The following is a 72,089-nucleotide window of genomic DNA, read 5'->3' on the forward strand; positions in this document are numbered from 1 at the left end:
TAGCGAGGTGGGACTAAACTTCTGCGCCCCTCGCTTGGCAGCGCACACCCCTTAGTACCGGGTGGTGGCACCAACCGGTACTAAAGGGTGGGCCTTTAGTACCGGTTGGTGCCACCACCCAGTACTAAAGGTGGGCGCTTCCCGCCGCTTCGCCTGGCCAAAATCGACCTTTAGTACCGGTTGGTGGCTCCAACCGGTACTAAAGGACCATCCTATATAAGAAACACTTATGAAAATTTCGTCAGTTTCCTCCCACTTCTCTCTGCTTCATCGCCGCCGCCCCGTCCCGCGCCGTCGCCGCCACCGTCGTGCCGTCCCAGTCGACTCCGCGCCGCCCCCGTCCTCGTCGCGCCGTCCGCGTCGCCGGCCCGTCCCCATCCCCGCACCGGCCCGCGTCCCCGTCCCCGCACCGGCCCGCGTCGCCGTCGCCGTCGCCTCGACCTCGCCCGCGCTGTGAGCCTCTGTCCCCCCTCTCCTCTCCCTCCAATCGAAGCCGCCGCGCGCGCCGCCGGCGCCGTCGCCTGCACACACAACACATACACACACACACACCATACACACACATACACAATTTTTGTTCTATTTTTAGTTTTTAGTTTTTCTGGTTTTAGTTTTTAGTTTTTCTGTTATTAGTTATTAGTTTTTAGTTTTTTCAGTTTTTTCTGTATTAATGTTATAGAAATGTTAGTTATATAGAAATGTTAGTTATATATAGAAATGTTAGTTTTTTCTGTATTAATGTTATAGAAATGTTTGTTATATAGAAATGTTAAAGAAAAATTAGTTATACAATTTTAGTTATAGAAATGTTAGAAATGTTAGTTTTAGATATGGTCGATGTTTTTTTAGTTTATTATATTTTTAGTTATAAAATTTAGAATTTGCATATAAGAAATCACAATCCAATCATTTAAAAATGTTACTTTACTTTTGCGGCATATAGTATTTGTTGTCGATGATGCCCGGCCCGCATCCTCGCCGTCGACCCGTTCGCGATGACGTCCTGCTTCAGAGGACCCATGTCCGGGATTGGGCTCCGCCGGGCTGGCACTGGGAGGTGCTACCTGGAGGGGCGCAACGCTTGGTGAGGAACCCGGCCTCGGGTCCCATCGTCGACCGTGATCTCCTTTGGTGGCGTTCGCGTGGGCCACATTCGGTGCAGAGGGAGCCGGCCCCGCCGGAGGTGGTGCATCGTCGTGTCAAGGAGGAGGACGAGCACGTCCATCGCTACATGGCTGCTATGGACGTCAGGTTCTCCAATACCTGGCAGGTTCTTTGGGCAGATGACCGGAGATATGATCCTGTGATGGTTCCTTGTCTTTGGGTGTCCACCGCCCGCGCCCCAGGAACCGCGAGTGGCCTAGATTCTTCTATAGTATTCGATCTTTATTAGCTACCTAGCCAGTGATGTATTCGAGATTATATATTATTTGAGACGATGTATTCGAGATTATATATTATTCGAGATGATGTATTCGAGATTATATATTATTCGAGACGATGTATTCGAGATTATATATTATTCGAGACGATGCATATTATGTACTATATGATTCAGTTTTTCCTTATTGATTGCATCCATGCATTGTAATTTGAATACTAAATTGTTTTATATTTCTTCTGTATTAGTTAAATAAAAGCTATGGCGGACAATACCAGCAGAGAGGGAGAAGAGGCCCTGTTCGAGATCATACATAGCCCTAGCAGGCTAGATGATCTGAATGAAGCCAATGACGGCTCCCAATATCTGAACAATACCGGGGAGGGTGATGATAAGATATTCGATCTCGACGACCGAGCTGATGAAGTCATGAACTATGATTATGATTATGATGACGCAGACAATGATTATGATGACGAATACAATGTTGATCTTGAAATAACAAAGACTACCGGCGAGGTATATTTATATAAGCAGGCATCTAGTGATCATAACATGTTTTTTTATTTGAAGATATATTAACGAATCGATCTTTATTCTTTCAGCCCTCCGGATCGAGCAAATCTGCTTCTACAGACAGCAGGACAAAGCGCGGCCCGAGCAAAAAGTTGAAGGAGGGTGTAAAGTACAACATCAATTCAATCAAAGCTAGTGGCGAACCCCTCACGCCTAGGAACATTGCGAGCAAGTTCGTTCGTCAGTGCGGAGTTCTTGTGAAGGACCAACTCCCGATCTCCATTCAAGAATGGAAAGAGCCAAAAACTAAACGCCCAGATGTTACTTGCGTCGACGACAGAGCAAAACAAAAGCTTTGGGAATCTCTGATGGAACATTTCACCCTACCAGATTATTTCACTGATGCAGATGTGCAGAAAGTGAAGGACGCTACTATTAAGAAGATGGCAATTGCATTCAACACCCACAAGAAAACTGTTTGGGCCAACTACCTCGCTACAGAAAGGAAGACTCCAGAATTCAAGGGAAGACTGGAGAAGCAAAGAGAACACTGGCCCGCTTTCGTGAAATTCAAGAAATCAGAATTATCTAAGGAATGGTCGAGAAAAAACAAGGCCAATGCCGCAAAAAAGACGCAGATCCATAGGCTGGGTCCAGGTGGCTACGCGGTGGCAATGCCTAAGTGGGATAAGTCTGAGCAAGAGATGGAGGATGCAGGGGTCACTCCGGTTACTAGGAGCTGGCCCCCCGGGTGCAGAACTTGGTTCTATGCGCATGGGGGGCGTTGGACCCGAAGACAGGCCTGGTTTCGAAGAAGGCAAGTCTAAACGGAGCAGAACAAAAGTTACTTGACGCAATAGAAGATGCTCGAAAGGGGGTGTTCACGCCCAACAGAGAGAACGACGAGCTTACGCGCGCCCTGGGAAATCCTGAACACCTGGGAAGAACACGAGGCAAGGGCGTTATTCCCTGGTATGAGGGCTTTTCGGAATGGAACGACGACTACAGGACCCGTGCAAGAAATAAGATGGAGGAGGAGAAGAAGAGGAAGCTGGAGGAAGAGCAGAGCAAGCAGGACGCGGAACGCCTTCAAGGCCTAGAAGCAAGGCACGCGGACTTGGCACTCAAATTCCAGCAGCAGCAGCAGCAGCAGATCGACTCACTTAGCCAGGAAAGGGGGTCTCAGCAGCGGCAGCAGCAAGCGGATGATCATCCAGCATTGGATAGCACTGTCCCATCCATGCCGAGAAGCAGCGTTGGTTCCGCCCCAGGCGACGCACTGCTGGATACATACCCTGTGGATGACATCATAGAGAACACTAACTGTGAATTACACTTCAAAATGAAGAACATATCCATGAAGGTGGTGAACGCCGTTGCTTTTACAATTACCCCCGAAGCAACCTTCCATTGCGCCCCGATTCCAGAGGGCTATGCTCGTGTCTTGGTTGATGAGGTGGTGGGCCCATATTCGGGGCTAGAGCTTGACATTCCTGGAGGTGACGACGAGCAAACACTGGGAGAGGCCATACATCGTTTCATCCTATGGAAAAAGGATTGCATCATCTTTCGAAGTCCACCGACACCGCGTCTGCTGACTCCTCCTCGAAGTCCGCCACCGTGTCAGCAGACTCCCGCTCCTCCAAGTCCGCCACCGTGTCAGGCCACACCTCCTGCTTCAAGTCCGGCACAGCGTCAGGCCACGCCTCCTGCTTCAAGTCCGACACCGTGTCAGGCCACACCTCCTGCTTCAAGTCCGGCACAGCGTTAGGCCACTCCTCCTGCTCCAACTAAGCCACGTCAGCCGTCTCCGCCGCCTAAGCAATCGCAGAAGAGACACGCCGCGGCTATGGTGCGTAGCGGTACGAGTCGAGGTAGTACAGAAAGTACAGGCGGAGACAAGCGATATAAATATGGTCCAAGCAGCCTCGCTCCTCTTCCTCAAAGGCCTTACGACATGACCGAGGAGCAAAACGATACAATAGTGCGGGCCGAAGTGGACACTCATTTTCAACCGAAACCGGCAACGCCGCCGAGGGAGAAAGTGCCGGAGGAAAAGATTGACCACTTCATTCGTATGGCTAGACCACTAGCTCCCAAGCCTGTTAACTCAGACTATGAGCGCCAAATCAAGAAGGCACATCGAGCACGACTACAGAAAGAAGCGAGCTCGAGCTCGAGCCAACAAGCAGCTATCAAAAAAGCGGGAAAACCGTTTCCTAGCTGGGAGAACAGGCGGCGCAATCGACCCCCCCCCCCCCCCGCTTGTTGTGCCAACAACACATGAGAGTACGCGCACCCAATATTATTGTGGGCAAACCGTTTATGTTCCCGAGTTGGGCGATGTGGTAATAACCGAGGAGCATATAATGCAGGCTGAAATGCTCAAGATCACTGTTGGACAACTCCTCGAGATCGAGCCCATGCCTCCGCTTAGAGAGGAGGAAATAAAACAGAAATATGTCCGGGGCCAACCTTTGGTCGAGCCCGAGGAGGTCAAGAACCTCCCAACGAGAATGTATGAATTGCATGATTGGTACATGAAAATTACCAAGATTTCCAATCGAGAGTCCCTCATGGTGCAAGTCGAGGAAGATCATTACTTCCATAAGAAAGCTCTGGCCATTGAGTATTCAGAACTATTTCAGTTATTCAATCAAGATGCACTCGACAAATCTATCGTCAGTTGCTATTGTCTGTAAGTGATTTCTTTCTGTAATTTAAGTCTCAAGCTAGCTCTAGTGCTCATTGATTGATCATTAATTACCTGTAATTATATATCCTCACTATATATTCTTTTCTGTGGTATTATGCAGGATGAAGATGTATGAAATGAAAAAAGCTGGACGCTATGGCATTGGGTTCATTGACCCAAATACCGTTAATGAATACACATGGAAATTGGAATGGTGTAGACAAGATGTAGAGAAATGCATGAAGATATACTACTTCCTTACAACTTCAAGTGAGTCACACTGTCTTGTACTACAAATTCTATTTTTGCTTACTAGCTAGATGTTAATAAGTGTACAGGGTTTAGGGTTATAGTTTATTAGTGTTATGCACATGCCCGCTTAATTTATACATGCAAACGTATGCACATGCAGCTTCCACTGGATCTTGTTAGACATTAAAGTTGACGAAGGAAAAGTTGAAGTACTGGACTCACTACTTAATAAAAATAGTGACTACAGCATCATGAAGGGGATAGTCGACAGGTTATTTCAATCATTATTAACTATATCTCGGCCTATTTAGTTCGTCATTTCCTGATATAAACTATTTTTAATAACCCCTTTATTAATTTTCTTTGCCGGCAGGCAGGGCTTGGGCAAAGTACATCAAGGTGACTCCAGGAAAATGGCGACAAAAGCTATGTTGGTATCGACCCAAGGTAAGTAATTAAGTAGTACTAGCTAGCTAGCTACCATCTCTTTAATTCTTGTTTCAATACCATTAATTAATTAACATGCTTGATTAATTATTATCTGATTAAATTCTATTGTCGTAAAGGCCCTGAAGCAGGCGCCGGGGACTGAAGTGTGTGCATACTACGTTTGCAACAACATTTGCATGATGGCGTCCGAAAGGAGCAGATCTGATAGACAGGACTGGGTACGTTTGCCAGAACACTATTCACAAATCTTACATGATTGTCGATATCTAGTCACACAACTAATACACATGCATATTGATCTCCTTCTTAACAGTTCAAAGAGGTGCGGGACAAGCTCCTATCAGAGGAGCGCATACGAGCACTTCAAGAGGAAATAGCGGGATTTTTGCTCGACCAGGTCATAGATCCCAAAGGAGAATACTATTACCCGCTACCGCCCCCATGAACCACTTGTCATCGTGCTCCGAAGGCACCAAGGCAACATGTAGGAGAAATTGTATATATATATACATGTGTATGTGTGAATAATTAATGGTGGTTGTGAGACATTTGATTATATATATATGATCAGTTCTACGAGAAAATCTATTTATATATATGCATAACGTGTACAATATGTAGTATCGTAAAATACCAGCAAACAAAAAAGAATTAAATGGAAAACACAAAATTAATGGAAAATGAAAATTAAAACCAAAACCCCCCCAAACATTTAGTACCAGTTAGTGCTACCAACCGGTACTAATGGTCTACCAGCACCCGGGCCTGGCTCGTGCCACGTGGTGGCACTTTAGCGCCGGTTCGTGCCGAACCGGTACTAAAGGGGGGGCTTTAGTCTCCACTCCATAGTGCCGGTTGCAAAACCGGCACTAAAGGCCCTAACGAACCGATGATAAAGGCCTGTTCTGCACTAGTGACACTCCTTAGAGAAATTATGCTACTACTGAAAAAGAATTCTTAGCAGTCGTGTTTGCATGTGATAAGTTCAGACCTTACATTGTTGATTCTAAAGTAACTATTCACACTGATCATGCTGCTATTAAATATCTTATGGAAAAGAAAGATGCTAAACCTAGACTTATTAGATGGGTTCTCTTGCTACAAGAATTTGATTTGTATATTATTGATAGAAAGGGAGCTGAGAACCCCGTTGCAGACAACTTGTCTAGGTTAGAGAATGTTCTTGATGACCCAGTACCTATAGATGATAGCTTTCCTGATGAACAATTAGCGGTCATAAATGCCTCTCGCACTGCTCCATGGTATGCTGATTATGCTAATTATATTGTTGCTAAATTTATACCGCCTAGTTTCAAATACCAGCAAAAGAAAAAGTTCTTTTATGATTTAAGGCATTACTTCTGGGATGACCCACACCTTTATAAAGAAGGAGCAGATGGTGTTATTAGACGTTATGTACCTGAGCATGAACAGGAACAGATCCTACGCAAGTGTCACTCCGAACCGTATGGAGGACACCACGCTGGAGATAGAACTGCACATAAGGTATTGCAATCTGGTTTTTATTGGCCTACTCTCTTCAAAGATGCTCGTAAGTTTGTCTTGTCTTGTGGTGAATGTCAAAGCATTGGTAATATTAGTAGACGTCAAGAAATGCCTATGAATTATTCTCTTGTTATTGAACCGTTTGATGTTTGGGGCTTTGATTATATGGGACCTTTTCCTGCCTCTAATGGATATACACATATTTTAGTTGCTGTTGATTACGTTACTAAGTGGGTAGAAGCTATTCCAACTAGTAGTGCTGATCATAACACCTCTATTAAGATGCTTAAAGAAATTATTTTTCCGAGGTTTCGAGTCCCTAGATATCTCATGACTGATGGTGGTTCACATTTTTATTCATGGTGCTTTTCGTAAAATGCTTGCTAAGTATGATGTTAATCATAGAATTGCATCTCCTTATCACCCACAGTCTAGTGGTCAAGTAGAATTGAGTAACAGAGAGCTCAAATTAATTTTGCAAAAGACTGTTAACAGATCTAGAAAGAATTGGTCCAAGAAACTTGATGATGCATTATGGGCCTATAGAACTGCATACAAGAATCCCATGGGTATGTCTCCATATAAAATGGTTTATGGAAAAGCATGCCACTTACCTCTCGAACTTGAACATAAGGCATATTGGGCCATTAAAGAGCTCAATTATGATTTCAAACTTGCCGGTGAGAAGTGGCTATTTGATATTAGCTCACTTGATGAATGGGGAACCCAAGCCTATGAGAATGCCAAGCTGTTTAAAGAAAAAGTTAAAAGATGGCATGACAAAAAGATACAAAAGCGTGAGTTTAATGTAGATGATTATGAGTTGCTATACAACTCTCGTTTAAGATTTTTTGCAGGAAAACTTCTCTCTAAATGGGAAGGCCCTTACGTTATCGAGGAGGTCTATCGTTCCGGTGCCATAAAAATCAACAACTTCGAGGGCACAAATCCGAAGGTGGTGAACGGTCAAAGAATCAAACATTATATCTCAGGTAATCCTATAAATGTTGAAACTAATATTATTGAGACCGTAACCCCGAAGGAATACATAAGGGACGCTTTCCAGAACGTTTCAGACTCCGAAAAGGAATAGGTATGTGGTACGGTAAGTAAAGCGACTCCAAAACAATTCTAATAGCAATTTTTCTCCGTTTTGGAATATTTAAGAAAATAGGAAAATAAGAAGTAGTCCGGGAAGGACACGAGGGTGGAGGGCGCGCCCTACCCTACTGGGCGCGCCCCCTGCCTCGTGGGCACCTCGTGCGCTCTCCGGACTCCGTTTTCTTGCACGATACTTCTTTTGCCATGAGAATCCACCATATCTACCTATGGATTGAGTAAGATCCTTCAAGTAAGTTGTCATCGGTGCAAGCAATAAAAATTGCTCTCTAAATATGTATGACTTATTAATGTAGGAGAAAATAAGCTTTATACGATCGTGTGATATGAAAGTAATAAAAGCGACGGACTGCATAATAAAGGTTCATATCACAAGTGTCAATATAAAGTGACGTTCTTTCGCATTAAGATTTCATGCATCCAACCATGAAAGCGATGACAACCTCTGCTTCCCTCTGCGAAGGGCCTATCTTTTACTTTATGTCTTTTACATTATGCAAGAGTCAAGGTGATCCTCACCTTTCCCTTTTTCATTTTATCCTTTGGCAAGCACCTCGTGTTGGAAAGATCCTGATATATATATCCAATTGGATGTAAGTTAGCATGAGCTATTATTGTTGACATTACCCTTGAGGTAAAACGTTCGGAGGCAACACTATAAGCCCCTATCTTTCTTTGTATCCGATTAAAACTCCATAACCATAAGTATTGCATGAGTGTTAGCAATTGTAGAAGACTACATGATAGTTGAGTATGTGGACTTGCTGAAAAGCTCTTATATTGACTATTTCCCATGTTATGATAAATTGCAATTGCTTCAATGACTGAGATTATAGTTTGTTAGTTCCCAATGAAGTTTCTGATTCATACTTGATATTGTGAATAGATTGTTACTTGAGCATAAGAAATCATATGAGAATATATATATGTTGGTTTTACAAGAATGATCATGATGCCCTCATGTCCGTATTTTATTTTTATCGACACCTCTATCTCTAAACATGTGGACATATTTTTCGATACCGGCTTCCGCTTGAGGACAAGCGATGTGACGCCCCCGGTTTGACCGTACACTAATCATGCACGCAAATGTGTACGATCAAGATCAGGGACTCACGGGAAGATATCACAACACAACTCTAAAACATAAATAAGTCATACAAGCATCATAATACAAGCCAGGGGCCTCGAGGGCTCGAATACAAGTGCTCGATCACAGACGAGTCAGCGGAAGCAACAATATCTGAGTACAGACATAAGTTAAACAAGTTTGCCTTAAGAAGGCTAGCACAAACTGGGATACAGATCGAACGAGGCGCAGGCCTCCTGCCTGGGATCCTCCTAACTACTCCTGGTCGTCGTCAGCGGGCTGCACGTAGTAGTAGGCACCTCCAGTGTCGTAGGTGTCGTCGTCGACGGTGGCGTCTGGCTCCTGGACTCCAGCATCTGGTTGCGACAACCAGGAAGAAAGGAAAGGGGGGGAAAGAGGGAGAAAAGCAACCGTGAGTACTCATCCAAAGTACTCGCAAGCAAGGAGCTACACTACATATGCATGGATATATGTGTAAAGGGGCATAACAGTGGACTGAACTGCAGAATGCCAGAATAAGAGGGGGATAGCTAATCCTGTCGAAGACTACGCTTCTGGCCATCTCCATCTTGCAGCATGTAGAAGAGAGTAGATTGAAGTCCTACAAGTAGCATCGCATAGCATAATCCTACCCGGCGATCCCCTCCTCGTCGCCCTGTTAGAGAGTGATCACCGGGTTGTATCTGGCACTTGGAAGGGTGTATTTTATTCAGTATCCGGTTCTAGTTGTCATAAGGTCAAGGTACAACTCCGGGTCGTCCTTTTACCGAGGGACACGGCTATTCGAATAGATAAACTTCCCTGGAGGGGTGCACCACATAACCCAACACGCTCGATCCCATTTGGCCGGACACACTTTTCTGGGTCATGCCCGGCCTCGTAAGATCAACACGTCGCAGCCCCACCTAAGCACAACAGAGAGGTCAGCACGCCGGTCTAACTCCTATGCGCGCAGGGGTCTGGGCCCATCGCCCATTGCACACCTGCACGTTGCGTACGCGGCCGGAAGCAGACCTAGCCTAGTGGCGTTCCAGTCCAATCCGGCGCGCGCCACTCAGTCGCTGATGTCACGAAGGCTTCGCTGATACCACGGCGCCGGGATACCCATAACTACTCCCGCGTAGATGGTTAGTGCGTATAGACCAAATGGCCAGACTCAGATCAAATACCAAGAACTCGTTAAGCGTGTTATGTCGAAGTAACCGCGGACGCCGTCCAGGGCCAGGCCCACCTCTCACCTAGGCGGTCTCAACCTGCCATGTCGCTCCGCCACAAAGATCCACTTGCGGGTACTCCTACGAGCCGACCCGACTTTAGTCACCACCTGTGTCATGTATAGAGTATATAAGTATATACCCGTGATCACCGCCCAGGTGATCACGGCCCGATAGTATAGCACAGCAGACGGACAAGAATGTAGGGCCACTGATGGAAAACTAGAACCTTATACTAAGCATGTAGGATTGCAGGTAAAGGTAACAACAGTAGAAGCAAGGGCAGGCTATGCATCAGTATAGGATTAACGGAAAGCAGTAACATGCTACACTACTCTAATGCAAGCAGTATAGGGAAGAATAGGCGATATCTGGTGATCAAGGGGGGGGCTTGCCTGGTTGCTCTGGCAAGTAGGAGGGGTCGTCAACTCCGTAGTCGAACTGGGCAGCAGCAGCGTCGGTCTCGTAGTCTACCGGAGAGAAGAGGGGGGAGAAACAGTAAATACAATGCAAACATAAGCATGACGATGCGTGACATGACAATGAGCGGTGCTAGGTGTGTCCTAACGCGACAGTAGGTGGTACCGGCGAAGGGGGGAACATCCGGGAAAGTATTCCCGATGTTTCGCGTTTTCGGACAGACGGACCGGAGGGGGAAAGTTGCGAGTTCGATAGGTTAGGGATGTGTGGTGGACGAACGGGCTGCGTATTCGGATTCGTCTCGTCGTTCTGAGCAACTTTCATGTACAAAGTTTTTCCATCCGAGCTACGGTTTATTTTATATTAAATTTTAAAGATTTTATTAACTTCTGGAATTTATTTAATTATTTAATATATCCATTATCCGAAACAGTGTTGCGATGACATCAGCATGACATCATGCTGACATCAGCAGTCATCTGACACGTGGGTCCCACATGTCATAGACTGATTAGGGTAATTAGAGTTAACTAATTAATTAACTATTAATTAAACTAGATTAATCTAAACAGGGTTAATTAACTAATTAATTTAGTTAATTAATTAATTAAATTTATTTTTATTATTTTTATTCATTTTTTTTTCTTTTCGTTCTGTGGGCTGGGCCCCACATGTCATTGGCCCCGCAGGGCATAACGGGCGTACGGGCGTTGGGGCGTTGCGGGCAGAGCCCCGTGAGTGTGCGGGCGTGCGGGCGCTGGCCTGGGCGTGGCCAACGGAGCGGCTGGGCGACGGCGGCCGAGTGCGGCAGGCAGAGGCGGACGCTGGCGCGGTCGGCGAGTGGGAGGGCGCCGGCGGTAGCCGCCCGTCTGCACGAGCGGTGGTGGCCCGGGCGAAGCAGAGCCGCGCCGGAGCAGTGGCGTTGGGAGGCGGTGACGGGCAGGGGCCCGACGACGGGGTCGGCGCACGGGCGATGCGAGCACAGGGCGGGCGCGGGCGGTGCACGACGGGGTGAGCGGAGGCGGGCGGGATCTGCGGCGGCGGCGGTCGGCGCGGCGGGCGGGCCAGCAACGACATGCACGAGTGGGGGGAGGCGCCTGCGGGCGCGCACGGGGAAAGCCGGAGCAGGGCGAGCGGGCTGCAGGAGAGCAGGGGGCCACGGCGGCGCGCAGGGAGGCAGGCCGTAGCGGTGCAGCAGCGGCAGGAAGGGGAGGCCAGGGGCGCGACGCGGGCGCGGCTACGCTGGGGGGGTGCGGGCGCGCGAGCTCGCGCACAGCCACGGGCGCGAGGCAACGGCGCGGGCCGCGAGCGCGAGCGCGGGGCAGAGGAGAAGTGGGAGAGAGGTGCGGCCACGGCGTGTGTGGAGGCACGCCGGGCGGGGCGACGCGCGGCCATGGCGCGGGCCGAACGCGGGGAGCGCGGCGATGCAGGGGAGGGGATGAGCACGGCCGAGGGCCTCACCGCGGGCGTAGGGTCAGGGCAGCGGGGCTCGGGGTGGTCGTCGGCGACGACCGGACGACAGGGAGGCAGGCCGGTGGGGAGGAGGAAGCAGGCCGGCGGAGGAGCTCCGGCGTGGCGACGTCCAACGGCGAGGCGCGGTGGTCTCCTCCTCGATCCCGATCCAAATCGGGGGAGAGGGGGGATATTTCGGGGGAGTGGGGGGTGTCGGTGGTGAGTGGATAAGGGGGGGGAGTGGGTGGCCGGCTGGGCCTGGGGGTTGGCCCAGTTGGGCCAGGGTCCAGTGGGGGGGGCTCCTTCCTCTTTTTTTATTGTTCTGTTTTCTTCTTTGTAATTTCTTTTCTTTTATTTATTTGCTTTTCTGTTTTATTTCATTTTAATTTATCTAGGCATTTTATAAAAATGTGTTTATTTCACCATAATTAACTATGCCTTATTTGGCATCTCCCGAACATTTTTGTTTTAAATTTTGAAAAACTTTTATTGTCGACATTAATTTAAATTTGAATTTTGAAACGGTTGGACCTAACGGTAGATTAGCAACAGTAACTGTGGTGACATGGCACCATTAGCGTGGGATTACTGTAGCTTGATTATCCGGGCGTTACAAGCGAGGTCTAAGCTTGGGGAGTGGATACGTTCATTTTGCATCATGATTTTATATCGATATTTATTGCATTATGGGCTGTTATTACACGTTATGTCACAATACTTATGGCTATTCTCTCTTATTTTGCAAGGTCTAACATGAAGAGGGAGAATGCCGGCAGCTGGGATTCTGGGCTGAAAAAGGAGCAAATATTGGAAACCTATTCTGCACAGCTCCAAAAGTCCCGAAACTCCACGAAAGTCATTTTTGGAAATAATAAGAATTATTGAGCGAAAGAAGTACCAGAGGGGGCCCACACCCTGGCCACGAGGGTGGGGGCGCGCCCACCCCTACTGGGCGCGCCCCCCTGCCTCGTGGGCCCCCTGGTGGCCCTCCGGTGCCCATCTTCTGCTATATGAAGTCTTTTACCCTCGAAAAAATCGTAAGCAAGCTTTCGAGACGAGACTCCGCCGCCACAAGGCGGAACCTTGGCGGAACCAATCTAGGGCTCCGGCGAAGTTCTGCCGGGGAAAGTTCCCTCCGGGAGGGGGAAATCATCGCCATCGTCATCACCAACGCTCCTCTCATCATGAGAGGGCCAATCTCCATCAACATCTTCACCAGCACCATCTCCTCTCAAACCCTAGTTCATCTCTTGTATCCAATCTTTGTACCAAAACCTCAGATTGGTACCTGTGGGTTGCTACTAGTGTTGATTACTCCTTGTAGTTGCTGCTAGTTGGTTTAATTGGTGCAAGATCATATGTTCATATCCTTAATGCATATTAATACCCCTCTGATTATGAACATGAATATGCTTTGTGAGTAGTTGCGTTTGTTCCTGAGGACATGGGAGAAGTCTTGCTATTAGTAGTCATGTGAATTTGGTATTCGTTCGATATTTTGATGAGATGTATGTTGTCTCTCCTCTAGTGGTGTTATGTGAACGTCGACTACATGACACTTCACCATTATTTGGGCTAGAGGAAGGCACTGGGAAGTAATAAGTAGATGATGGGTTGCTAGAGTGACAGAAGCTTAAACCCTAGTTTATGCGTTGCTTCGTAAGGGGCTGATTTGGATCCACTTGTTTCATGCTATGGTTAGGTTTACCTTAATACTTCTTTTGTAGTTGCGGATGCTTGCAATAGGGGTTAATCATAAGTGGGATGCTTGTCCAAGAAAGGGCCGTACCCAAGCACCGGTCCACCCACATATCATATTACCAAAGTAACGAACGCGAATCATATTAGCGTGATGAAACTAGCTTGACGATAATCCCCATGTGTCCTCGGGAGCGCCTTTCTCATTATAAGAACTTGTCCAGGCTTGTCCTTGGCTACAAAAAGGATTGGGCCACCTTGCTGCACTTTATTTACTTTCATTGCTTGTTACCCGTTACAAATTATCTTATCACAAAACTATCTGTTATCTACAATTTCAGTGCTTGCAGAGAATACCTTACTGAAAACCGCTTGTCATTTCCTTCCGCTCCTCGTTGGGTTCGACACTCTTACTTATCGAAAGGACTAGGATAGATCCCCTATACTTGTGGGTCATTAGTTATTTATAGTACATGAGTAAGAACTTGTAGCTATGTTGTAGTTAATTATAGCTTCTGATGTTTCAGTATTTGGTTGTTGTCTCAGTAGCAAATAATTCATTTGTACATTGATCTTTTTGAGAAGATATGTCATAATTAACCTATTTCTTCAGTTTTTCAAAATAAGTATTGGTGATTTTCTATGTTGCTATAAACCCATTTTCCCTACAATTGTTACTAGTCTAGTTTTGAATATTATAGGATGAACGGAAGTGTTCTTACTTGGAGTGGGTTGATAAAGAGTGGCCACAGTCTTTGAAGATGTGCCTAGCAAAGCTCTAGAGCATGTATCAGAAAGAGAACAGAGGTAGGCTTAGAGACAGTGTTGTCAACGCTGAAGAATATTTGAAGATGCGAGATAACAAGAGGAAGGTGGAGAATGATCGAGCTCAGATTTTTTAAATCGGACTTTGCTAATATGGTGTTGGCAAAGGAGGAGGCACTTTCCCAGCTGGCCAGTGCAAAACAGGTTCTTACTGAACTGAAAGCAGAGGTGGATAAGGCGATCCTGGATGATCCTGATTACGAAAATGAATATATTGTTCTAATATTGTTCTTATGAAGTTGAACTATCTATATGTTGTACCGTGATGTTAAAATATATCTATGTGCCTGATATGAAGTTGACAAACAACTGTTCGATATGAAATGTAAATTTGCGTAATACTGAAATTATTAATTGTAAACTAATAAACCTGCTAAATAGGTCATAAAACTTTGCAAACGGTTCTAGAAGTAAAAACGCTTATGATGGATAGCTGAATGCCACACAGTTTTCGTCATTAAATCGTGTAAGATGTAATTAATAAAAGCAGACGATTAATCAACGCGGAGCGTGTGTGATAGTTACACCTATCATACACAAGCCTATACATAGACCTATGTGAGATGTACATACGAACGGAAACGTTTTCTCTGTATTGACTGTGCGAGATGTACATACGAACGGAAATGTTTTCCTTGGATTGACTGTGTGGGAAGTACATACGAACGGAAACGTTTTTCCTGGATTAACTATGTGGGATGTACATAAGAACGGAAACGTACTCCTTGGATTGACTGTGTGTGATATACATACGAACGGAAATGCTTTTCTGGGATTCACCGTGTGGGATGTACATACCAACAAAAACAATTGGGTTTCGATGCCTCGTCCGATCGCACACGAGCTCATTTTGCCCCAGCCTGTGTGCCAGAAGGGCCTATTTCCGACGGTTTCTGGGTCGTGTGGGAAGGACCCCCCTATCGCCCACACTCACTTGGCGACGGTTCCAATTGCCGTCGCGGAAAGGGGTTAAAAACCGTTTGTATAGCACCGACGCGTACCAGTGCATGAAACAATTAAATATTATAGATACGTGGGAGACATATCAAGGGGTAGGGCACGCCCCCTGCCTTGTGGGCACACCAAGGGTATTATGCGGTACTTCTTTCTTGCAGTATTTTTTTATATTTCAAAATAATTCTCCATGAAATTTCGAGTCATTTGGAGCTCCGAATAATAGCTATCTCTGGCTCTTCTGAGTCCAAAATTTCAGCTGTCGGCAATCTGCCTCTTCTTGTATATCTTGCATACTAAGAGAGAAAAGACATTAACAATGCATCATAAAGTGAAATATTGATCTAAAACATTGTAAATAAAAGTAGAAAAACATGATACAAAATGGACGTATCATGCACGCCCACCCCGAGCGCCGCAACTGCATCATGGTGGACGTTACCGTCTCTCGCAAGACAGATCCATCATTGTCTCATCTCTACCGGCACCGTGAAAGTTACGGACTCCGATGAGAAAGTGTATGGCAATGGAGACGGCGGCGCCTTAAGTCCCGGGAGCCGGTCCGTGTCCCATGTCCTACTTTACCTCGCCGGCGACCGGACCAATACTTCAAAGGGTGCAGCCGGCCGAGCTCCGCTTAAATTAGGCTTTGCAATTCTTTGTAATAGTATGGATTTGATGATTTGGTAATGGTGTTTGTGCTGTGGAATCAATTTTTTGTGTTTTGTCCGATCACTGTTCGCGGATGTTCGAGGCCCGGATTTTGGGTGTTGCGGTTCTAGACGCTCTAAAGAGAAATAGGCAAGGTTGCATGGAGGGAAAAAGTCTAAAATAAACCTTGAACTTGTAGGTGATAGCTAAATCAAACTCTGAACTCTCAATCCCTGAAATCAGCACACCAAACTCTCTGATCCCGATCTAATTTGAACCTTGAGAGGATTTAACTAGTATTCACTGAATTGGGTCGGCCCGTTAGCGTAGTTGCTCGTGTTGCTCCGGTTTTTCTTTGTTTTTTATTTATTTTTGTTTTTGTTTATTTTTTCTTAGGTTTTTCTTCGGTTTTCTTTTGCTTTTTTTCTTCATTATACTTTGTTTTTTCTTTGGTTTTTCTTTCTTTGTTATAATTTTATTTTTTTCGTTTTTGATTTTCTTCATATTGTTATTTTTTCGTTTTTATTTTGTTTCTTTACCGGCAACTGGTTTTGTTTTTTACACAAGTCTAATTATTCTCAGTATCCAATGTGCATTTTTAGCGCAGACATGAAATATATTTTGATACACTTCTGACATTTTTTTAATATATTATGTATATTTTTTTGAAATACATGTTTTCAATACCTTTTTAATACACGGTAATATTTTTCCAAATGCACGTTTTACATTTTCTTAACAACAATAAACATTTTATAAACTACACGAAAATTTTCTACATTGTTACACGTTATTAAAATTGTATACACTTTTTTCAAACACATGTCACATATAGTCTTTCAAGGGTAGATGACATATTTTCCTACATCACGCAAAATATTTGTTTTACATTGTATACACTTTCTTAAAATGTCACAAGCACATTTTCTGATTTCTTTAAATGTCATACGCAAATATTTTACATCATACAATTTGTTTTTGAAATGCTAAATACATTTATCCAAACTCGTGATATTTTTTAGATGCCATAGAAAATTTCTGTACATATTTGGTCAGGTTTCAAAATTTGTTCCTAGTTTTACAATTTTCAAAAGGTGTTCGCATTCTTCAGGTTTCAAAAATGTTTATGTTTCAAAAAGTGCCCGCTTTTTCAAAATTGATTGCTTTTTAAAAAATAGTTGTTTTCCTAAAGTATTCAGAATTTTCGAACAGTACTTTTCCAAAATTGTTTATGTTTTGAATATTTGTTTGCCCCATAAAAATGTTTTCAAAGTTGAACGCTTCGGTGTGTGCTTAAATATATCGGGCCTCTTATTATATCAGTCATAATTGTATGTACTAGTGGCTAGCGGGATGAGATCAACTCTGCCAGGTGCCAAGTTCGTCTCTGCCAGATTCGGTTTTGTCAAATACCTTTTACGTCGCGCGTTAAGAAAAAGAAAATAGAACTCGTGCCTGATGGGCCGGCCCAGACGAGTCCAGAGCCAACAATCCCGTGAAAATAGACCGGGATCAGAGAGAGAGGGAGTTCAGTGTGGTGATTTTCGGGATTTGAAATTTGGGGTTTGATTTAGCTTTCGTCTACAAGTTCAATGTTTATTTTAGAGTTTTTCCTTGCATGGAGAAATCAGTTAATACCCGTAGCTGCTTAGCAGGTATACAGAGAGATATAAAAGCAGGTTGAGTTGGAGCTATGCAAATGTTTGTCTCCACGTAAGTTGGAGGCCCGCACCCACACACTTCGCATTCTCTTCTTAAATTCGAACGCTCATCTTGGCTTTGAACGACGCTGCTGCAGCGAAGACCTGGAGTCGCCCGTCAGTCAACCTCGTCCACAGTTACTTTTTTTTTGGGGGTCTCGTCCACAGTTACTTTTTTTTTTTGAGGGCCTCGTCCACAGTTACTACTTTTCACTCCACGTACGTCCATCCTCGTTGTCGTTGTTTGAGCCGGACAACGTTGTTGCAGCATGTCCAGCCTCAAATCTCACTGGCCGAACCTCGTCCGGCTATACATTTCAACTGGAAATTAACGGTCAGACGTGTGACACCTCTCTCCAGCGGTTTCGATGCTGACAAACATCAGCGTGGGGAGCGGTTTACAGTTTACTTGTCTGAGATTCTCCTTCTCGAAACGCATTTGGCTCTTTCAGAACGTACTGTGCGGACATGGTTCATTCTTGAGATTAGTGGGCCGGGTCATAGCTAGTACGGACGACAGTGAGTGCACAGGCAGAAAATATATTTGGCGATAAAAAGAACTACTAATATTCTGACTGATTCTGTTTTGTAGCGCGTCTTGTGTTGACCTGCAACCCAGCAGCCACGCGGCATGGCCCTGTATATTTTTAGCTGAAGACCGAGCTGCATGCTCACTATTCTTCCGCCGGTGCTTCTGACGAGGGCCATCCGTTCCTCGCTACAGACTTTCAGAGGTTAGTGCTCTCCCTCACTTAATTTCAGTCCATTATTGTTTGCTTTAGTAACCGGTTGACGGAATTATATGAGCGCAGCTGTAGTCGTCCAATCTCACAACCCCTCTACCGAGATAGTACTAACTCAGGCCCGCTCGGAAACAATTCCTAATCCTATGGGGTGTGGGTTGGGTGGCGTACTGGGATGCAATCCTGATTTCCCTATTTTTCTCTCTAGTCTCACGTGTTTGCATCAGGGGCTTTTACGTTCAAAAGCAACGAAATTTCCCCTCCCAGCCCATGCGTTAATACTGATGCAAAAAACTATACACCCTATATCAAGTAGCGGAGGGAGTATATTGTTGAGTAGTGGGTGCCAGTACAAGGGGTTAGCAATTATCACTAATCATATATCTTATATAATTAAGTAGGTGATTATCATTCACATTTTTTCCTTAGCATGTAATGATGCGACCTCAACATACAACCCTGCTTAAAAAAATGTTCGCTTAAACATGCAACCATGCATGAAATGTTTTCACCACTTATATTCAAAAAATATTTTATAAATATGTAACAATCAAATATAATAAATCATGTGTGTGTGTGTGTGTATGTAACAAATCAAGTCTGATATAATGAATATTTATAAATATTCAGTTTCAGTTCTCAAGATATTAATCTGAATTTTCATGTTCCACTTGAATCGGAAATCTTGTATTCTTCACATACAACTAAATCTTATTGAAATATATTACAACTGATTCCCACGGCAACATGTAGCGTGTCATCTACTCCCTCCGTCCCATAATATAACGTTTTTGACACTAGTGTAGTGTCAAAAACATTTTTATATTATGGGACAGAGGGAGTAGTTAACAAGCACTGGTTATGCTCGCATCAACAACCTCATCATGTCGCCTTCATGGTGTGTTTGTGTTGTTGGTCCCGGGCCGCTGGTTGGCCAACGCCACTTGGCTCCATGGATTAGCATGAGGCCGTTGTCCTGACAAAGAGGCGCACTAGATTCAACGGGCACAAATCCGTAGGCACCGCCCGTATTTTTTCTTTCAAGTTTCAGCCACCAGTGCAACGCATTGATCTCCATGACTAAGACTAGCCACAGTGGGAGTAACTTCGGTAGTAACATCGAGTCCAACTCAGCAATTTTGCTTATATGGCAATGAGTTAATGAGGAGAGATGTAGTACTAGTAACTTAGCTAGTTACTGTAACATCACATGTCTCAATGCAATATGAGTCTATAACGTAATAAATGAAGCTTTGCATGTTACCACACTTATGTTACTACCCACTATTGAGGTAGTAACATAGAGTAGTAACATGGACATGTTACTATTCTATGTTACTATCCATTGTGGCTAGTCTAAAACGTCTATGTTTCCCCTCAATCAATTTCTTGGATGATTGATCCGAGTTAGTTTGGTGCCAATGGGAGAGTCAACATTGACTACCATCGTCGTCTTTTGTTGTTGTTCCGCTCCAGCCGAAGCTTGAGACATGATTCGAAAGACAACTTGCTTTCGTTTTCATCTTTGCATGCAACGTCAGTGAGCTTGGGTAGCCAAGCCCATTCATCCAGGGCCCCATCGAAGTTAATTGCATTATTCAATTGATTGCATCTGAATCTGACTGCTCCTATACTTGTGTACATCCTAGTTAGAGCTCATTTTGGGAGTATATAACAAAAAACTACCATATTACAGGCTATCGCTAAAAAAACTACCGCTTTTTTTAATTTTTCAAAATGCTACCATAATTTTGGTTGGTTGTTCCAAAAAACTACCATGTTGCACTAATGACCGTGTTAGTTAATTTCAATCGCGTTTATAACAGATTGGGTCCACTCGTCAGCTTTGACCGCTAGTTGACTGTTTGTTTGACCGTTACTTACATGTGGGACCCACATGTTAGCTCTCTCTTCCTCCCTAATCTCTTTGTTCTCTCCCTCTCCTTCCCTGAACTCTCTCTCCTAAGCCATGGCCAGCACCAAGGCCGGCGCAGCAGCCGCGGCAAGGACAGTGAGAAGCAGCAGCAGAAGTGGCAGTGGGCAGCTGTGGCGAGAATAGAAGCTGCAAGGGCAGCGAGCAAGCAGCAGCAGCAGCGCATACAGCGCCGGCGAGCAGGGGAGCAGCAGCAGCCGTGAGCAGGGGAGCAGCGCCAGTGAGCAGCAGCAGCTGTCAGCGGCACGCAGCGGCGGCAGTGGGGAGCATTGCCGGTGAACAGCAGCAGCCGCGAGCGGCATGCAACGGCGGCGCTGGGGCAGCGCCGTCATGGAGCAGCAGCCGCGAACGGCACGCAGCGGCGGCAACGGGGAGCTGCGCCGGCGAGCGGCACGCGGCGGTGGCGTGGAGCAGCAGCCGCGAGCGGCACGCAACGGCGGCGTTGGGGCAGCGCCGTCATGGAGCAGCAGCCGTGAGCGGCACACAACGGCGGCGTTGGGGCAGCGCCGTCATGGAGCAGCAGCCGCGAGCGGCACGCAGCGGCGGCAACGTGGAGCTTCGCCGGCAACATGAATAGATAAAAGAGGGAGCACCTCGCCAGTGAACTTCGTTTTGTATTATTAGTACAAAAAATGCAGAGAAGGACGAAAACGGCGTGGCATCTTCTGCTGTAAACGTAGTAGCGATCCAGCATTGATCACTATGTGTAGTAGTGTTTGCACTATTTGCCTGACCGTCCCATGCCACCCACACGGTTGGTGGGCGTGGGCGTGGCGTGCGACCACCTTGCTTTCTTGCATCGCACCGGCCATCACGAGCTGCAGGCGCAGCGGCCATGGAGAAGCTCGGGGCGAACCCGGCCAACTCCTGCCCGCTCACGCCGCTGGGCTTCCTGGAGCGTGCCGCCACCGTGTTCGGCGACTGCCCCTCCGTCGTCTACCGCGGCACCGTCTTCACCTGGTCCCAGACCTACCGCCGCTGCCTCCGCCTCGCCTCCGCGCTCGACGTCGTAAGCGCCCTTCCATCCACTGTTGCTTCCATCCCTCGTCATTTCGCAAGCGCCTCTGTGTTCTTCGCCGCCGTCGGAGTGAAAATGAACTCATGATCCATGGCGTAAACCAATTGCCTGTTTCAGGTGTCCGTGCTGCTGCCGAACGTGCCGGCCATGTACGAGGCGCACTTCGGCGTGCCAATGAGCGGCGCCGTGCTCAACACCATCAACACGCGCCTCGACGCGCGCACGATCGCCGCCGGGCCACGCCGCACCGCGCGTCGTGCTCGTCGAGGATACCCACGACCACGAGAAGGATCGGTTCCCTCCCGCTCCCGCCACGGATCTGACGTACGAGAGGCTCCTCGAGATGGCGGATCCGGAGTTCAAGTGGGTCCGGCCGACCAGCGAGTGGGACCCGATGGTGCTCAACTACACCTCCGGCACCACGGCTGCGCCCAAGCGGGTCGTGCACTGCCACCGCGGCATCTTCGTGGTCACCATGGTGTCGCTTGTGGACTGGGCGGTGCCGCCGCGGCCGACGTTCCTGTGGACGCTGCCCATGTTCCATGCCAATGGGTGGAGCTTCCCTTGGGGAATGGCCGTCGTCGGGGGCACCAACGTCTGCCTCCGCCGCGTCGACGCCAAGAATGTCTACGCCGCCATCACGGATCACGAGATCACACACCTCTGTGGCGCGCCCGTCGTGCTCAGCATGCTGGCCAACGCGCCGGAGGGTGTACGCAAGCCTCTGCACAGTAAGGTACGGATCATGACTGCCGGCTCGCCGCCGCCTGCTGCGGTGCTGCATCGTGTTGAGGCATTGGGCTTTGAGCTCAGCCATGGGTACGGGCTAACAGAGACTGGAGGCCACGTCGTGTCGTGCGCGTGGAAGGGCGAGTGGAACAAGCTGCCGGCGTCGGAGCGCGCGCGGCTCAAGGCGAGGCAGGGCGTGCGCACGCCCGGCAAGGCCGAGGTGGACATCGTCGACGCCGACACAGGCCGCAGCGTGCCCCGAGAGGGCTCCACGATGGGCGAGATCGTGCTCCGCGGCGGGTGCATCATGCTGGGCTACCTCAACGACAGCGAGGCGACAAAGGCGGCGATTCGGGACGACGGGTGGTTCTACACGGGGGACGTGGGCGTGATGCACCCGGACGGGTACCTGGAGATCCGCGACCGGTCCAAGGACGTGATCATCAGCGGCGGCGAGAACATCAGCAGCGTGGAGGTGGAATCCATGCTCTACGGCCGCCCGGCGGTGAGCGAGGCGGCGGTGGTGGCGCGGCCGGACGAGTTCTGGGGGGAGACACCGTGCGCGTTCGTGAGCCTGAAGGAAGACGCGGCGGGCACGGTGACCACGGCCGAGGTCATGGCATGGAGCCGGGAGCGCATGGCGGGGTACATGGTGCCCAAGACCGTGGTGTTCCGCGCCGAGCTGCCCAAGACGTCCACCGGCAAGGTCAAGAAGTACGTGCTGCGGAAGCTCGCCATGGAGATGGGCCCCACTTGCAGGGTTAGCAGCAGCAGCAGCAGCAAGATGTAGTGTACGGCATGGCAATGGGCAAAGGGTTTGTTCTAAATTTTGATCCCTTTTCCTTTGCGTGTGGGCAAAGTGCTACTCTACAACATTTTTCGCGTCATTATCACGTTTTGTAAAGGCATTGACATGGTGGACTGCTTTTCACGCCCCACCAATTGAATAAAATTGTGCTTCGAGTAAGATTTGGATCTCCAAAAGGTGGGTTTTTACATCACCAAAACCTCCAACTCCAACAGATGATGTAAAATAGCGCACTAGTGCTCCAATAGGTGATGTAAAATAGGGCATCGACACAACAACCGCTCCACAGTTTCATACATATTTGAACCAAATAACATCAAATCGTATCAAATAACCACATGACACATGTGGTAAGCAATCCAAATTATTCAAAAATAAAATCCTAGATCATCATAAAATCATAAATCATCTCAAAGTAAAATCCTAAATCAACTCAAATTCTAAATCATCATCAATATTCGAAGATGGTAGCCACACCGGTCACAGAGGCCTCTCCTCCGCCTCGCTGACGCGTGCCGGTGGGGTGATGCCCATAATTTCGCTAAGCAGCGCCGACAATGCCGACCGAAGCAACGACCGCTCGGCTCAGTTGCGGCAACTGCGCACCCGTATGCGGTAGCTTCGACGACTAGAAGACCTACGCAGGACGATGACCACGAGCTCCCGGAACCATCACTGGCTCTACCGCTCCAGCCAGCAGCCAAAACTCTGCACGATGGCCGATCCAGATCGACATGGTTGCGGGACCTTCGGTGGCCGTCCAGGGTGATAGGAATGGGGCAGCGGGGTAGCGGCGGACTCAGGGAAGGACGGACGAGCGACTATCGCAGCCTTGCCGGCCGAAATCGCTGGTGACGATGATAAGGTAGAGATGCGGTTGTGTGGCGGTTCTTTGCTCGAATGTCCCAAGTGATGCAACCCGTTTTACATCCAGTGGTGGAGCTTGAACAAAAATCATGAGGGGGGCATGAGGGGGGGGGGGGGGGGGGGGGGGGGGGGGCAAAGATGTTTACTGGATAATCAAGCCTACTTAGCGATATGCATATAATTTTGTATGAGCTGGGGGCCACGGCGTAGGTTGGCCCTCACAAAGTTGCGCCACTCTTTACATCACGGACAAAACTCGAGAAAAAAATATTGCATCTACATCATTGGTTGGAAGACCGTTTTTGTGCCTTCGTGATGTAAAATCAATTATTTATACATCAACATCATCGCTGAACATTTTTATAATATACATGATGAATATTATAAAACCAAACTTAAAACCAGCATTGAATAACATCGAACATTTTTCTAATATAACGATGAATGTTTTTAAATAACCTTTAACTTTTTCTAAATGCATCATATATAATTTTTTAAATACAAGATGAATATTTAAAATAATACATAAACACTTTCTTATCAAATATCGTGACAAATGCTTAGGCTTTTTAAGAAAGCAAAAATACAAAACGGCAAAAAACTAGATAAAGCTTTTTTGATGGGTAAAAGACTTTATTTCTCATAGAATGGTCATATCATTTACAAGAAAAAGAGAAATAAAATCTAAAAGAAGTTAACAAAGAAAAACTGGCCAAAGTTGGTAGAAACTGCACGTTAGGAAAATAAACGAACAGGCAGGTGCACCACAAGGAGTCAAGAGCACATAGCGCATAGCCCGAAAGCACCCTAAATCCTATTTGACGCCTTTGCGTCAGTTATAGGCATTCACACAAACCGGCGCACCCCCCCCCCCCCCCCCCCCCCCCCATCTTGGGCTTAGCCCATTAGTTTTCTTTCTTATTCTCGTCAGCGCATGCATCACACATGAAATGCCCAAATCCTACGCCAACTATAGGCCAATTCGTACAGGGCGCACCCCCCCCCCTCCCCTCCCCGATCTCTCATCGTTGCTATTATGGGTCGGCCCTTTTACCTTACTTTTGTTTTCGAAAACGCGAAGCAAAAGAAAAGTGGGTGAACTGGGAATCGAACAGGCAACCTCCTGCTTCGCAGTACACAGCACATCAAAGCCTAATGTGATTACATGCATCTTTCTTGTTCTTTTCTTCCTTGTCTTTTATTTTTTTTTATTTTTCCTTTTTCCATTTTCCGTTTTTCTTCTTTCCTTTTTCTTTGTTCTTTCTTCCTGGATTTGATGCAAAATCGATGAACTTTTTCTCAAATTCGATGAAGTTTATATTTCAAATTTGGTGAACTTTTTCTCAAATTCGATGAACTTTTTTCAAGCTCACTGAACTTTTTTTAAATCTCAATGAACTTTTTTGAATCTCGATGAACTTTTTTTCAAACTCGGTGAACTTTTTTCAAACTCAGTAAAAAAAATTTGAAGCTCGATGAACTTTTTCTCAAACTCGATGAACTTTTTTGAAACTCGATGAACTTTTTTTCAAACTCAATGAACTTTTTTGAAAATCGATGAACTTTTTTTCAACTTCAATGAACTTATTTTCAAAATCGATGAACTTTTTCTAAGACAAAGTACATACTGTAGCAAAACATTTTTTTAAGAAAAACAGTCTATACTGTAGCAGTTTTTGGAATGAAGGAAAAAAAGGTCAAGCGGGAGCCAGCGATCGAGCGAGCGGCGGCAACCAGCGTGCGCTGCTGGGCCAGGCCCATGCTAGCGACATAGTGGGCGCTGGAATCGCCAACGGGCGCTGAAGGCGCCAAGGAGGAGCTCTCCGTTAAATGGGCCACATGTGGCTTTTGTTTATGTTTGTAAAAAAAGTGGCTTTTGTATATTTATTCTAACCAATGCCTACTGGTTTAAAGAAGCGTCTAGAATCTTCTGACCGTTTTTTGGTCTGCCATCTGGTTTTTCTCGTTTTGCGAACTTTTTGTAAATTATTGGACCTGTTCGAGTTAATTGCACGTTGGTACCACACTTGCGCACCTACTCGCGAGTCAGTACCATTGCTCGTGCATGTCGCAGTTAAGTACCACTATTCGGCCTAACTGTTACAAAATGGACTGACAGCCGTATAAGTGTGTATTGACCATGTATCTGACAGACTGGGCCCGCCTGTCAGGTGACACGGTGGCCAATCGGCGCGTGCCCGATGCGCTGACTAGGACGAGGCTGGTGCGGTGCGGTGGGTCTAAGCTGGCTCGGTCGGCTCGGTCGTCGGTCGGTCCTCACTCTCGCTCGACCTCACTCTCCCTCTCCCTCTCCCTCCTCTCTCCGATTTGCCGCCGCCCGCCGCCGCCACCTCAATAGGCTCGCCATTGCGCCATGGAGGACGAGATCGGCCAGGACTCCAGCGTGCAATACATGAACCTCTCCGACGACGAAGCCATGCATTACCGGGTGAGTTGTAGAGCTAGGGTTAGGGTTAGGTTATCTGATTTGGGGATTTGATTTGATTTGGGGATTGTCTCTTCCTTTTGCTCCTGTAGATCCCTGCTAGCATTGAAGACCAAGACTACAGTGGCATTGAGACAACACCCATCGTTCTTTGCCATCAGCATGGTGTGGCGGCTGAGAGGCGTGTAGCATTTGAAGCATTTAACATGGGCAGGAGGTTCTTAGTCTGTCCTAAGAATGTAAGATTCTATACAAATCTCTGTGTTAATTGTATTGTTTAATCTAGCCATGTGCATAGAATTGTCCGGTGCATAGAATTCATGTTCTTTAATCTAGCCATGTGCTGATGCACATTGTTTAATGAGTATTCTTGTTTAATTGGGTAGCTGTGATGGTCATTTAGTAGTACTAATGCTAATCATTGGATTAGAAAATGTGTTGATGCTTTCCATGTATATTTAATTTGGCCAGTAATTTTATAATTGGTCAACACCTTAGTTTGCAGTGCAGATGATCATTGTTTAGTTCACAAGAGTACTCAATTTGCAAATTATTTGATTGCATAATGTCAGAGAGATTCAATGTCAGATGCTCAAAATTCAGTGAGTGTTTAGTGTCAGAGGTTCATTCTTAAAGTTGTTGCTCAAAGATGCTTAAAGTTCATTATTTAATTCAATGGCAGATGCTTAAAGTTGATTTGATTTGTATTTCATTGTTTAAAGTTAGATGCTCAAAGTTCAGTTATTATTTAAAGCCAGTTGCTCAAAGTTTATTGCTTAAATAATTTGCCTAGGAGATTGATTTTGCACATGCTATGTTTGTTTATACTGCAGGAAGATGACGACTGTGGTATTGTTCTCTGGGTTGATCCAGAGTGGCCTCCTACATTGCAGAATGCCTTGTTGAAGTTATGGGAAATGTACCATGACAGCAAGAGTGATAGGAGGAAGGATAACCTGGAGAGTTCACTCACTATTCACCATTTGACAGAAGAAAATAATAATCTAGAGGCCAACTATGACAAATTGGTTGAAGATGTGCACCAACTGTTCAATGCTCAAGAGGATAGGATGGTAGATTTCAGCTATTTGCAGGCTAAGATGCAGAATGTGCAGGTTTCTGAGACAGTTGTACCTGACATGAAGACAGAGATGGGGAAGAAAGATGCAGAGATCTTCAAGCTGCAGGAGAAGTATAAAGTACTGATGAACATCACAAAATCTCAAGGCACTGCCATCCAGAACCTGAAGTTCAATCATCTAAAAGAGAAGGAAGTGCTTAGTACATCCACCAGGAACCTGCATTTCCAGGTTGATGAACTCAAAAAATCTGAGGAAAAGCTCACCCAGGAGAACACCCAGCTGCTCCTTCACATGGGTGATCTCAAGAAGGGGCATGACAAGCTCACCGCAAGGAGGGATCAGCTAAAGATTCAGATTGCTGAACTGTTGAAGTCAGAGGAGAAGAACAAGCAGAAATTGAAGGGGATCCTGGACATCTTGTCAGAATGAAGATGTAGATGAAGAGGAAGAGCAAGAGCAAGATCCAGATCAACATGAAGAAGAATGCTTGCTTTGCTGACCTTTTGTGAAGTATGGTGCTGTTGTGAACTAAGTTATCTACTATGGATGTGTAGTTGTGAACTAAGTTGGAACTATGTTGTTGCTTTTAGTTGTGACCTAAGTTGAACTCTAGTATGTTGTGTAAGAATCTATTAAGTAGGTTGCATCAAACTATCCTTTATGATTTGAGTTGCTTGTCATGTTTTAAGTTGTTGTCATAGTTGCTGTCATAGTGGTTACTCTACTCATTTGGGCTCCGTCGACGTCGAGAACCCCCTAAACCATAGTGGTTAGTCATTTAGGCTCCGTCGACGTCGAGAACCCCCTAAACCATAGTGGTTAGTCATTTAGGCTCCGTCGACGTCGAGAACCCCCTAGTCATCATCAAACCTTAACATTGCCAATAACACTAATCATCAAATCTCATCATCAAACCTTGACAAGGCCAATAACACTAATCATCAAATCTCATCATCAAACCTTGACAAGGCCAATAACACTAATCATCATATCTCATCATCAAACCTTAACAAGGCCAATAACATTAATCATCAAATCTCATCATCAAACCTTAACATTGCCAAATTGATAGCATAACATTGCCAATAGCATTAAAAATTAACTCAGGTAAGATAGTTGATAGCAATTCAGTACACTCAAACATAATCATCCAACCAGTTTGACTTGTTGGTTCAGTACAGTCAAACCTAAGCATCCAACCATGGTTCAGGACACAAAACATTGAACAGTACATTGTTTTGAGAAACAACAACTCATGACACTCAATTGTTACCACTGGCAGAAAACCAGGTCATCCAACCAGTGTGACTTCTTGGTTCAGAAGAAGTAGAAGGAGTTGCATATCTTGGGGCAGTGAATGGCCTTGCACCACTAGTTGATGGCTGTGACCTTGCAACAGATCTTGCACCAGTTCTTGCACCAGACCTTGCACCAGATCTTGCACCAGTTCTTGCACCAGACCTTGCACCAGATCTTGCAGGTGGAGGCTGTGATCTTGCAGGTGGAGGCTGCTGCTGTGATCTTGCAGGTGTAGGTTGCTGCTGTGATCTTGTAGGTGGAGGTTGCTGTTGTGATCTTCCAGGTGTCTTGCAAAAAGAAGTGAGATTGGTATTAGTAGTCAACATAAAAATACTAACAAATGCACTAGTCAAGTAATACAAAAGCAGTGAGATTGGTATTAGCACATGCTTGTTTTTCCTCATAGCCAAATCTGGTTTCAATTGTTTTAGGCAGTTGGTGTATCTATGGCCTTGGAGACCACAGTTAGAGCATGTTATTGTGGCCATTCTACTGCTGTCCTTTGGCTTTGGCACTTCAAACTTGCCCTTGATCCTCTTCTCTTTCTTTCTTCCTCTCCTAACATGAAATTATGGTGGCTCTATGTCTGGTCAAGGTGTCCTTATCCAGTCATGTTCACCAAGAACAGGAAAGATCATAGGTTCATATGCTGCCAGAAAAAATGGTTTTTTGAAGAATTTACAAAGAAAGTCCTCTGGAAACCTTTTGGCCTTGTTAATTGCTGAAATTGCATGGTTGCATGGTATGCCACTCAGGTCCCATTTTCTGCAACCACATGTATAATTATCCAAGTTCATAGGGTGTGTTTGCTTCCCACTGGTCACTTGCCATAAATTAACACCAGCTTGAATGGGTTTGCAGTACCTGGCCCTCTCCTTTTCCAGCTCTAGCTTCTCAGCATAATGTGGTGTGATCTCCCAGAAAGCTGCCTTTCCTCTCTCTCTATTCCTATGCCACCTCACCATTTGCTTGTCCTTCATACCATCAACCATAGTCCTAATAGGCTTTTTCCAAAAATCAAGAATATACTTGTTGAACACCTCAAATAGGTTGTTAACAACCAAATCTGTCTTGCAGTTAGTGTCAAAAGCATGCCTAGCCCATGTTTTCTTAGGAATTCCATTAAGCCAGATCCAAGCAGCCTCACACTCATTTTTCAAATCATTCATAGCAATATTAAACTTATGTTCATTGTAAGCATAACTGGCATTATCCATGCATTTATTTAGATCTTCCCCCCTAAAACCAGCATTCTAGAAATTTGCATACAAGTGTCTAAGACAATATCTCTGGTGGCAGTTTGGAAATGCTCTATTCACTGCATTGAGTAGGCCCTGTTGAAATTACACAACAGACTAAGCTACTGATTACATATGTAGTTGAAGATAGACAGCAAACTATGCTACTGAAATCACACAGCAAACTATGTACTTACCTTCTGTCTATCTGACATGATAGTATAAGGACCAAATTGGCCAACTTCTCCTCCTAGACATATCTTCAGTTGGTGCAGAAACCAGCACCAATTAGCTGTATCCTCCTGACCAACAATGGCAAATGCAATTGGAAAAATGTTGTTATTGCCATCTCTGCCAGTGGTAGCAAGGATCTGTGCACCTGTGGTCAGCTTAATAAAGCATCCATCAACACCTGTTTTGCAAAAATAAAGAACCAATTAAGTCAGTACATAGCAAATAAACTAAAGCAAAAATGTTAGAGTAAATAAAGCAAAGAAACAACTAACTAACCAATGAAAGGTCTGCATTCATTGAGAAATCCCTCCCTTGCTCCATTTAAGTAGAAAAACATTGCATGAAACCTTGGCACTAGATGTGGTACTTTTTCTGTTGCTTTAGGAACTACAGTTGTAACTACAACCATACTTCCAGGGTTTGTCTGCATGATGGTTGCTGCATAGTCCCTTAGCCTGGGATACTGCTTCTTGTGCTCTCCTAAGACAGCTTCCACAGCAAGGTTTTTGGCCCTATAGGCCATGTGCTTAGGAACCTCAACACCATACTTCTCATTGCAGGCATCAATCAGAGTTTATATGCTAGTGGTTGGATCAGACCTGAACAATGACTCATATGTCTTTGCAAGCCACTTTGTACTAACCCTTGATGACTCTGTAGTGGTAGGGCAAGTGTGCTCCAGGTTCATTTTTTTATAGCAAAAGTCTTTTCACCTTTGATCACATCAGCAATAATGTAGAACTGACAGTGCTCATTTTTGCAACATGCAACGATCCTTTGGTCAGAGTTTCTGTGATATCTGAAATCTCTTGACTGTGAAATGTGCAAGCTCAACAGAACATCTCTGAATTGCTGCTGATTTGTGAAGCACATGTACTTACATAATTGCTGGTGTGGGTGCTCCATTTTCTCATTGAACCATATCCTAGGTTTTCTTTTCTGTGCCCTACTCTTCTTGCTTTTCTTTAGGACAAATTGCAGTGGCTCATGCCCATCATCTTCACTATCCTGCAGCCAACCAGTTTCTTCTTCATCTGATGAAGGAGTGAAATCTGGCTTCACCTCCTTTACAACACTAGAATGTGTTCTAGTGGTGGGGCACCTCCTAATTTTCAGCTCCTGCCTCTTCTTTGGAGGTTCTACCTGCAACTGTGGAGCTAACTCCACATTCACACTCTCCTCCATCTCTTCATCCCCCCTCTCTTCCTCCTCCCTCTCCTCCATCTCAAACAGATCCTCAACCTCAGTGTCACCCTCATAATGCAGTTGTTCCCCCTCTTCTGACTCATCATCTGAATATTCATCTTCATCATCTGCTAGTTGTTCCTCATCTGCTTGTCTCTTTCCATCTATTATCTCTCTGTCTTGAGAAATCCTGTACTTCTCCATGTAGTTGTCACTGTCATATGCCCCTTTTGAATTATCACTGTTGTAATATCCCTCCTCCAACAAAACTTCATCCTCCATCATAGCTTTCAGCTTTTGTTTACCTAGGTTTTGCTCTCTTGTGTGCAAAAACCACTAGCTTCAACATTGGTACTGCTACTGCACTGACTATGAAAAACAACCCCTTGGTCATCAACAGCAAGCACATCTGGCTCACTGAGATCATACACAACTGGTGGTGCATAAATAATGGTTTGCAGTTCAGCATTTCTCTGACTCGCAGCACTGTCAGTGGCTGTTGCTCTAACTAACAGATTCAGAACTAATGTATGCTCATGCTGCTTCTTAACTTGCTGCAATTTAATGTTTGTGTCAATCAAGTCTAGGCCATGCTCTCTCTGCTCTCCTATGCATGTGTTCTCCATGTGATACAATTCATCAGAGAATGTAAATCCTTGTGTATGCAATAGTGCATACAGATTCAGAAAAGTGACATCAGAACTGCATATCTTCCTATCCAAATTATGTAGGGCATCAAAGTGAATCCTAACATCCCAAATAGCATCATCCACACTACAAGTGGCAGCAAATTTGGACATTTTCAGTAACACTAACCCTAGCCGCCAAATTGGAAGAAAGAACAGAGGAGAGGGAGGAGAACTTACAGCACTCCACCACATCCATGGGTCCAGTGATGGCTCGTGAAAGGGTTGGCGACTGAGATCTCTGCCATCCACAGGCGCTGCTCCATGGTCAGCGGGGCCTCCTCCATTTCTTCCTCACCGCTCGACTAGTACGACGAACTGTCGCCGTCGCCCTCGGCCAATCCTGGGTGCGCATCGGCCCCGAGGCCAGGAAGATCTCCGTACCCGCCCACACCGCCACCGCTGCTCGAGCCGCCGCCTACACCGCCGCCGCCCGGATTCGCCTTCGCCATTGCCAGAGAGGAGCACGGGGAAGAGAGGGAGAGGGGAACGAGAGTTAGGGTTCGAAACGGCGGCTCGGTTCGACCTAGCCCTTTAGGTCGGACTCGTCCGAGTCAGCGACCCGTCCACGCGCCGATTCGGCCAGCGTGTCACCTGACATGCGGGCCCGACCTGTCCGATACGCGGTCAATACTCTTTTATATGCTCCTTAGCCCGGTATGCACCACTTAGGCCCTGAGTTGGTACTGAATTGCAAAACTTTTGAGTAGTAGTACTGACTCGTGAGTAGGTGCGCAAGTGTGGTACCAACGTGCAATTAACTCGACCTTTTCAAATTCGTGGACTTTTCAAATGCGCCATTTTGTTTCAAATCAAGCAAAAAAAATTTGACTGTGTGAACTTTTTTTCAAATTTGTGAACTTTTCAAATTCATAAATTTTATCAAATCTGTGACTTTTTCAAATGTACTCCTCCCATCCTGCGTAAAAACCGCTCTTATATTTTTTTCCGATGTTTCAAAACGCCTGCCCGTGTTAGACAACATATCAAAGGAAAATGCCTGGCAGCAGAGATCGCACCTAGCAGTAGTGATGGAAGCATTCAGAGAGGATGCATCGATGGTGCAACACCTGAAGTTCTTTCAGGGTTTTTTTTCCAAAGATTTCCTGGCCGATTGGGAAGAAATAAACGAAATTTTCTCTAAAAGAAATAAATGAATTAGTTCGCTGGTGGTTTCTTGCTGGAGTTGGGAGGGATTGAGGAAATCTACCACGTCACTCGCTGGGAAAAATATTAAATGCGTGAAGAAAATGTTATGAAGAAATATTATGAAGAACTCGCCGATATGGCAGCTGTTTTTACAAAGCTTTCTTGTTCTCCTACTTGGAAAGACGGAGCATACTTCTTAAACCATGACAATCAAAATGCAAGATAGCAGTGGCTGAGCTAGATAGAAATTGCTGGGGTGGCCAAGGCTAAAACATCAGTGTTTGAAGCCTAGTTTAAAAAATCGGACCGGACTGGCAGTCAAACCGGAAAAAACGAGAACCGTTGGCCTCAGCGGTTTTTAAGCTAATAAGACCATTCTACAATCAGACCGGAGAAAACCGGTCGTACCGGCCGGTTTTCTGGAAAACTGGTGAAAAAACCGGGCCATTGAACCGGGACAAATCAGAAAAATGTATTAATAGTAATTGGGAGAAGTGGAATTTGACCCCAGGTCATGTGAGCAGTACACGGGGTCTGCACACGGGCCAATAATCAACTCGGTTGTGCTACTTTGTTGTCCACTACATGGAAATAATTTTATTTGACCATTGTTTCACACTATATTAGCACATATATTAGTCAACATATATTATTGTATTGCTTCAAAAACCAACAATCGAACCGGTGAACCGGCGGTCCGACCGGTAAAGACCTGAACCGACAACCTTTCCGGTTCGGTTTTTTAAACTATGGTTTGAAGGTGTAACCTGCAAGGATATGTAATACAACTAGGCTTGTAAACAGGAGATCCTTTGACAAATGCAAGATAGTCAAGCTGAGATTACTCTTCTTATGAAATGTGTGGAAATGTCTAAAGATGGCTTCTCTCGTCTCAAGTAGGATGAAGCGTACTTCTTAAATCCTGAAAAATACTTCCCAAGTGTTGTTCCTGTTACAACAGCATAAACCTGTTATACCTGTTATACCTTATCTCCTTATCCCAAATTGTAGCTCAACCATTTGCTGACAAAATAATAATGTGGGATTATGAGGCCTGAATTGTTTTGAAAATTAACTGAACTCATGCTGCCTCATTAGATTTTGCTGGATAACAACAGTACCATCGATTATTATTTTTCAAAACATTCAACCATCTCCTAAAAATTAACAGAGTGAACTATGCCTTAAAGAAAATAATAAATAGATGCGATGGTGCAAAGTGCAGGATCAATCCAACTTAGGAAGTCATTGGTTCATTCTATCACAGTTCTTGAAAATTTTCAGTTTGCATGTTTTATGTTGTTCTTGATGATTGTTGTTTTGCTTTCAAATTTTTTCTACATTATGGGTATCATCTAACAGCTTTAACTACTTGGTGCTAACACTAAACTCACTATGAATATAATTGAGCACTATGTATCAGTCAGCATGGTCTTTTGTCGAGTTTATCAGTCAGCACTATGTTTCGTCACTATGTGATGTTGTCGTGCAGCAATTTGACATTCTCTCCATGATATAGCTTAAATTACCGTTACATCCTTTTTGAACTTCCCGGCGTGACACCACTTGGCCCTCATGCAAAATGTTGCTGATTGTCATTTGAACCCGAGGAGAGGCGCCTGAGGAGAGGCCACTGTGGCATTTACCGTAAGTGAACAAACTACATGAGTTCACTGGATCGGAAAAAAAAATCTCCTAGATGAGGGCAGGAAACCATGATTACACGAAAACTTGTTGTTTCGACTAATGTTGATTAGAACTTAGGAAGAATTATGAGGATGCTAGCTATTCTTTGCAAGATTTGCATCAGTCAACTATACTCTGTTTTTAAGTAAGCATTCTCTTTTGTTTGGGTGCAAATTGTTGCCGGTTTCAGAGTGCAAATTGATTATACTGGAGTCTCTAGTTCATACTTCAGAAATTAATTAAGGTTGTTGGAATCTCCATAGGCATTTTTTTTAGATAAACAACCGATAATGTATCAATCGTATGTGGCGACCGTACTAAGTGAGCAATCTCCTGACCTAAGATCCATATATCAATAACAAAATATATGAGTAGCAAAATAAACAGATAGATATAGCATATCAGCAACCTTGAGCTCTACACAAGTAACCCATCTTTTCATCCCCAGAACAGAACCGCCAGTCCACCCTCATATAGTAAGAAGTCATACTATCCACAAAAAGAAGAAGAAAAATCCTGAGCAGCACAACCACCCTTTCAAACATCAAGTTACTCCCTAATTTATACAGAAACATTGATGACATACTTTGTTCGGCGGGTATCCATCCGTTGCTTCCCGGTCATACTATAGTTAGATATGCTACAGTCGATGCGTCCAAGTTGGTCACGAAAACGGGACCGGGTTGCGCAAACTGCCCGGTTTTCGTTTCACAAACTATGATTTTTGTATTCGGTGGACCGCCGTCCAAAGGTTCCCGATAAAGGCCGGCGCACGCGCAAGCCAGCTCAAGAAAGCCATGGCGGTAGCGTTCATGAAGCTTCCACAGGGATTTACCGAGCAAGCTCCGAAATCATTGGAAAGGAGAGTGGTGATAGCTGCTGATCCACACGCTGCACTGAAGATCAGTGTTCCTGTGACCTGCGGACAAAACATCAGGGTCAAAAGCGAATTGTTTTTACATTTCATTAGGAGAAAGAAAGATACACATGATTCTTAATTTGCATATTCAAAACACAACGCATGACAGGTGGGTAGTTGTTTTGCTTGAGGTGCTTGAGAAAATATGACTTACCCAGTCCCCGAGGGCAAGTATGATGACAGCCCGGGCAGTTCGGAAGAAACGTTTGACAACAATTGCATAGGCATCCAGAATGGCCACGACAAGGCTCCAGAGGCATTGCACACTTGCTGCTGCGACGAGGTAGCTGCTCAAACGAACAAGAATAAGTTCATCTACATAAGGGGCGAACAAACAAATAAAAATCCCCTATTCTGATTTGTAACAGCAACATCTTAAGTGAAAAAACCTTCGATTTGCACCATCTAATTGGGTCACGGAAATAAGGTGCACTAACATACTAGTACTTGTTTCGCATATATAGTTCTCAGCTCAATATATTACCCCCAACACTAAATGTAGATCTTCAGATGTTTTCCACAAGGAAGGAAATGTATGCACACGATTTTCCATTACAATTACACCATTCTGAATTCCAGATTGTCCACACACATGTGAAGATCGAACTCCTGATTTTCGCAGAAATGCTAAACTTTTCTGCATTTAAACAAGAGTTCAAGACAGCTGAGACAACATTTTTAGTTGAATCACAGGGAGCAAGATCATGATATCCAAAGGCAGACACTGAAGAACTGGCTAATGCAGACTATGCAGTCATCCAAAGGCAGATTTGCAGTTAGTTATACAAGTATAGCTACATCTAAATGCCCAGATAAATATGAGCATTTCACTTTGGAGAATCATAAGGAGGAGTCAATAATAACTAACTATACTGTATATAACTAGCTGTACGACGGCGGGCAGTGTTCTGAAACATAATTGAATTCCTAAGAAGAAAATTGCTGAGAAGGGAGAGGAGAAGGGGGGCCTGCCCATCCATCCATCCATCCACGAAGGGTTCGAGGACGCACCGGAATGTGGTGACGGAGGAGAAGTCGTCGGTGGACACCATGACGGCGAGCGCGGCGGCCGCGAAGGCGGCCTGCAGGAGGCGGAACACGAGCCCGCACCTCGTCCACGGGTCCCTCATGATCACCCCAGCAGGCGCATTCCCGTTCCCGTCCCCGTTCGCCCCCACCGCCTGCCCCTGCGCCGGCGGCACCATCTCCACCTCTGCCTGCGCCGGCGGCGGCACCACCACCGGCGGGGAGGGGTGCACCACCGGATGGCTGAAGTGCAGCATCGTCTTGCCCGCTCCTCCCTCCCCAACCAAAAGGTGCTAGGAAGGATACCTTGCTTCGTCCGGTGGTTTTCTCCTCTTTTTCACTGCCCAGTGAGCGGAACCGGAGAGTGAGCGCGTTCAGCTAGCAGCCTAGAACTGCACTGGGCTCCACCGCGTGCGCGTGCGCCCCACAAACCAAAGAGGCTCCCTCTCTGTTTCTTGACTCTAGTCCGTGATCGTCTCTCGATACTTTCACACTCGACACTTCGATTTATTGTCTACAGAGTGTCCGATATGCTTTCACACTTTTGATCTATCCGGCCGCGTCCCCCATACCGGCCTGATCGCAGCACGAAGCCGCTATCTACGAGACGTCTTTACCATCCACCGTGCCGGTCCGATCGTCAATGTGTGTCCTTACCGATTGCGCATCTTAAAAAGTGTTCATACTCTATTTAAAAATATATGTCATTCTATTTGAGAAATGTTCATTGTGTAGTTCAAAAGATGTTTACCGTGCACATTTTCTTAAATATTGTGCATTTAAAACGTGTTGACTTGTATTTTTAGAAATGATCATCGTGTATTTATCAAAGATATTTACCTCGTGTTTAAAATGTGCATTGTGTATGTCTCCAAATTATTTATTGCGCATTTAAAATGCGCATCGTGTATTTTAAAAAATAACAGCCTGTTGCATACTTGAAAATAAATATAGATAGCCTATTTCAAAATTTGTCCAAACACGTATTTTTTTCATCATTTTTGTTTGGAAAATATGTTCATCGCGTATTTAACAATATTCATTGTATATTAAAATATGTTTATCGTGTGTTTAAAAAGTCCCACGTGTATTTAAAAATATTCTTGTATTTAAAAGATGTGAATCATGTATTAACGTCTGATCGTCGTGTATTAAAAATGTCTATCACATACTGAATTTTTTTAGCACATATTGAAATATTCATCATGACCTAAACAAATGTTTACCGCATAATGAAGTGTTGTTCTCTGTGCTCACTTTAAGCGAGACATAGATGCACTCCCGCGGTGGGATGGTGGGACGAGCCTGCTGGAGGTGCCTGCATCTCAAGTGATGCTTGTTCGATTTCGATCTGCGTGCAGTAGTAATTTATAGCAATGAAAGATGGTCAATGCTTGGTTTGATTTATGGCACGACTCAGAATTATTGCAAGCACTAGGCTTTTGTCGAAAAAATAATAATTTGCAAGCACTAGCCTTTTAGTTTTAGTTTTGTCTTGTGCTTAATGGGTTCTCAAAACAATCTGTGGATATATTTGCACATAATAGTGATTAGGCTAACCTACCAATTATGCAGTTCGCGCTTACAGGTATATGTAATGTGTTCAGTTAGTCAGAATAGTAATAATAACAAGTCAGGATCCGCCAACCAACATGTGGTTGGATGGTCAGAGGAAATGTAGTATCCACAGTCCACTAGGGTACAAGTCCTGGTGCTCGCATTTATTCCTGGATTTATTTCAGGATTTCCGATGATGCGCATTTAGTGGGGCGGCCATCGAGAACCTGGATTTTGGACCGCCATTCATGTCAAGGGGGAGCTGGGAACGGCATCTCTGCTGAGCAAGGAGGATAGGTGGACACAGAGCCATGCAGTAGAGCTGCGCGGGGGCTAAGGTGAGTGCGGCGGCTAGCACGATGAGGGTGGGCATCTCCGCATGGGAGACGCCATGGGAGAGCACCGCGGCGGCACATCCCCCCAAACCTGAATAAAGTTCATATTTTATCTGAATAAAGTTTATCCGCGGGATTCAGATACAACAGTCAAAATACACTGTTTGAATGTTACCGGTGATTTGCCAATGAATTTCACATGATCTGCACCAAGAAAGCCAAACAGGCAAAGATGGTACTCCTACTAGTAGCTTGTGAATACGGCCAAATTAAATACAGCTCATTCATTACTTCCATCCGTCCGTCCTGTCGCATATGGGAGGGCTTGGTCAGATGGGTGCGTGTTCGCACATGGCAGCGCGCCCGATCAGATGGGTGCGTGTCTCACTCATGTGGACAAAGGGAGTGCGTGTCGCATATGCCAGACGCCCGATCTGCTAGCTGGAGTACGAGGTATGAGCGCGACATCTATATATCCATCCATCTGCATGCATTGCGTCACCACACCCGCCGCGCCCCAGCCCGGGAAACTCGTGGAGAACCCGCGCAACAAGCCTGGAAGGCAAGCTTGAGGGGGCTTTACTTATTAATAATTTATTAATGCAATTAGAGCAATTTGCATTGTGTGCTTTTTGGGCGCCCGTTTTTGGGCCTCTATTAAAGTAATAATGTTGCTCCCGGCGCATTAAAAGTGCTACAGTGACGCGCCATAACTTTTATTGGGCGCGGAATTTTTGTGCGGGAGTTGAAGATGCTCTTAGCAGCTCATATAAGCACCTATATATGCCTTAATTATGCGAGCCATGGGTGTGTGTGATATAGACGGTGGTACCAGACGGCCGCCTCATTGTCCTCCTCCGCAGCCGCAGTGTGCTCGGTAGCGGTTGTTGTTCTGATGCGTTGGTTCTATGAGCTCTCAGCACGATGACTTTTTGACTGTCTACTACATTAGTCCCGGTTGGCAGGGGCTGACGCGTGGCGGCCTTTAGTCCTGTCTGAGCGCTCCACAGCGCCACGTGGAGCCCCTTTAGTCTCGGTTCGTAACACTTTGTATCACTTGCTTAGAGTGCAATATCCTTCTTGTGCATAATAATTGGAGGGATTGTTGGGGAGTGGTTCTTGCATAGTCTTTGCCACCAACATGGTTTCAACCGCAAAGTACTTTTTGGATACTTAGGCAGAACCAGGCAGATGTGTCTAGAGACAACCCTGCATCAACAGTGATCTGGAATTTGATCACATATGGTGCTGCCTTGCTGGATTCACAATCACTGGAGGACTATGCGTTAGGAGGAAGGGTACTAACCATGTTGATTGATCTTGATACACCTGTTCCAATAGCATGGCTGCTGAACAGGTCACCAAGACAAAGAATTCAGAAGCTGATCGGAAGCCTTGCTTGGAGAAGCCTAGCTGAGAAAGAGATGAGATGGGTTGCAGCGAGGATTGTAGAGCATCTCGCTGGTGACCTCAATCTGGCCCACTTTCTTGGAGCGTTGGAATGCATCCCCTCCCTCTTTGAGACCTCCTGCCATAACACTGGTGATCAAGAAGCTCTTCATTTGTCATATGTAATTAACCATAGCAGGCAGAGGAAAAGGACGGGCTCCCCAAACCAAAATTTAGCTGGTAACCAACAGCAAGATAAAGAAGGTAACCTGAATTTTGCGGGAGGCATGTCCTTACTCCAAACCGTAATAGAAGGTAGTCTCAAGAAAATTGATGACCAGAGGAATGATGACGCCCTACAGCAAGACATCAAGCAGAGGGGGAATTGTGAGGATCTGGTTTTGACAGGCTTGAGAATTCTAGAGAACCTGTCTCACGACGGAAATAACTGCACACTGATATACAACACCAAGGATCTTCTTTCCAAAATACTCACGCCTGTCAGTTCCAACAAATTAGTAGAAGATATCAAGAGCAATGTTGCATGGACCAAGGTAGCAGACGGATCACTCAAAGTGGTGAGAACGCTCATGTGCTCTTCAGGAAGCACTGGCATAAAGATGCGCATACTAATTGCGAACAATATTAATGCAATCAAAAGCTTGGAGGCCATTCTGTACATGGATATGGAGAGCAACAATGGTAGTATCATAAAACTACAGATGCGAGCTATAGAGATTCTTACACAACTAGCCTTGCATCATCCAGCAAGTATTTCTCCTACAAAGAGAAGAGACAAATTTATTGAGAGGGCTCTACACATCTTCCTTACTACAGACTGGATGGAAGATTATTTGAAAGATGAGAAAAGTAACATTAACAAACTAACTTCAAGCCAACAAAATAATCTTGTTAACAAGGTCAGCGGAGCACGGAAAAAAGAGAAGATGGACAAACAAGCCACAGAAGCACTTGCGGAAAAGCAGATGAAAGAAGCTAAGGGAACTGCAAGCCGGCTTAAAGAAAGGGCTGGTGAGGCATTGGCCATGTTATCAAGTGATTCAGAGGCTATGAAGAGCTTCACAGGATGGGACGATAATCTCCATCATCTTACTGGATTGCTCAACTCCAAGATCAAGACCATTGAGTGCAAAATAAGTGCAACAGAAAAGGTGGAAATAGATATCAACATTAGCTGTCGTATTAGCGCAGCAGTCATCTTGAAGCATTTGAGCAACTACGTAGATGAACCAACATTCCGCAAGGTATGGCTGAATATATTACAACATACTGTTATTCCTAAAGTAATAAAGTAATCAAATTCTTTATAACATCCACTGCACACACACGGGCTTTATGCAATTAATGTTTTTTTAGCTACCAATATGTGTGTATATCATTTCAGTCAGATACTCGCAAAATTGTTTACTATACAAGCAGGAGCGAGTAGTACAAGTACACCCCAAGGTAGGGAGCATGCCATTACATCAATCGGAAACGACATAGAAAACCCAAGTAACGGTGGCCAAGGTGAGCCTTCTGCTTTACAGTGCAACCTCATTCAGCAATGTGCCAGCAGGCTGCAAGCAGAGCTGTTATCGCTCGTCGCATCGATTCGTGCAAGAAGCAACCTTGATTTTGCAGCAATCGTAATGCCACAAATGTCATCGACTGCCCTGGAAGACTCTGTGGTGAGGCTGAAGAAGATGGTGGAGGACAACATGTATGCCACCCCTGCATGCCTGGCGATACAGAAGCTTACCTGCGAGATGGTTATAGAGTTGATCCAGCAAGAACAAAACGTCGAAGCGATCAACAGGCACAATATCGTTGACACATTATTGGAGGCTTATGAGACAATGGCCGGGCTTGAGAGCATCATGCTTTTCGATGGCGTTGATCGTGACTGCCATGGGGTTCCTCTGAAGCCTCTCTCCTCTGTTCTCGCTAAAAACGCAGAATATCTCTTGGCACATACTCCCTCCGTTCCGATTTACTCGTCGTGGTTTTAGTTCAAATTTAAACTAAAACCACGACGAGTAAATCGGAACGGAGGGAGTAAGAAACAGGCTCTGGGCATCAAGATTGCGCCTGCCACTGCCAGCGTACGATGATTGCTGTGGAGTATCTTAATTAATATGGTAAAACTATTGAAACGGATACCGGTGAGCTTTCTGTTTTTCCTTTTGTTTCATTCTCAAAATTGTGAGGCTTTGCAATAACAGGCTGCGTGCACCATCAGGTGTAGAGGTCCAGAGTGTAATTCTTGCATTATAAATTCGGGTACATCTTATGCATCATGGCAAGAACCAAGGGCATTGTATAATGTGTATGTGTGCATCACAGTGTGTAGCAAGAAATGTACAGTTTTCCCTGTCATTTGAGAAATGAAGATGTGCTAATTACTATTGATTCATAATACAATTGCCTTCCTCCACATTTCAGTTTCCTGAACACTACTAAAAAAATCTAGTCTTCTTGGTTTGGTGTGTGAACTAGCTATGCCAAAGGCGTCGACATGATAACAGCTCCCTTTATGAAACAGGCTCTGGGCGCGGCTACTGCGCCGCTCGAAGCCCAGCCTCCGGTCCGAAACGGAAAAAAATCTGGTACGACCGGGTCGCACGAGGCCAAACGGGAGACCACCTCGCGCGCATGACATCTGGCGTACGAATCTCAACGCAGCGTTCGCCTGGCTTCCAGCCCAGCCCACCCCACTTCCGTTTCCCACGCCCCACGCCCCGTCCTTTCAGCTTTTATCTGTTTCATCTTCCAAAACGAAAAAACCCATCTCCGTCTCTTCCATCTCGCCGGCGACGGCGTGCCAAGATGGCGCAGCCCGACGAGGGCAACGAGTCACTGGATCGGGAGACCACCTCTTTGCCCACGGCTACTCCAATTAGGGTAAGTTCAATAATCAGTACACATGCCACACCAAGCACAATCCTCTCTTCCTGAAGCCTCTTTTGATTGATTCAATTACCTTGCAGCAATTTCCGGCGACTGAGACTAATGGCCAGCCCTCGATGAGCAGCACCCTGGTGGCCTCTGCTCCAGAATCCTCTCTGCCCACAGCTACTCCAACCATGGTAAGTTCAGTAACCAGTACGCATGCAACAGCTAGCACGATCCTCTCTTCCTGAAGCATCTCTTGATTGATTCAATTACCTTGCAGCAATTGCCAAGAACTGAGACTAGTGGCCAGCCGAGAATGAGCAACACACCAGTGAATAATCAAGACAAACAAGATGCAGATAATGCTCCAAGAGTTGGGAAGTGCTTTCAGTCTGAAGAAGAGGCGTATCAATTTTACAATTCTTATGCTCAAACCAAGGGATTTAGCATTAGGAAGTGCCACTTGAAGTTTAGAGCAGATGGGACTTTAAGTTCCAGATATTTTGTTTGTAGCAAGGCAGGTGTGAAAAATGCTAATCCAACACATGTGGCCAAGAAAGAAAAAGCTATTTCGAGGACTAATTGTATGGCTCGAGTTCAATTCAGCATCAATCAAGAGGGAATTTGGACTACTCAGAAAGTTACGCTCGACCACAATCACCAGCTTGTAAGTCCAGATAAGAGGCACATGCTTAGATCGCAGCGTCAACTCTTAGATGCCGATCGCCACATGATTAAGCAAATGAGGACATCGGGAATTAAACAAGCCGAAATATATGATTTTTGCGAGCTTTGGTATGGTAAAGATGCTATACCCTTCTTGCAAATGGATTGCAACAATTATTTGTGAAGTGAGCGCTCAAAGTATTTGGAAACCAAAGATGCACAAACATTAATGGAGTATCTAAAGAACAAGCAAGCCGAGGACCCTTCGTTTTTCTATGCCATGCAGTTAGATGATGATGATGGTAAAATAATGAACATCTTTTGGACTGATGGACAAGCTATCATGGACTATTCTGTCTTTGGAGATGCCCTTTCCTTTGACACCACATTTTCAACAAATAAGTTTCAAATGCCATTTGCTCCGTTTATTGGTGTTAATCATCACAAGCAGACTATTCTTTTTGGTGCAGCACTACTATCTAATGAATCTGCAGATACCTTTGAGTGGGTTTTTAGAACCTTTCTACAAGCTATGTCTGGTAAGCAGCCTGAAACAATATTCACCGATCAATGTGCCGCCATTATAAATGCTATTGGAAGGGTTTTCCCAAGAACACGACATCGTCTTTGTTTATGGCATTTGTATCAAAATGCTGCAAAACATCTAAGTCAAGTAATCAGCGACAATGATAATTTTCTTAAAGAATTCAAAAGGTGTGTGTATGAAGATAGATCACTGGCACATTTTGAGAATAGATGGCATGAGCTATTGCTTAAGTATCAGATTGAGGATAATTCTTGGATAAGCAATCTGTACAAGTTGCGTGAGAAGTGGGCTACTATCTATCGCCGCGATTCTTTTAGTGCATATATGACATCAACCCAAAGGAGTGAAGGAATGAACAACGTGTTCAAGAAAACTTTCCGCAAAAGGCTTTGTCTTTCTGAATTGATAGAAGCATATGATAAGTGCATTGCTCGTCTTCGCCGGAAAGAAAAATATGAAGACTACAAGTCACGCCATACCATTCCAGTACCCTGCCTACCAAACCTACCTTTGTTGAAGACTGCGGCTGAATCATATACTAGGACACTCTATTCCGAGTTTCAAGAGGAATTCAAGAAGCAATTCAGTTTATCATGTATTTTTCTGAGCACCGATGACACAATTAGCACTTACAAGGTGACATCTTTCGAGTACAAGAATGATGAAGCCATAGTGGCTTTCAACCCAGCTACTTTGGAGATATCTTGTTCATGCAAATTGTATGGTTGTGTAGGTACGTAATACATGCTTCCTCGTTTGCCTAAAATTGTTCTAAATGTTATATGTATATTGTGCAACCCTTTTGAAATTGCTCTAAATGTTGTAGGTATATTGTGCAAGCACGCTCATAAGGTTTTCACATGCTGCAATATCATCATCCTGCCAAGTCAGTACATATCGAACAGATGGACGAAGTATGCAAAACAAGAAATTTTTACATCAAAACTGAATTGCAATGATAGCTTAGAATCCATGTTTGCACATACTTCTCGAAAGATGATTTCACTTGCATTGAAGTGCAAAACATCAAAGGAGGTTCTTACACATCTCAACAATGGTATTGATAAGTTGGCTTTGGAAGCACTAGAATTACTTAGCAATTTAAACTTGGGTGAAGATGAGGACTCTGAAAGTTCCTCCGAAATGACTGGATATGTTGCAAAAACAATGGTGCCATTTAGAGCTCCTGAACGAATAAAAGGTTCAAAGCAAAAAAGATCAAAAGATGTGCTAGAGGGAGCAAAGAAAGGCAAAAAAAAAGGTACCTTTGCTTGTTCTGTGTGAATAACTAGCAATGTTTCATTTCTATTTCTTATATCTACATACAATTTGCAGGAAAAGGTACAAACTATCCAGCAAAGGAGTCTGTGTTTGTTCCGTCCGCAGCTGGCCCTTCGGAATATGATTTTGGTGGTACTATAAATCAATCAATATCCATGGCATTTGGAGAGTATCCATCATTTTTAGGTCAACCTATCCAATGAGAATTCACAAGACTATTGCTTGAAGCTCATGGAGATGGCACAACACCGCCGGCCGCTCGTCAACTGGATTTCAACGGTGGTGCTAGTACATCAAGGTTTCAGCCGTGATGAGCCCGATCGTGCGTTGATGCATAATGTCTTGTTGGTTCCTCAATGCTAATTAGCTGGGCATGTCAGCTATATGGTTTATGTATTTGGTTTAGCATAAAACTGGAGCTATCCTTTTATTTTGCTGCTATGTGTGTGTCACCTGACAATGTTGAACATCTGTTATCAAACATATATTCTATTAAACTGAAGCAAACCAACAGTTGACACCGTATCAGATTATCAGGGCAAATGCAAATGCATCTGTACATTTATCCAAGAGTTGACAGCAGAATTCCACAAGCTTTCATTCACACAGAAATTCGTTTACAACATAGGCCAGTCTTGTAAGAGAATAAAATTCAGAAAGGAAAATACAGAATAGTTGCCTTTGTTCAGGCTTTTACAGCTCAAATCACACACAAAAATCTACAGGAAAACATGGTGGGTGACGGCGGGGATGGAGAGCCACAAGCAGGCCGGCGTCGAGGAGCGGGCCGACGAGCAGCTACGACGGTGCCGCGACCTGGGCCGCCAACGAACGCGGCCGTGCCCGCGGGAATGGAGGACGTCGAGCAGGGGAGTTGGGTCCAGCGTCGAGGAGCACACCGGCGGCGATGTGGCGATTAGCCGGAGCGGATCACGCCGGCGGCCGGAATTGGGGGCGTTGGAGGAGTTGGGCTAGGGATTTGATGCACGCTCGACCTGGTCTTCGGTTCGGGATAAGGTGACTCTGCGCTGAGATTCGTGCTGCCAGATGTCATGCGCGCGAGGTGGTCTCCCGTTTGGCCTCGTGCGACCCGTACCAGATTTTCTTCCGTCAGAAACGAGCACCCGCAAACTAACTAGGCCGCGCCCCCTGACGCTATTGCGCTGACGTTCGGTCTGACCCTCCCGCGCGCGGCACAATCCTGGCCGCGCATCTTCTCGCGGTGTGCTTAGCTAGCTGCACTTGGACTGGACCGCAGCAGCGGTGGTGTGGACTGAGATCCACTCTCACTGTGTAGCTTCTCGAATCTCCCTGCCTATTCCCCACCTCCACCATTCCCCGTTCTCCCTATCTCATTTGTTCCTCCCATTGCCGGCTCGACGCCGCCCCTCGCCGTGGCGCCTCCGTCTCCTCTCAGCCCGCAGTAGGACTCTGAGTGGTCCTCGCATGCGCAGCACGCCCGGCGAGGTACGTGGTTCTCTCGAGGTAGAGGGCGGCTTAGAGAGGGAGAAGCCGGCGGACAGGGTGATGAGCTCGGAAGAATAGGAGGAAGCGAGGCCGCCAGAGGCAGAGGAGAAGAGGCAATCGAGTGCTCCTTGCCTGAAAGCGAGGCCGCCAAAGCCAGAGGAGAAGAGGAAGCGGCAGGGTAGGGCGTGGTGATGGCGGGATCTCCGACATGCTCACCATTGGGGAGCGGCGGCGGTCAGAGCTAGCTAGACGCTGCAAGTATACATGGGAGGTTCACGGTTCAGATTTCGGACCATTCACAAGTCGTGCAGGTACCTACTCACCCAAGTGCTACATCTCCATGTGTCTAATCCCCTTTTCTTCAGCTAAGGGCAATTCTCACACCATGTCAGCCCGCGGTTCGACATGGGACGTTTGGTGATTCCTCAACAACTTCTGCACCGTGAGCCTGACAAACACGGCTGCCATGCTCTTTCCTCCTCTGTCAAGGTAAGCTACATCAGCAGAAACACACAAATTGTATAAGCCTGATTACATTACATATATCCTAGTGTTGAGGACATGTCCGACGCGGATCCTGCTCCCGCGTGGTCCACGGGGTTGACGCCCTCCTTGCCGTGGTCGAGCGCACCGACGACGACTCCGCGTGTGCTGAACAGAACCAGCTTGGGCAAGCTACCTCCCATCAGCGGCACCAACCGAGGAAGAGGAACCCAACGACGTGGAGCGAATACGCTCTACCAAACGAACAGGAAGGACACTACAAGAGGGATATAAACGAAGACCAGACAAGGAAGTACATATAGGCACGCGAAAAAAGAGAAGAAAACAAAACGAACCCACGAGAAAAAACCAGAAAACAACGTGTCAATTGATGGCATAGGCACTCAACGATACATGAAGCCAACGTGACCACATGCATGAGCCATGCAAAGGCATGTGGAACAACACCGATCCACATACTTCTAGAACGGCCAACCCAGCGAATCAACCTGTGGTTGAGTTGGTTAGGTGGACAGTGATATCCTCAACCCACCAGGGTTCAAATCTTGGTGCTCGCATTATTTCTGGATTTATTTTAGGATTTCCGGCGATGCGCTTTCAGTGGAGGAGACGTTCCCGTCGACGACGAGGCGCCTACGGTGACTTCGTAAATCTCAAGATGATATGCCGGCTCAGTCTCTCAGAGGTGCTCATAGGTGTAGGGTGTGCGTGTGTGCGTTCATAGGGATGAGTGTATGCGCGTGTATATGAGCGCTTGTGTCTGTACTGATGCTAAAAAAACGGCCATCCCATTACTCAGTCGACCAAACATTTTTAAAGGAAAAGATGAACCTTCTAGGAGACCCCACAACACATGCGTCAATAAGCAAGAGCACACAGCGTGACAATGTCAACGGTGAACAAAACGTGACCGCAGGAAAAATCAACTCCGTGACACCCTAGGAGACAATCTTGTACATGCGTCAATCAAAGAAACACAGTAATTTTTTTTCCAAAAAACCAGAAAAAAGAACCCGGCCTAGACTTCTTAGTACTCCCATGTACTGTCATGGAGTGTTAGGATTAACCAAATGGCAAAGGGATACTAAAGTCTGAATACTGTTTATCATTATTTCCAAATCAGAAATAATACTTTATCATTATTTCCATTTTTTCTGATAGTCCATGCTCTCTCAGTCTCTTTCCTCCTCGGCTACACGACCTTCTCTCTCGTGCTGCTGCTGGTGGGGTATGCCATGGGTGGTGGAGGCTGGGATAGCCGAGGCTTTGGCCTTGCCTTGTTGCAAACCGCCCCTCGTCTACGACGGTGCCTCCCCCGTGTTGCAGTGCAGTTTCGTCCGATTCTTGTTGTCATGGTGGTCTTCTTTGGCGTGTAGCCGAGGCCTCATGGTGGATTTCTGTCGACACTACGTCCGTCCTGGCGGCCATGGACCTGCGTTCTCAAGTGTCCGGCCTGCCGGAATTCTTTCCAAGTGCGGCTCCGACAGCGGCGTTCCGGTTGCTGCGCCCTCTCCGGCCTCCGCTTCATCGGCGTCTCGACGATTCTACCCCAGCAACTCGGATATGCGTTCTCTTTCGGCTCCATCCCCTCCTCCACGTCGGCTCTTCGCCCTGCCGCCTCCTCAACCCCGTCCACCACCATGGCATGCAAGCCCCCAAGCTTGCATTTTTTGGCGGCGCTCGGTGCCTTTTCCTAGGCTGTAGGCACAGCCCCACCCCCCCTCTCGTCAGGTGGCGATATTGACCAGCGAATCGTCTTCCTCATCTTCGAACCCTTATCTGGCAGCAATGTGATTGCTTGGACTCAGGCCAGGGTGAAATCCTTGCTCAGCTCGCTGATGCTGGCAGCGATGGCAGTCGTGTGTGTCATTTCCCTTCTTAGGGGCGCTGCCATGGCCTCTATCCGTGCCCCTATTCGAGCACCGAGGGAAACCCTTGGTTCGGTTCTTTGGATCGGATGGCGGCGGCGTCACGATGTTGCTCTCCTTCTTGAAGGCGCTATCTTGCGTGCTCGCGGCATCCCCGGTGTTGGCTTTGGAAATGTTTGACGTCCTTTTAGCTATGTTTTTTCATTGTTCGGGCTGAGCATCCCTTGTCTGTCTGCTCCGAGTACGATGTTGAACGAATGATATGCAAGCTTTGCGTATTCACGAAAAAAATAAACCGGAAGAGAGGGCCGGAGTAGAAGATTATTTTTTAATAATACTGGACACGTATCTTTTACATTCGCAGTGTCAGGATTAGTCCTGTTTGGGTTATGTATGTGTTAATTATGGTTCCTTAATTATAGCCTTTTATAGCATTTGTAAATGTGTTTTTACAAGCTGACTAACCCTGAATCCTTGGAGATTCGTCTTGTCTGCGTTGCCTTTTTTAATTAAATATTGCAATTAATAAGAATGTAATATACATTGTGAGGCTGGTTTGCTAAGTTGGACTGTAAAAAACAAGAGTGAAGTGCACTGTAGGTCCTAGAACTATTTCAGGGGTGTCACGTTAGTCCTCGAACTATAAAATTTGTCATCCAGGTCCTCGAAGTGCAGGAAGTGTGTCGTCTAGTTCCGAAATCTGCCTGACCCCATTTGACTGGCCAGCTGACACTGTTGTGAACATTTTTTTAAAGTTGTGAACATTTTTAAAAACATATTTGTGATTCAAGACATTAAAAAAATGTTCGCGGACGGTAAATGAAAAAACTTTATTAAAAATAATTGTGATTCGTGACTTTTAAAAATGTTCGCGAGCGAAATATTTGAAAATGTTCTTGTACATTATATATTTGTGATTCATGAACATTTTTTAAAAATATTAGTGATTCCTGACTTTAAAAAAATTCACGGACGGTAAATTTGAAAATGTTCGCAAATGATAAATTTGAAAAATTTTATGAACGATAAATTTGAAAAATATTTGTTCACAAAATTTAAAAAATATTCACGAACAATAAATTTGAAAATGTTCGCGAACAATAAAAAAACCGCGAACGATAAATTTGAGCTGGTGCACTAGTGACTGTTCACTAGTGCACTATTTATCGCGTATGAAAAATTGTTTGCCAGTGCACTGTTCACCAACGTTCGTTACCCTGTGGGCCCCCTATCCGACGTGTCACGGTCAACGGCGCCAGCTGGCCAGTTAGATGGAGTCAAGCAGATGTTGGACCTGGATGACACACTTACTACACTTCGAGGACCTGAATGACGATTTTCATACTTCGAGGACTGACATGACACCCCTGAAATTGTTCGGGGACCTGCAGTGCACTTCACTTTAAAATAATACTCCCTTTGTTCTATAATATAGTACGTATATAAATTTTTTAAAGACAAAATTACAAACTTTGACCTTGTTTATAGACAAAAATGTGTACATTTAAAAATACTAAATGCATATCATTGGATACATGATTAATTGTATTTTTATGTTGTATATGTTTGAAATTGTATATATATAAATAGTTTTCTTCATTAACTCGGCCAAAGTTTGATTAGTTTGACTTTTCAGAAAAATTATATGCACTACATTATGGAACGGAGTGAGTACAGCTATGCTAAATTGTTGAGGTGATTTTGTCTACCAGACCTTTCTTCTGTACTTGATTGTCCTTTTATTTGCCATTATTCTCTAAAACTTGATACTACATGTTCTGATATAAGTCTGCAACAATGTTTCATTTGCCATTTTTTGCGAGAATAATTTTCTAGTTTTCTGATTGGTTCCGTGCAGTCAATGTGTTTACTGGTGTGCTCGCTAACCCATGGTCGACCATATGAGCATTCATTTTTTCAGCTTTGGTTGTTCAATGGGTGGGTCGTAGGCCCGCTGTGCGTTGGTCCATACCTGTTTTTTCTATGGTGTAGTTGCTAACATTGTTCGTGGGCTAGGGTTTTGGTGTTGTCATCTTCGGCCTGGTGCTGTTTCATCGTGATCTGTGCCTGGCGGTGTCTGCCTGCCGTTCTTTTGGACTTATAGGTTTCTAAGCCTTCGGTCGCTTTCTGGTGGGTGGCGGAATAGCAAGACAAAGATGTCGGTAGTTCCCCCTCAAAAAAAAAAGATGTCGGTAGCGGTTTAGTTTCAGATGATATGACTCAGTGACTGCCTTTTTTAGAGCTATTCTATAATTGCTTGTGCACGATGGCTCAAGCTCATCTAAGCCATGGAAGGATGTGTGGTTGCCATTCACAAACTATAACGGGCTTGGCTTATCATCGGTTAGCAATAGAAGTGCACTTTCTTTAAGCTACATAGAGAACATATCGAAACCAGGATACAAATTGGATCGATCGTACCTTCAGCTAGCAACTTGGCAAAGCTCTCTGTCCACAACATACGAACCATCCACAAAGGTTAAGGCATGCACGAACGAACAACAACCAACACAATGCATGCACCTGCCTTTGGTAAACAGATTAGCTAGCTAATCAGCTTCATGATTTTTTTATTGAATGAAAGGGGTTTCCCCCTGCCCCATTTTTATAGAATGAAGCAGAAAAAGCAGTGAACCAGTTAAACTGAGCCAACCAAACCCCAAAATAAATACTAAATATGATGGCCTAAGGCCTACGACAGATATAACGAGAGCAGAAGTTCTCTCGGCTCTCAAAGTTACTCTTTTTATCTTATATTACAAAATCCAAATGTGAACAAAAGCGAGCCATCATCGGTCAAGTATCTTCAAAAGAAGTGGACAACTGGGACGAAGTCTTCTCACTGGGCTCCCCTGCTCATCTCCAAGAAATTCGAAGCACTTCTCCACTCCGCTTGTCCAGTAGGAGGATGCAGCGTTGCAACAATGTCGCTTGTGTATCGTTGCAGAAGACCTGCATTTTACACTTCGCCAGGTGCGCCCCTGAAAACAGAATTCATTCCTCAGTTTCCACATGCTCCACAAGGAGGAAGGAATCACTAAGTTCAACACTGAATTCTTCTCAGCTAAATGCCAAAAAGCACAAATATCATCAAAACCAGAAATTATGTCAATCACAAAGAATTTATAAACAAAGCCCCACACTTGTTGAGCCACAACCGCAATCGAACAGAAGATGTTGGGCAGATTCATTCTCGCTACAAAACAGACAAGAGGGGCATCCACCTGTCTTCTTTTTGCTAAATTATCCCTAGTAAGCAGCTTGTTCTAAACACACGACGAGAGAAAAACATAGATCTTTTGTGGGCAAACAACTTTCCAGAGTTTGACACTGATAACAAAGACTATGCCCCCAAAGTTATTTTTTGCATAAAAAGATTTCACCGAGTAGATACCATTAGGTTCCAGCGACCAGACTGGGGTGTCTACCTCATTCCGCAGAAGGAAATGCTTGATCAGCGCAACTAATTGTTACCATAGAGCCATACTAGCCCGATCAACACATCTTCTAAACGACAGTTTCAGATTTGTTCCATCCCACACCTGAGCAATAGTGCAATTTGACTGGTTACAAATACTAAACAAGTCCCAAAATTGCACCTTAAGGGAACAATCCCCAACCCAAGTATCATGCCAAAAACTAATGAGTTCACCATCCCCTAATTTCCAATTGTAAAAGGTTTTGGCCGCAGTCATGGCCCAGGTGGCAGCCTTCCGAAAAGTAGAGCTCACCCCTCTTTTTGCCCAAAATAAATTAGGAGAATTCACCTTGATTTATAAGAGATAATTTTTTCCCAATCTTTGTCAGAATTGTCAAAGAATCCCCCCCCCCCCCCCCCCCCCGCCCATGAAGCCAACAAGGTCTGAGATTGGGAATCCCCAAACCTCCAAATTCTTTCTTCCTGGAGATCAACCCCAGTTGGCCAAATGGTACTTGTGTTGATCACCCAGCTCACCCCAAAAGAAGTGAACCATTTGGGCATTAATAGCCCACTTAGGAAACTTGATCATAGACATGAGATACGCATGAATGCTAACAACACAAGCACATAGTAAGATAATTTTACCCTTATAAGTAAGAAATCTCCCCAACCAACCCGAACTGTTTTTAATAATATTATCAATAATAGGTTGGAGATCCTCTCTCTTTAGTTTATCATAGTGCGGAGGCACTCCAAGGTATTTGATAGGAATGGTACAAAGTCTACAAGAACAAAATTGTGCAAATTCCTTAGCCACAACCTCCTCTACATTAATGGTCATTAAATCACTTTTATGGAAATTGATCTTCATGGCCGAGAGGTTTTCAAAGCAAGACAAAAGCCATTTAAAGTTTCCTGCCTTATTTACAGAATTTTCCAGAAAGAAGGATGGTGTCGTCAACATATTGCAAAGGAACCACACCCCCTAGAATTACTTGAGGCAGAAGCCCATGAATTAGATCTTGACAAGCTGCTTTCTGGAACATTTTAGTAAAAAAACATCAGCTAACAGATTAAAAAAATAAAGGGGAGTGAGGATCACCTTGTTTGAGCCCTTTCCCTCCTACAAAGTGAGGACCCATAGTATTATTAATCCTCACATAAATGTGCTATGGACTAAAGTACTTTTGATCCAAGCAATCCATTTGGGGCCAAATCCTCTAGAGTGAAGCATTTCAAAAAGAAAGTCCCAACTAATTCCATCATAAGATTTCTCATAGTCCAATTTAAGCACTAGACCTTGAGATCCAGATCTTTTAACCTTATGAATGACCTCATGGGCCATCACAACACTCTCCAAAACGTACCTACCCTTAATAAAGGCAGTTTATTGGAAGAAATGAACCTATGACCAATAGGAAAGACTATGTTGGTCATAGCCTTAAAGAAAACTAATAAAATAATTATTTAACATATGGTTTCACTGTTAATCAAGTTGGCATCATACACAGCGGAAGATAATGATGAAAGACAACTGAAGACAAGGGTACCAAGACTTGGTAGTACGATGCATGCAATCTAGCTATTTCTTGCGGTCTACTATATATATTGATTGGTTCATGTTAATAAGATATAGTTTTTACTAGCTTGTTAGCCGCCACAACAATAACATAGTGAACGCTTTATATTCATCTATATTATTTTGAGGGAACTAACTTTTTTTTTGAGACAATTGAGGGAACTAACTTAAGTTTTCTGTAGCTACCTGCCTACGTGTGGGGAAATGAGTGGGCTAATTGACTAAACTTGGCCCGTATTGCTGCCGGCCATCATTTGATTTGCAGTCACCTAACTAATAAAATTTGTCTAAAAATAATAAAATAAATGTTTGACATATGGTTTCACTCTTAATCAAGTTGGTATCATATACAACAGAAGATAATAACAAAAGATAAATTAGGAGAAGGGTGCGATGACTTCTTATAATACAGTAGCATTCCTGTTTTTCGCAGCCACCTCTACATATTGCTTGGTCCATATAAATACGAAGTTGTTGCTTGCTTGGTGCTAGCTGCAATAGTAATATTCTTGTCTTCTCAAATTGCTACTGATTTTAAGCCAGCGCCTTGGTGCGTTAGGTTAGCTTGCTATTGTTGTGGCAAGATGGGATTGTTTTTGTATATAAGCCAGCATTAATGAACAGGTGGCCTGTCCCTATCAATAGAATTTTTCAAGTCAAGATAACTAAATACGTATAGGACCCTAATTTTCATCGCGCTCCAACGAAATGCACAGAGATTAACGATGCTGCCCACCCTTATTTCTGTGGAAATGGTACACGAAGGGGAGTGGTGGCAGAGGAAAGGTACCGGCACCGGTGAAGAGGGCGACGGGGCGGCGGCGCCCACCCTCTCGGCACTTGGTGCTGCGGGGGAGGGGTGTCGGGCCTCATCCCCGGTCATGGCCACGGGCGTGGGCCTTGACCTGAAGAGGTTGGGACTTTTAGAGCATAGAGCTGTAAATTTATATTGTCTAAAAAAAACTGTAAATTTATACATTATTATTTTATTTTCTTAGAGAAATAGAGGGTACAGATGAGACTAAATCTGAGAAAAATCAATTCTTTGTTTGATTTTTACATTGAAAGTATTCAAATGATAAGCCATTTTAGTGTTCGTCCTTTTGATTGGTACATCCATCGAAAATTATGTGTGGAAATTTTGAGAACAAAATATGTCATTGTTTCATGTGTTAGTATGAATTAGGCGAAGAAATTTGTTTAGGTGACACACTGCTAAGACGCTGGGCTGATTTCAATAGGGAAAAGTATATTACAGACTCAAAAGTGCAACCTGACAAGCTAGCAACAAAAAATTGCAATCAAAGAAGAAAAAAAGTGCAACCTGATGCTGGGCATCAGGATTATTACTACAACACAGACACGGCATTTGAAGGAAGAAAGCACCGGAACAGGCACACTTCCGCCGCCATCATGACCACATATCTCTGCCCTCCTCTAGACCGACGGGTTCATCAGCTCTTGGTCGGCGACGAGGCTGGCGAGAGCATGAGGAGCGAGGCACACCTCCAGTTCCATGCCCCCTGCCCCTCCGCCGTCCTCGAAAACCGTGATCAACCCGTCCAGCTTGTTCCCCGGGCCGGTCCGGACGCCCAGCGGCCTGCCCCAGCCAAAATCATTGCCATACACATCAAACCGCGGCGAGCCGCTCACTACCACAATGGCAGGATCCCCACCTAAGTCAGGCGCGTATCTTAAGCTGGGGTTTTTAGACCAAGCCACGAGCTCCTCTGTCACCGTCGCCTCGTCGACCGAAGCCACAGCACGGTTCAGTAGCCAGGCCGTCCAGCCCAGCCGGCCGTCCCCGGACCTCGCCGACTGGCTGCCTAGCAGCCGCTCCTGAAATCGCGTTGCCCACGTAACCCTGTGAAATGCCCTTCACCCGTGTCCTGCATCCCACGGGGAGGACGAGCCTCGTCTCCCGGTCCGGCGCCAGCCCCCGGGCTCGACACACCGCTCGCCATAGGTGCGCCAGCAGGGCCTGCAACGAGGAGGTGGTGGCCGTGGCCGTGCCGGCCATCTCGGCATTCGCTTTAGCCTTGAGCTTCTTTATGCTCTCCGGGGAGAAATGGATCGAGCATTCCTGCACCGGCGGGCAATCGAACCTCCTCGCCATGTCCTGCACCTTGGCAAAGGGCAGAGGGATCGCCACGGGACAGCCGTCGTGGAACCACCTCCCGAATGGAGGCAATGGCGCCGCTGTGAATATGTTGCCGTCACCGCTTCGGCTCATCTCCGACCATGTGTTGAAGAGGTCCCACAGTGTCGTGCCGTCCGCGGCCGCGTGGCTGAGCGACATGGCGACGAAGACGCCGTCGGCGAGCTCAGTGACCTGCACGGCCAGGAGCGGCCGGCTGGGGTCGACGGCCGCGTCCGTGCTTAGCATCCCGTTGAGAGGGAAGAAAGAGGAGACAACGCGCGGGATGACCCGGAGCGGGCCGGAGATGTCGGATACGTTGACCCCGGGCGCCACGGCGTGGATGAACTCGGCGCCTTCGTCCCCGCAGCGGAGGGAGATCGTCAGACCCTGCGGAGCACCGGCACTGGCCGCCGGCGCAACGGCGAAGCGGCCGGCAAGGGGGTAGAAGCGGCCCAAGGCGCGTGCGAAGGACGACGCGAGGTGTTGGACGGCGCTGGCCGGAGGCTTGGGCAGGAGGACTCCTTCCTGGCTGTAGCCCACGGTGATCCGCCACAGGTCCCATGGCGTCAGGTGGATGGTCTGAGGCTCCGGCGACTCTGAGCTCTTTTGATACTCCGGCTTGACCATGCGCCTGGAGATGATCTGGACACCGCCGCATTCCATTAATTTTGATCGCCGAAGCAGTAGCAACTATGGAGAATGTGAGTTTGAGGAGAGCACGATCGTGTGTGTTCCGAGAGTTTTGATCGTGTATATATTAAGGGAGCCCATGTTTTTTTTGCGACTGGAAAGAGAGCTTTATTAATTAAAAAATAGTTGTACAGTCACCTGCCAGATAGCACCTAAGAGCATCCACTCTTGACAGATTAGCGAGGCTCCTTAGTCTCATTTACCAGATGACTTACTCCCGACCTATCTGTCTCTGAACTGTCCAAAACCTTTACCAGGGATACACAATCAGTCTGAATAACAAGAGGCAGTGTTGACTGTAAGAGCGCCGTAGTAACGCCTTCCCGAGCGGCCACACACTCCGCTTCGTAGGCACTCGAGCAGTGTGGTATAAACCAACACGCCGACATGATGTATTCTCCTCTACTGTTTCTCGCCACCATAGCCGCTGCCGCCGTGTGTGATTCCGCATCAAAGGAGCCGTCTACGGATACTGCAATCCAGCCCTCAGGGGGTGGCGGCCATGGGGCTAGCTCCTGAATACTCTTTCCGCGTTGTGGCCGAGCTCCCGACCCCTCCTGTCCTATGACTTCTTTTCCTTTCAGCATTTCATAGCCTTCACTGAGTTTTATCTAATTTAGCCCACGCGTGTGACACGCAGGCACACCTCGTGGATAAGCACGACAACAGAGATCTGGATTTTTTGTCCAAAAGGACCCCCTGGCCAACAGAATTGCCAAAAAGGACCACTCGTCGAAAATATGGACAAAAAGGACCCCCTAACTAGTGGCGGCAGGCGCGGCAGGCAACACGTGGCACCTGTCGCCGCGCCAGGAGGCGGCGGGCCCTGCCACCACGGCAGGAGGCGGCCGCGCGGGTCACAACGGGTATCGCACAGTGGCGTGGCTGGAACGGAACGGGCCAGGAGTGGCGGGCCCGGCCGCCACAGGGTGAGGCGGCGAGCGCTGCCACTGCCGCTCCCTGGCCGACAGCCCCTGCTGCGTGCGGGCCGAGGCGTGGGCCAGGCCGCCACCGGAGGAGGCGGCATCTTTCTAACTTTGCACGCGCGACACCTTTCCTGTTGCAGACGGCGCTGATTCCCGTGCAGTGCTGATTCCCACGCGCGCGGACGACAATGAATTTGACGGGCGGGAATCACTCCGGCTTTCTTCAGCGGATGCGACGGCACTGCGGGAATCACTCACTCGTTGCGGGAATCCGATGCTGCGGGAAGCTGTTGTGCCGACACTACAGGGATCCTAAAATTTCCCGCTTAATTTTCTCGCCATCATTTACCGTCTGAGCTTATAAAAGGAGACACCGATGCTCTCGTCCAGCAATCCTCGAAATCGCCACTGCGCAAAGTGTGTAACACATTTTTTTCAGTGGGTATGAGTGTGCCTTGCTCAGATCAAAGCATTAGGCCGAGGAAAATGAAGAATGCAAGTTTGCCTCCAGGGGTGAATTAAACGGTAGAACTGGAATACAGCTTAAAAACTACATGAAGGCATCATCGTCATCCTCCGTCGATGCAGAACTCTTGCCCTTCGAGGATGCAGAACTCTTACCCTTGGACGATGCAGAAATCTTGCCCTTCGAGGATGCAGGACTCTTGCCCTTAGACGATGCAGAACTCTTGCCCTTAGACGATGCAGAACTCTTGCCCTTTGATGATGCAGAACCCGGAAGCGGCGGCATGAAGATATCATCTTCGTCCTCGCTCTCCTCAGTTCATAAAAATGGATGCTTTTCTGCAGTCCTTCTGAAAGTTTCACTCTTCGGCTCCACTACCTCCTTCCACCTTGCATTCAACCTAAGAAGTTCTTTACGTACCTCCTCATAGGTCCTTTCAGGCCACCCAGACCTACGTAATTGGTGAGCCAAGTCATTCATTATGGTGTCACTACCGGTGAGTTCGTCCCATGGAACTATCCTATTGTCCATCCTGAAATCGGTAGCTAGCCTCAGAAGAGTGCTGCTCATCCCAGGGTGAAAACTACGATCAAAAGGATAATGGGACATCTCGACTACACTACACTCGAATGCTTATCCACCTCCGTCTGAAGGGGGTTTTATAGGTAGAGAGGAGAAAATGGCGGGAAAGAACGACTGCAGTATGGCGGGAAAGGGTTGGCGGGAACATATGGCGGGAAGGGGTTGGCGGGAACATATGGAGGGAAAGCGTTGGCGGGAAAATATTGAGGGGAAAGGGTTGCCTGAAAATAATTTTTTTAATGTCTAAGATGGACAATGGTTGCACAGTATTCATCAGCCAAAAATAATAAAAAAATCATTTCGGCCTAACATAAGCCGAAGAGTGGAGCGGGATAGTATGGCGGGAGATATAGGCGGGAAAAATTGTTCCTGACTGGTGCATTTTTATTCCCACATACATAGATGTTCAAATCAAAAAGTCTGATACTGACATATGTAGATACAATTGGTCGCGCACGTGGATAGATGAATCACCCTACTTTACGACGACCACCTGGCCTTTCCTTACGACCGGAAGGCGACAAGCGATTAGGTGGCCGAGTTACACGAAGACCGCGGCCGTACTCCAATTCGGCTTCATGTGTCTGCGAGTCCTGCGTAGGTGGTGGACTCGCGAATCCTTGTTGCGAACCTGAAGCGTAATTGTAGGCGTATGGTTGTGACTCCGCGGGGATAAAAGATGGGCCTAATGCTGGACTGCCACCCCTGGAGGCAAACTTGCATTCTTCATTTTTCTCGGCCTAATGCTTTGATCCAAGCAAGGCGAACTCATACCGACTGAAAAAATGTGTTACACACTTTGCGCAGTGGCGATTTCGAGGATGGCTGGACGAGAGCATCGGTGTCTCCTTTTATAAGCTCAGACGGTAAATGATGGCAAGAAAATTAAGCGGGAAATTTTAGGATCCCTGTAGTGTCGGCACAACAGCTTCCCGCAGCATCGGATTCCCGCAACGAGTGAGTGATTCCCGCAGTGCCGTCGCATCCGCTGAAGAAAGCCGGAGTGATTCCCGCCCGTCAAATTCATTGTCGTCCGCGCGCGTGGGAATCAGCACTGCACGGAAATCAGTGCCGTCTGCAACAGGAAAGGTGTCGCGCGTGCAAAGTTAGAAAGATGCCGCCTCCTCCGGTGGCGGCCTGGCCCACGCCTCGGCCCGCGCGTAGCAGGGGCTGTCGGCCAGGGAGCGGCAGTGGCAGCGCTCGCCGCCTCACCCTGTGGCGGTCGGGCCCGCCACTCCTGGCCCGTTCCGTCCCAGCCACGCCACTGTGCGATACCCGTTGTGACCCGCGCGGCCGCCTCCTGCCGTGGCGGCATGGCCCGCCGCCTCCTGGCGCGGCGGCAGGTGCCACGTGTCGCCTGCCGCGCCTGCCGCCACTAGTTAGGGGGTCCTTTTTGTCCATATTTTCGACGAGTGGTCCTTTTTGGCAATTCTGTTGGCCGGGGGTCCTTTAACAAAAAATCGAATATACAAAGCATGTGAAGAAAATAAGAAATTACTCCACCACTGAATCAGCAAACCTTGCCTACTGCCGGGTGTTTGCCGAGTGCTTTGTATCAGGAGATTGGCATTAAAACCAGTTCGTTGAATGGGAGGTAGAAAAACTCGGCAAAAGAAACTCAGCGAATATGTGAAACTCGACAAAACCTGACCTTTGCCGAGTACGAGTAACAAACAACTCGGCAAAGACTTGACCAAGTGACCCGACACATATCACGGTCCAGTGATGGTGGAGCTAGCTCCCTTTCCCGAGTGCCCCCTAATGAAAAGCCGGCGAATATTTACGAATTCCTTTCTAAACATACGGGAGGAAAATCGGGAGTTGCCAGCAGGCGCCATGTGGCTTTGTTTCCAGAGTCTGACACATCATGCACACGGCAAAACCTATTTTTCCTATTCTTTTCCCTTTCTCCCACACAATTATTTTCTATCTTTGTCGAGCGGCCGATGTCTACAGTTCAACAAAGATCCTTTCCTTCTTTTCTCCCTATATATATTGTTTCCTTCTTCGTTTATTTATTGGTTTTTTATTTTCTTATTTATTTCCTATATTTTCTGAATGTGCTTTTTAAATTTGTTTATTTCTTCTGCAACGTGAGTGAGTACATTTTCTCACTGTCCCGAATCTACTAACATAACATATGCCCCATCTGTGGCGTGGAATGTGAGGACAACCTCAACGCGTGACGGAGTGGCCTCTCCCTGACATCAGACCCTCTGCAATCAGTGGTGACGGAGTGGCCTCTCCCTGACATCAGATCCATCGCAACACCGGCCCGGAGTGGTTGTTTGGAGTTCTTGAACTCTTAGGAGAGGTTATGAGAATGGTGTTCTTGATGACACTCTTGCACACTTGGCATGTTTGCAACCAGATTACGCTAGAGAAGGAGGCTCCACCAACTGAAGCTAGCCGACGCTTCCTCCTGGATTACATCTTCCTGACCGAACTAGGTTCAAGACCTAGCCATACCCCCTCTCGGTGCCATATCCTGACATCGTGATAGCTCCCGTGAATTTTCGGCTTTCTATAAATTTCCTTGGAATTAACCGGCATCATCCCGCATGTCGGCAGCTTTTTTTTAGGGAAGCATGTCGGCTGCGCGCGCGTGTGTGTGTGTGGGGGGGGGGAGGGGGGGGGGGGACTCCCCTCCCCCCCCCCCACACACACACACACACGCACCCATGATGATGGGGCCTCCATTCCTATTGCCGCACAAGGCCTAGACATGGTCCAAGGGCAACTTTCAACCCATTTTGTGCCACTATTCAGGTGGTCATAGTTCAGATCTCAAATCTCTGGCATTAAAACCCTAGAAATGCAATAGATGTTCCAACTATAACAAACGGGCCCTGAAAAGGCTAGTGCATGCCATGTGCCATGCCATGGCCATCGTTGACTCTCCAGGAAGGCTCTTGCGAAACGTTGTAAATTTTTTACCAAACCCTCCACGGGCCATATGATGTCATTGTGTCAGGTCCGGTAAATTTTTGGCCTCGTATAAATTTATGTGTATTTAAACGGTATCATCCCGCATGTCAACGACCAAACAATCTTGTGGTGTCCTGGATATGGGGTGCTAATCATGTCGGCTCCCGAACATATGGGTCGGCCCGAGGACCCCCAAGTTAACCAACCAGTGGGCCACATTCGCGAGACCCAGGGGCGTTAAGATGAAATCTTCCAAAGACCACAGCTCCACCTCCTCTGACGTCAACAAAGATCCACCACCAGCTATGGACGCCTACAGCTATGCCAGGGACCAGAAGGGTAAAGGCCTGGCGAGGAAGTGGTGATCCCGCTCCTCCTCCATTTATATTGTCGTTTTTAGTCATTTAAGTAAAGAACTTGTCCGGCGATGAACTGTGGTGAACATAGGATGATGTAAAGTGGGTTAATGTGCATTTTGTTGTCTGTTTGATGCCAAATTTTCTGTCCGTTGTTTGATCACGTAGAGAAGTTTATCTCGTTGCATAGTATGGATATAGGGTGCCTGATATGTGGTACACATATGTTAAATAGATTATTTGAGGCGTGACCGATCACTGTCCGCGGACGCGCCCCACGGGCATTTGAGGGCTCGGATCTGCTGACAGCTGATATCAACAACGCGTAGTATATGCATAGGTATAAAAATGAACCCTGGTAAGTGCCACACGTGTGGCATGAACGCAAGGCAACTCCGACCATTTTTTGATGGCAAGTTTAGTGACGCGAGGACGACAACTTTAGTTGTCAAGTATGGCAACTTTGTTTTTGAATGGCAAGTTTTATTTTTTTGGAGGGTTTGTTTTTTCTTCAAGGGTTGCAAGTTTCAGTTTTTTTTTGGATATTTTTCGAATGGCAACTTTAGTTGTAAAAAAGTTAAGCCCAGAGTGCTTTGTGCCATATGTGTGATACTTATCATTTGGGTAAATATTTTTGCACCAAATAAAGCTATGGCGGCAGCTGTTGCCATACCTAGCCCATAGGGGTCCTCGGCCAGTAGTGTTCTAAAAGGTTTTGGTCTGTTTCTTTTTCCCCCTTTTTGTTATTTTCTTTATCGGTTTGCTTTTTCTTTTTTATCTTTAAAGATTTTTCTTTCAAAAAAATTCCCCATGTCCAAATTGAAGGATTTATTTGAGAAAATAGAATTTTTCAAAAAGTTCACAATTTTTTTAAATAAATGTTCTTTTTTCTAAACAAAATGGTTACAAATGTATAAATTTTGTTCATGTTTTCGAAATGTTCATATTTTTTAAATAATGTTTTTCACGTTTTATGGGAAAGACAATGAAAAATTCGACTAAAAACTGAAAAAAAAAGATAGAAATCAGTACTCCCTCCGTCCGGAATTACTTGTCATCAAAATGGATAAAAATGAATGTATCTAGAACTAAAATACATCTAGATACATCCATTTCAATGACAAGTATTTCCGGACGGAGGGAGTACTCATTTGAGTCCCTACCGACCATACCGAAGCGTTAATGGGTTAGAGCACCTCCAGCCGTTGAGCGCCCCTAGGAGGCATTTTTTTGTCGCCTGGGGGGCTGCCGGCGAATTTTTTTTCCTGGGAACGAGAAAATGTCCACTCGTTGCCCCCCCACGCACTTATCCACTCGTCCGCATGCCCTCGCCATGTCTCGCGGCCCTCCTGCTGCTCGCCGCCCTCGCCACGGCGCCGCTCGCCGCCGTCCAGCGTGCTCCCCCTCCCTCCCTGTCGGCGCGAGCTTGGAGACGACCCAGAGGTGGACTGCAGCGCGAGCTTGGAGGCGACCCAGAGGTGCAGCTGTGCGAGCTCGGCGGCAACTCCCGCCCCTCCCCCGGAAGCCGGCCTGCTCGCTGGTGCAGCCAGGCTCGCTCCTCCTTTCTGTCCAAACGGCCGACGGGGAGAGGACTCCGACGAGCGGCGACCGGCAAGTCCCCACTCCACGGCCGCGCCCGCGCCGCTCCGCCCGGCCACGCCCACGCCGTCCCGTCCGCTCCCTTGCCAGCAGGCGTCCGCGCGCTCCACGACCGGGTGTCCTCCCTGGCTACGGCCACGAGCTTGCCCGGCCTCGGAGTTGCGCGACCAGTGGTGAGCACGCGACGAGGGAAGCACGCGGGCACGCATGGGGCGAGCGGCCGGAGCGGGCAGGATACGCCGACACGAGGCAACTGCGGGCCACAGCCGGCGAGCGAGTTGCGGGGCGCGGCATGTGCGGGCCGCATCGAGCGCGGTATAGAGGAGCGGCGCGGGGGCGGGCGCGACGGCCGGAGACGAGGCCATGGTGCGGGGAGGCGGCGGATGCCAGCGAAGACAGCAGTGCGGGGTTGGGGGCGGTGGCGGCGCTGAGAGGACGCGGGCAGGCGCAGGCGGAGGCGCGACGGCTTGGGCGGCCGGGTCGCGGCCTCGTCGGCACGAGAGAGAGAGGCATGGGAGAGGAGAGAGGGTGAGGGCATGTGGGTAGGGCCCAGATGAAAAGAGAGGAGAGAGGGAGGTGGGAGGCTGAGGGTGGGCCAGTTGCATGCAAAAGCTAGCGCCGGTGTTCTCAGCTCGCCCCCAACGCGCTGGGTTCCGGTTGAGAGCGCCGGCTCTAACTTTTGTCAAATCCGGCTAAAAACGAGGCCTTGGGTGCATAGCTGGGACTTTTTTTAGATCCGGCACAAAGAAAGCGGTCCTGAAGGGCTGTTGGGGGCCGGGTGGAGATGCTCTTAGCCTAGTCAAGCGATTCCCTATGTTTCCCGACGCTTTGGTGTCTTTGGTGTTTCCGCCCGGCAGATCCTATTTCGCGCTTATGCACCCGCGAGCAAACGGGCGCCTGAAGGGCGCGGCTACTTGGGCTCGGCCCATTTTGCTTCCCAACCTTTTCTGTTAAAAGGCAAAAAAAGAGCACTAGGAGATGGATTTGAACCTGCGAACTCCCCATTAAAGGTTGCCTGTTCTAACCACCCTGCCAACAAGAGCGGTTGTGCTAAAATTCTAGCCTATACGTTATTTATTCGTTCCATTTTCATTTTTTCATTTTTCTTTTATCTTTTATCTTTTTTGTTTTGTCTTCTTTTTCCTTGCCTGACAATTATCCGCAAATACGTGAACATTTTTTCAAACCGAATTTGATGAACTATTTTCAAATCGATGAACTTTTTTGAATTTCATTGAACTTTTTTCAAATTGGCTGAGCTTTTTTTCAATTTCCATGAACTTTTTTTAAATTGATGAACTTTTTCAAAATAGACGAACTTTTTCTAGAATCAATGAACTTTTTTTAAAATTCAATAAATTTTTTTCAAATTTGATGAACTTCTTTTCAAAATCGATAAACGTTTTCCAAAAATCGATGAACCTCTTTTAAAGAGATGAACTTTTTTTTCAAATGGGTGAAGCTTTTTCTTTAAATCTGTAAACCATTTTTCAAATAAGAAAATAAGGGGAAAAAACTGCGCTGCTAGCAAGTGGCCGATCCAGCGAAGCGAGCAAGGAGCGACTGGAGCAGGAAGGACCGAAATCACTAATTAAGGAGTACTCGTTGCAAAGAACACTCCACCTTCCCAGGTCACGACAAGTGGCGCACATGCAGCGCGCCACTTGTCGCAACCTTGTAGTTTTCCCTTTTTTCGTAGATCCGTTTATTCAAAACGTTTTATCTCTTAAACCGTGCGTCCAAATCTCAAACCGTTTTCACAATTCGATTCCTCGCATCGAGATCTTCAAAACTAGATCCTATGTTGATAGGTTTTGACGAACTTTTTTTCATGAAAAAAAGATAAAAAACGGACGAAAAAACCAAACCGGGAGCACGTTTTTTCCCCTTCTGAAAGAGGCACGCCCATGCCTTTCGCGAAATCACAACCGGCCTCTCGGGGAAGCAAAACCGTGACTCTCGTGGAAGGAAAAAAAATAGAAAACGCGTTTTTTCCTTTCCGAAAGAGGCACGCCCGTGACTCTCACGAAAGCACAACCGTGCCTCTGGCGAAAGCAAAATCGTGACTTTCGCGAAAGAAAAAAAAACAGAAAACGCGTATTTTTTCCCTTTCCGAGAGGCACAGCCGTGACTCTCGCGAAAGCACAACCGTGCCTCTCGCGGAAGCAAAACCGTGACTCTCGCGAAAGAAAAAAAAAACAGACAACGCGTTTTGTTTTTCCCTTTCCGAGAGGCACGGCCGTGACTCTCGCGAAAGCACAACCGTGCCTCTCGCGGAAGCAAAACCATGACTCTCAAGAAAGAAAGAAATGTAAACCGCGGTTTTTTTTTGTTTCCAAAAGGCACGGCCGTGACTCTCGCTAAAGCACAACCGTGCCTCTCACGGAAGAAAAACCGTGACTTTTCGCAAAAGAAAAAAAAAGGAAAACGCGTTTTTTCGCGTAATTTTTTTTTTCAAAAAAATGTTTTTGGTCGAAAAGTTAAGGAAGACCGGGGGAAAACCAAAACGTCAAAAAAACCGAAAAAAATGTTTAAAAAGCCAAAAATGCGTGCGAAAATAAAATAAAATCTGGAGGGAGCGTTCAGAACGCGACACGTGGCGAATGGCTAAGAGCGCGCCAAGTGGCGCTGATCGTTGCGAGGCTCCCGAAGGAGCGCTCGTTAACTAGTTGCTCCCAGGAAGGACCGTTTTGTTTTCCTGAGCGAGCGTGCGCTCGTGGGCCGGCCCATGCCAGTGACGCTGCGGGCGCCAGCTCGTTATCGGGCGCCTGCAACGCTGACTAGGAGCTCTTACGCCCGGTTGTCCCGAGTGGAATTCCCCATCGGGGGTAGGCCCACGATGACATCATGCCCTACTAAGAGGTCCATGCAGGCCCAAGCCCATGAATGCAAAACACCAGATAAACACGAGCTGTAGAATTTCATAGGAGAACTTTTTCAGTCGGTTTGCCCATCAGTCGACCAATCCCAAAGCAATACTTTTCTTTCTCTCTCGCCCTGTAAAAAGCCTACGGCCGTTTCTGCCATGGCGTCGCCAGCGATGCTGCCGTCGTTACCAGACGACTTGATCTCCGAAATACTCTCATGGGTGCTGGTCAAGTCCGCGTGCAGATTCTGCTGCGTGTCCAGGGGGTGGCACGCCCTCATCTCCGGGCCGGCGTTCGTCGCCACGCACAGGTCCCGCACCGACCCGCAGCTTCTCCTCCTCGCCACCAGCTACCACCACAAGGAACACGGCCGCAGAAGCTACGACCTACAATTGCTGGACGTGGATGGTGAGGTCGTGCGAGTGAACAAGAGCGTAGGCGCCTTTTGGACCATCTGCTACGGTCGTGACGACGCCCTAGTCTGTGTCACCTTCGGTTTCTGCAAGCCCCGGGACTTTCTTGTGGCCAATGTGATCAATCCGGCGACCGGAAGTGTGCTCGTGAAAACCACGGAGTTGGATGATGGAGCATCCTACGACGTCTACATGGGGGACTTCACCGTTGGTTGTGCGGCCCCGTCTGGCGCGTACAAGGTGGTACGCCTCATGGGCAACGATCCTCATCGGCCTTGGAAGGTTCTCACCTTGGGAGATGGTGCCAAGTGGAGGCAGGTGGGGTTTCCCGCAGCCACGCAGTCTACCAGATATGACCGGGGACCTGTGGTCACAATCGCCGGTGTCATGCATTTTCTTTACACATCGGAAACATCGTGCGAGGATTATATATTCCGCCTTGATCTCGAGAGTGAGAAATGGGTGGCGACGCTCAAAGGCCCAACAAGTGACGAGTTACAAATGGATGTGTTGATAAAATATCTTCTCCGGTTCAATAATGACACCCTCTGCTTGGTTCAGTGGGAGAAACGCTTGACCAACAATGTGTGCTCGAACATATGGCTCCTAACTGATCACGCTAAAGGCACCTGGGTAAAGGCGTACACGGTATCGACAGATTCAATCACCGGTCTGCTAATACCTTTGAGGATGATGCGTGATAGTCCAAAGATGCTTTTGTATGGCTTCATCGGCGCTACAAGTGTATGATCCGCTCACCGGTACATGCACAGACTTGGTGAAGTTTGGACACAGAATTTATAATGACGTTCTTTTTTGCGACTTGGAGTGCTTCGTCTCACGTAAGAGCTCGCTAGTTGGCTGCGCCAACTGAATCCATACTCTCTTTCTACGAGTGGTTTTATGAGAGACCTGATAGGGATGTTTCACATTATGTGAACCGAGCTTGTGTGCATTATCTTAAAACTTATGTTTGTCGTGGGGCTTGGAAGTAGGTGAAGAGTGAAGACGCGAAGAGTAGAGCCAGAGATGGCCGCTTCAAAAGAATTTGATGTAACCAACTTTGTTCGAGGTCTCTGCTGCTCGTGCCTTTTCTTTTTTCAGTTTGTTCAATCCATTTTATCATCTTTGTATACTAAAATACAGTCAGTTTTTATCACCGATTACTGTAACACCTGGTTTCTCTTGCCTGATATCACCAAGATAGTCTATTGTCATTATGCTCTGTCTTTATTGGTTCTTGGATTGGATTTCTGAAACTACGTACTCCCTACGATCCATATTACTTGTCTTTGATTTGGTTAGATACAGATGCATGTGTTAGATACATTGACTTACCCATGCATCCGCATCTAGACAATTTTAACACATGCATCTGTATCATACACTGTGTCTTTGATTTGTATAGATACGTATGCATATCTTGCCAAATCAAAGACAAGTAAGACAGATGCACTTCACTTCGCATACAAATACAACTGCGGCCCCGCGCGAATCCGAATCTCTACTCCTAATGGAGCAGTTGGTAGTCTCGCTTTTAGATTTTTTTTCGTCCCACCTCCCATGGTTTTTTTGGTACCTCCTCCCACCTTCGCTGGTTTTTTTCGTAGATTTTTTTTCGTCACCTCCCCCCACTTCATCGGTTTATTTTCGCGTCACCCTCTCACACAACGAAAAAATCTGAACAGATTAGAACTTTCCATACTGGCGCAAGTTATTTAGTAATGTAGAATCAATCACGAACAATCTCTAAAGATCAAATCTAAATTAATTAACCTGACATTAAATCACTCAATCAAATTAATTAGAAAACAAATATTTGATTTTCAGAAAAATCGCTCAATCACATTAACCTTACCTTAACTCACAGATGTTAACCAGTCTCCAAACAAAGGAAACAATACATCGAGGGAGCAGTAAATAAACTCCCTTTCTTATGACATGTATATGATCTTCCCTTCCCTCTCCACTACTAGGGAAAACCCTAGTAGTAGCGCGGGTAATTGCCTAGCAGTAGCGCGGGGGCCTGCGCTACTGATAGGGCGCTACAGCTAACTTTTAGCAGTAGCGCGGGTGGTACCCGCGCTACTGCTACTTCTTGTAGTAGTAGCGCGGTTGCCGCCCGCGCTACAACTGTCCGCGCTACTACTAATTAGTTGTAGCGCGGGTCAGGGCCCCGTGCTACTACTAACAAATTGAGAATTAAAAAAAATCCATCCATGGCGGCTGCTTATGTTGGGCGTCATCGTCCTCTCCATCCGTGGCTGCTACTGGTCCTGTAGGGGATGAAGCTGTCCATGGTGATGGTGCTTCCCCACCCAACTTGTGCCCGCACCTCTCTTCTACTGCTGCTACAAAAGAAGAGAAAATTATTAGAAAGAGGAAGAGAGAGATAGAGAGCAGTAGGAGGAGGAACTCACCGGTGGTCGCCGGAGTTGGAGCTGATGCCCGAAACCCTAGATGAAGCCCGATGACCTGCTGCTGCTTGTCGTGGATCCTTGGCCCGGCGAGGAGGTGCAAGTGGCTGCGTCCATGGCGGATCTGGCCTCCGCCATGGACGGCGCTCGGCTGGTTTCCCTCTCCTTCCAACAGCGGAGAAGAAGGAGGATGGAGGGGGAGGAGAGGGGTATGAAGTGCGCGAGGAGGTCGCCGGATTTGTGAGTGGCGCGAGGTGCGAGGCCGGCAGTGGCGGTGGGTGAGGAAGGAATCGCGGGTGGGAGGAGAAGGGGAATCAGAAGAGTGTGGTTTGGATTTGGTCCTCCGCACGCTATGTGTACACATGTCTTGGTGGGTCGATAGTAGTAGCGCGGGTTTATACCCTTCGCTACTACTATGACATGTCTCAGATGGCGCACGGTAGAGAACACTTAGTAGTAGCGAGGGTTAAAAACCCGCGCTACTACTATCAACTTAGTAGTAGCGAGGGTACCCCTCGCTACTATGGCATGTCCCCGGGGGGCACGGTAGATACCACTTAGTAGTAGCGAGGGTTAAAAACCCGCGCTACTACTATCAACTTAGTAGTAGCGAGGGTTAAAAAACCCGGGCTACTACTAAGTAGCAGTAGCGAGGGTTATAAACCCACGCTACTAGTAAGCGTCTGCCTATAAGCTTTTCCCTAGTAGTGCTTCGTTGTTGAGCGTTCTTGATTCTCGAGGCCGATGCTTGGGCTGCGTCACTGGGTCGCGACGGTGCCGGAGGACGAGGACGGTGAGGCCGGGTGCCGCAGCACCGCGTTGACCGCGGCCGGTGAAGGGGGCGAAGAAGGGCGGCTTCCCTGGCCCTGGCTGTGGCCCTGGGAGTTGGTGCGGTGGAAGCAGCACTTGAAGGACCCGACGTGGGTGGCCGGCGCGCAGACGCACTTGGAAGTGGGCCCGTGGCCCGCGCCGGACGGCGCCGACGCCGACCCGGGCCACCTCCTCCGCGTATTCTTGGAGCTATGGCTGGCCGATTTACATGAAATTAATTTCCTCGATTGTGGTGGCAAATATAATACACATAATCCATATTTTTATGCACTAGCGCGTGTGTGTGAAATAGATGGATTTTTTTTGAAACCCCCCATATATTAATCAGAAATAACAAAATTCTTACAACCATTCATTACAAAGCTAGCCACGCAGGGCGGAACACTATTACATAAAACACCGTCTGACCTACTATCAAAACAAAATTTAGCAATCTCATGCGCCACCCTATTTGCCTGCCTGTCAATCTTCACTATCTTGAAATCCTTAATGAGGTTTCAGACACTCATCGCCTCCTTTTTCAGGTCCACAAAAGGAGACCTTTCAAAAGAATCTTTTGCCACAGAAAAAGCAACAGCCGCGCTGTCAGTCTCCAAAATAACAGGACCATGGAATGTAATACCAATATATAACCCAGCAAGCGCCGCACGAAATTCTGCTTCATCCACACAAGTGCACGACCCGATAAAATCCCATGAGGAAACCAGGACTTCGCCAAGGTGATTCCTGGCAATTATCCCAATGCTGGCCGATCTCATGCTCACCACAAAACTAGCATCAACGTTTATCTTAATATACCCTTGGTCCGGTGGTTCCCAATTAGGATGAGCCTTCGCGATTGGTGTGATGTACCTCCCATTATCAATCACCCCCTTACCTTTGATGCTTAAGTCCACTTGGGCACAGTTTTTGACATTTGTGAAGGATTTTTAGTAATTTCCCACAAAAGTGACAGAAGCACCTAAGGATTCTTTCCCCTTCCTGAAGATCATATCATTTCTAAGATGCCAAGCTCTCCAAAGCATGAATAAAACTTGATCACGTTCTCGCGACCCCAATTGATCAAGCAGAATAAACATCCAGTCTGGCCTGTAAATCTGAAAAGCTCCTCGGCAGGAATATTCCACTCTTCTCTCATAGCGAAATGGAATGCACACACCTTTGGACAAGACACAAGGGCATGGAAAGTACTTTCATCCTCCATCCCGCATATAGTACACATACCTGACACCGTTTGGTGATGAATAACTCTGTTTACCTGGGTCGCCAAACTGTTAGACGCAGCTCGCCAGGCAAAAATTCTTATTTTTTGTGGGACTTTGGCTTTCCAAATAACATCCCACACACTTCTTTCCTTGTTAGCAGCATAACTAGATGAACCTGTCACGCCCTTG

General features: G+C 46.5%; 2 protein-coding genes, 1 long non-coding RNA gene and 3 pseudogenes across 3 annotated transcripts; 4 read left to right on the top strand and 2 right to left on the bottom strand.

The window, feature by feature from the left end:
• The first annotated feature begins 21,380 nt into the window (after nt 1–21,380).
• On the top strand, nt 21,381–23,313 carry LOC109772984 (2-methylpropanoate--CoA ligase CCL4-like; annotated as a pseudogene).
• A 12,131-nt stretch (nt 23,314–35,444) lies between these two features.
• On the bottom strand, nt 35,445–37,291 carry LOC109772982 (CASP-like protein 5A1). The gene is made up of 3 exons (XM_020331692.4): nt 36,957–37,291; nt 36,100–36,232; nt 35,445–35,945 (listed from the first exon to the last, which is right to left on the bottom strand). The coding sequence occupies exons 1-3, from the start codon at nt 37,226–37,228 to the stop codon at nt 35,742–35,744; spliced, it is 609 nt and encodes a 202-aa protein (XP_020187281.3). The 5' UTR covers nt 37,229–37,291; the 3' UTR covers nt 35,445–35,741.
• Nucleotides 37,292–43,081: 5,790 nt separating this feature from the next.
• Nucleotides 43,082–45,644, top strand: LOC141041384 (protein FAR1-RELATED SEQUENCE 5-like; annotated as a pseudogene).
• Nucleotides 45,645–45,710: 66 nt separating this feature from the next.
• Nucleotides 45,711–48,413, top strand: LOC141041847 (uncharacterized). The gene is made up of 2 exons (XR_012203609.1): nt 45,711–47,419; nt 47,501–48,413. It is a non-coding gene; the product is annotated as an uncharacterized lncRNA (long non-coding RNA).
• Nucleotides 48,414–55,917: 7,504 nt separating this feature from the next.
• LOC109772970 (uncharacterized acetyltransferase At3g50280-like) lies at nt 55,918–57,283 on the bottom strand (annotated as a pseudogene).
• A 9,909-nt stretch (nt 57,284–67,192) lies between these two features.
• LOC109772981 (putative F-box protein At3g10240) lies at nt 67,193–68,197 on the top strand. Its single transcript, XM_020331691.1, has one exon. It carries the CDS (start codon nt 67,193–67,195, stop codon nt 68,195–68,197), a length of 1,005 nt encoding a protein of 334 aa, XP_020187280.1.
• The last annotated feature ends 3,892 nt before the right edge of the window (nt 68,198–72,089 follow it).

This window comes from Aegilops tauschii, chromosome 2, assembly GCF_002575655.3.
Source record: "Aegilops tauschii subsp. strangulata cultivar AL8/78 chromosome 2, Aet v6.0, whole genome shotgun sequence".
NCBI classification, from domain to species: Eukaryota; Viridiplantae; Streptophyta; class Magnoliopsida; order Poales; family Poaceae; genus Aegilops; species Aegilops tauschii.

Bases quoted from the DNA above. Each gene is read 5' to 3' on its own strand.
- LOC109772982 (XM_020331692.4), bottom strand. From the start codon at position 37,228: ATGCTGCACTTCAGCCATCCGGTGGTGCACCCCTCCCCGCCGGTGGTG. The intron at 36,233-36,956 runs GTGCGTCCTCGA...TCGTTTGAGCAG, and splicing joins TCCTCCGTCACCACATTCCG to CTACCTCGTCGCAGCAGCAA. The intron at 35,946-36,099 runs GTAAGTCATATT...TTTTGTCCGCAG, and splicing joins TACTTGCCCTCGGGGACTGG to GTCACAGGAACACTGATCTT.
- LOC109772981 (XM_020331691.1), top strand. From the start codon at position 67,193: ATGGCGTCGCCAGCGATGCTGCCGTCGTTACCAGACGACTTGATCTCC.